The following is a 71,529-nucleotide window of genomic DNA, read 5'->3' on the forward strand; positions in this document are numbered from 1 at the left end:
GAGCCTCCACTCAATTTTATAAAAGAAGCTTGGTTTTCCAAGCCCTCTCTCTCTTCTTTTGGGTGAAGGACAAAGCCATGCCAAAATTTGGCCAAAATCCTAATCTTAATTTTATTTAGATTTTAAATCTCATTTTGAACCTTATGATTGTGTATTTATGGTTTTTAAATTGTGAAGGATGGTCATTAAGTTTTAAAATATGCTTCATTGAGGTAGATAGCTCCTTGGCCTTTCAAATACTCTAAAGATATCAAGGGCCTTGGGTTTTCCTCAATTAGACACTCAATTTATTTTTTTTCAATGTAAAATTCCAAAATATTATATATTTTGTTGTTAGCTTTCCGAAAAAAAAGATTCGCTTGATTTGGAGTAAGAAGGAATTTTTGGTGAATTTTTGAGTTTGAAGGAGTCGACTGCCTTTGCAGTTTGAATCAATCGAGTTTGGAAAGGCATTTCTCAGTGCTTGATAATTGAATTTATATGAAATTTTGAAAGCATCAAGCTTTATAAGCTAAGCTCTGAAAGGCACAAGTTTTGTTGGATTTAAAGACAATCTGAATTTGTAGTGAATTTCTAAGTGAAGAAGGTTGGTCACCATGGCAGTTTGGATTATTCAACTTCAAAGGAGCGATTCTCACGATTGGATCATTAGATTGTGACAAGAATTCTTTAATCAGGAGTGTCTTCAAGTTAGCCTTGCAACAAGCTAAAAATCATTCAAATCGAAGCTGGTTACAAATTTTGGCAAATTTTGGAGTAGAAGGAAGTTGCTGCCTTCAATCCTTACATGTTGTCAAGGTACCTTTGCTTTCACCTCTCTTACTTTATTTTTACTATCATCTTCATAGAGACTTGTACTCTCTATGTTTCACCTTTTGGCTAATAAATTTTAAGTTTAACTTTTAACCTTTAATATTCCCACTTTAAATTTTAACTTTAAGTTTATATTTAACTTTTAAATTTAACTTTTAATTTTCACTCTTAAACTTAATTTTTAATTTTAATTTTTTAATTTAACCTTTGAATTTTAATTTTTAACTTAACTTTTTTAATTTAAATTTCAACTTTAAATTTTAATTTAAAATTTTTAACTTAATTTTTAACTTTAATTTTTTAACTTAATTTTTAACTTAACTTTTAATTCAAACTTAATTTTTTATTCTTATGATCAATTAATAGTAAAAAATAATTAATTATTTTTACTATATTTGTATAATAAATTTTATTTAATATTTTAATTTAATGTCAATAACCATTGCTTGGCAGGCGTTAATTTGAATTGAACTACAAACATCCACATTTAAATTAACTCAAAAATTTCACAATTAGGAGTCCATCCATTCTATCCCCTGAACTTGTTGTGTGGCATCAATTTAATGAGTGGTGAATATAGGGCTCACATTGATATGTGATCTTGAAATCAAATCTTGGTAAAGTCATGCTCCAACGAGCTTAGCAACATTTCAAAACATATACTAACATGAAGTATTCAAGATTCTTGTGATCTATATATAGAGTGTTATGTGGCATGATTTGCAATCTAAGAATTTATAAAGTATGTAGATGTAGAAAGTTTAGTTATAACTTATTGACTAAACTTCAATAAATAATTTATTCTACTTTTAACTTATATACAAAGACTTGGCTTCCAAAACCTCTTCATTTTATATAAAATCCCCAAATTTCAGCAAAATCCTTCAAAATATATTTTTTCAACAAAGAATTTTTTTTTCTTAAATTTTAGAAATTTATATCTTTTGATCCAACCGTTCATTTTTTTAAAAATTTTTATATAATTTAGCTATTATTTTTAAGCTTTATTACAAAAAATTTAATTTATAAAATCGTTATTGATCTTTTTGCATCTTAAAAATCCTAGCAGATACTCTAAATCCTAACTTACAAGTATCTAAGAACTATTTTCTTCAAATTTCAAAAATCCAAAATTTAAATGATATAAAATTTAAATACAAAGTTTATTAATATGACTATAAATATTTTTAGAAATTTTGAGCTAAAATCTCGTCAAATTACTCAAGATATAGCTCAAAATACAACCACTAGTGAAATGGGTCACTTACTACCTTTAGATTTATAAGGGCTGATTTAAACCTCTAATATCTCCTTTATCCCAACTTAGAATCCATCAAAAAGTATTTCAAAAGTATAGTCAAGAAAGTTCTTTCTTTAGCTTTAGTCATCGATCCTTTATTGCTTAGTGTACGCATGCGTTATATCCAAAAGAATGACAGTATATACAAAATCAACATCTTAACTTTGAGTATCCATATCTCTTTAAAATAAACTCCAAATCACACAAAATTTGTACCAAAACCATAGCCAAAAACCTAAACTTATTGATCTTAGCTTCCAAAGCTCAAATGGCCTTAAAAGAGTAATCCTAATCCCTAATAAGGCCTCAAGTAGCCTCCTTAAAGTCCATTGGATATGATTTTTGGCCAATAGGAATAGAGATTTTTATCATCTATCTTCATTCATCCATATCAATGCCATAACTTCTCTTTTTGCTTCCAAGACCCCTCTTCAGTAAATAAAAGACTATGCTTGAAAATATTACACAAGCTTATATTAGACTCTTTTTTGATAATAATATAATATCTAAATATAAATAAAGGAAGATATCTTGGAGAAAAGATGGACTAATGCATGAATCAAGCCCATCATCATAGATGATTGTATCTTTATGATAAAAGGAACTTAGAACCACTCTGATGTTTAACAACATTAGTTTATCATTTCCTTCCCCTTTAAATTTCTTATTCTTTCACAAATTTATGTAAATAATTGCACTAAAAATTGTGGTATTGGTATGTAATAAGACTATCAATCTAATAGTTAGTACAAAGGATTTTTTTTTAGCACATAGAAGAATGGTATTGCCTAATAAAGGACATATCTCTCATGAACTTTGGCAAAAATAAGAAATAGCCAACAAGTAAGAGCTTCATTTGTATTTATGAATTTAGATTTTAATATAAATAATTAAGTATAATTTATTAAAATAGATTATATTATGAAGCTTGCACCAAATTACAATTGTAACAAATATATTAATAAAAATATTAGTAATAAGTTGAAGTATTAATAATTATTATTATTTGAATTGATTGATAATATACATATGAATTTTTCTACTTAATGATCTATAAAAATGGTAAATATTCAAGTATTCAATCTTTTATTAGGATAAATTATAAAAAAATACAAAACAATATTATATGCATTCTATGTCACAAGAAAAGGTTGTTTGTCATATTTTAGCTCTCTAGTTTATATAGCAAGACTATTTTTGAGCGAATATGATATTGACTTAAGAAGTAAAGTCAAATAAATATCTTTTCAATAACTCCAGCAACTTATAGCATTTTTCTTAGAATCTTGTATATGACTACATACCTACAAAAATTGAGTGGTATAGAATGAAGGAGTTGTGGCACAAAAGCCTAAGAACTAGGATTTTGATGAAAACAATTGCATAGTTTGGTTACTATTTGCTTGCTCAAGGTCCAGCAAAAATTTCAAAGTATGCCTATATGGTGGAGTTGCAAATTATAAGTTATAAAATATGCTTGTATGGTGCAATTACAACTTATAAGTTATATAAGTTGAAACTTATATAATTTATTAGGTATAAATAAAAAAAAGTTATTATCTTTATATAGAATTTATAAAATTCCATGTATAAGTTCTAAGTGAATGTTATCATATAGTAGTACAACTATATAATCAAAAATAAAAACATGGATGTTGTTATAGAAGAAATTAATAGAAAGATGCGGTAGAAAAATAAGGATAAATGATAGGAAGGTAATGAGAGGTTTAGTCTTAATATTTCTTTTTAGAAGAAGAGGCTTCTATTTACTTTGTAAGAGCATAAAATACCTCAAATCAAAATAAATGAGATAAATAATTAATATAGATATATTTAAAAGAAAGTTATTAATAATTTTAAGTAAAAATTATCTCAAATTACCAAATATTGATATTTTGAGAGGATTGGTTGTCAACTTGGATCAAAATCAGATTCTGATGAACAAAACAACATACCTATGGCAATTTTAAGGTCTTTATGTAGATTGGAGGATAGATTTGAGAGCAAACTAGTAAAGAGATTTTTGAGCAATTTTTTTATTTCAATTGAATTAATATTCAATTTTGGAGATATTTTCAAAGTTAATAATATTTTTGGTTGGATTAGATTTTTAAAAATAAAATCATATTTATATAATTGAAGATTTCTTAAGTTTTGTGGTATGTGTATAGGTGAATTTTGGTCAATGTGTTGATATTTTAGTTATTAGTATATACAAATTTTCAAGTCAATCAAAAAGTTAGATCAAAGTGTGCAAAGGTTTTTGTGGGTTACGATCTTAGAAATTGGAATTTGAAGGTCAGTGAGTATTTTTAAAATCTTTAGAAATTTATTAATTGGATTGAAGTGAAGTTTTTTTTGTATGAAGACTAAACTTGATTTTTTACAATTTAAGTATATTTTGGAGGTAATTCAATGGTTCAAGTAGGAGATATTGGCACTAGAAGTTCAACATTTAGATTGGAGTAGGCGGCCTGCCAACACCTGAGCATAATTTAGGGTTGATTTTCTATTTGGTAGGTTCAATCTTCTTCAAATTTTGTATGCATGTTGCCATCTTAGTTTTTGAAAAGTGTATAAAATCTTAAACAAGATCGATGGTATAATTGTTAGATAATGACGTTCTAAATTATCTTAGGATTAGATTAAATTGATTAGGATTTGGTTTAGGATTTAGGATTTAGGATTTATTTGGGATTTAGTTAGGATTTGACTTAGGATTTAAGTAAAGATTATTAAGATTTTAAGTAGATTCAAAGTGAAATTTGGTTGGAATTTATTTAAGATATATTTTGAATTTTATTTTAATACTTTCTTTGAATTTTTTAAAGAGTTTTTCATGCTTCTTTCGTAATTTCTTTAAGGTTTCTTTGGATTAATTAAAGCTTGATTAGCATTGTTAAGATTTAATTGAAGTTATTTAGGATTATATTAGAATTAGAATCTTATTGTTACAATACTCTTTCTACCTTCCACAGCTAGGTGCTTGATGCATTTTCAAGTAAGGCTTCATATAATACGACATTACTGATTGTATAAACAACAAAATTGTTGGCGACCATATTATCTACAACGTTGCTTTTGGAGATTTTCTTTGAGTAGAATGTTTGAAATATTGATAAGTTCATGCCATCATTGTTTTTTAAATAGTTGTAGTTCACAATCAAAGTAGGTTGTTTAAATTTAATTTAATAGTTTCAAAAAATTTGAATAATTTTTTTTGAAGCTATTTAGTATAAAAAGTAAAAACAAATGCCAACTCCCTCCAAATACAAAATATTAAAATTAAAATAAAATACCATGCCAATTACATATTATTAAGAGGTTAAAATCATATAATAATGATAATATGATACTTGCAATCCAATAAAGTGATGCAAAGTAAAAATTCACCATAATTTTGGCTCCAACATAAAAATCTACTAAGACAAATTTCATCTTAGTTTGTTTGCTCTTAAAGTCATCACTGCCAATAAAAAAATTCTTTTTTATAGCATATTCAATTATACATGTACCACAATTTTTCACTTGTATTAAAATAAATTATAGACCTTGAATATTTATACAAATAGATACATTGATGACCACAAGGATTAAAATGTATCAAAACTACTATGACAAAGGAGTTTTATTGCAAAAGCTATGTAAATCAGCTTTTGTATCTATGACTATTTGTGCTCGTAAAATAATAGAACAACTATCCATCTATAGTAGTTTATGATTTTTCAAATCCTTCAAGCTCATACACCTTATAAAAGCAACAATATATGAAATCAATGTATGTATATTATCAATGATTCTCACTAAGAACAAAGATAATTTGAGCGCTGCTATTGATGAAAGGAACTTGCTCATAAAAATAAGACTAAACAAATTTGATGGCAAGATTTCTTTTTCTTTCTTTTTTAATGATGCTATCAATTTTTTTTTAATATCATTGAACCCAAGTATTATATTACTATAACTCTTAATGTTAACAATCCATAGTACCACAATCTTGTCTACCTTATTGTAGGATTTGAAATTCTTGTATTAAGAAAAGTCTAACCTTAGAAAACAAATCCACACAAAAGGTCAATTTTTTTTGCTTTAATCACAATTTTCATCTATAGTTTAAAGATATATAAAATTTAAAAAGAGCATTATCTCATGTGATATCCAAGATGGTCTTCTCTATGTACTCTTTCTTAATCTTTTAATTAGATTGTTGGCATGAGCTTCTTAATTAGCAACAATGAGGTCATGATCATAGATACTAGGCAAGAGAAGTATGTCCTATATGAGGAGGCAGAGCTAATTTTGTAAGTCAATATCTTAATCCATGACATTGACTAAGTTCATGTTGAAAATATTCCATCCTCCAATTATACTATTGTTGGGATCAACTTGTAAAGAAAATAAAATAAACAAATACTATATGATGAGGACCAAGAGTACTTGAGAATCTAATAGGTAGAAACAAAATTTAAAGATTGAAGTTCAAAAGAAAAAAAAAACAAAACAAAACAAAACAAAACAAAACAAAACAAAACAAAACAAAAAAAAAAAAAACAAAACAAAAAAAAAACAAAAAACAAAACAAAACAAAACAAAAGAAGCAAATAAATAACTTTAGAGATTGTACCATTGACAAAATATTCTTACATAGTACATTAATTTTTTCACCTTGAAAAATTCGAAATAGATGCTTGAATAAGAGATCCAAAGTATTTGGCATATTACATGCCATTCTTAATCATCCATGATATGCCTTTGTTTCACATCCCAAAAAATCAATTCTCAGCACATAAAAACTAAAAGAAAACCATGAGAGCATGAAAAACCAAGATTGGCACTTTTAGATATGAATGCTATGTGATGAAGATTTGTTGGCCAAAATACCAACCATAAGAGTAGATCCATTGTTACCACCTCATCCAATAAGCATCATTCTATAAGCACTAAACAAAAGCATGATTCAAATTATTGGTCTTCATTGAGATAACTATTTTAATATACATTCACAAGAATAATTCACTTCCTATAAAGAAGAAAACAAAGATTGGATAGATTTTGCCTTTAAAATAATATATTATTTAGAACAATATAAAAGAAAAAATATAAATATAAATATATCCAAATTTGGCTTGAAGCTCACTAACTTGGATATAGTTATACAAGTTCGATATAAGTATAGAACAATCTGCGGACCACAAACCAATACCAAGGTTTTCAAAAATACTATCATAATTGATAAATTACTACACAAAGGCTACCAGAGCTTTGGCACCTTAGGTTGGATACTGAACTCATATTTCACACACTGAGGCTTGGCAATCCACTTATACTTACCATCGATGTTCTAATCATGCAAGAATTTAGTGGTCTGATATTCATGCATTGATTTAATCAAGTCTTCTATGTACTCCACTTTGAGGCTATCTATGCAAAAAATGTTGACTAATATTTTGACAAAAAGGGAGTTCAAAGATGATGAAGCTCTCACATCTTTGAAATTATATAACAAAGATTTTTCTCTCATATCTCTTCCACTTTGACTAACTACTACCTTAAAAACAAGCAATACTGCTCATTTGATCAATTTTAAGTGCTATTCATTTAGATTTTATATGAAAAGCTTGCAAATAAATATCAAATAAAATCTATCAAACTTGTACCACAATCTCACTTCCAATCAATATTTTTACTCAGATTTGATTATAAAAAAGGACTTTAAATTTGGGACTCTATCCAACAACATAAGCACACTTGTAGAAGCACAAATTTTCTATTATTTCTTGTTATTAATAATTTTCTTAACTCAGTTGTGGTATATAATTTCTCTCGATTTTTGAATTGGATCCTAATTGGAATATTTTTTATCCAAAATTCTTATTATTGATTAATTTTCTACGTAGGTAATATGCAAATGAAAAAGTTGAAACTACTTTCAATGATTTCTTCTCGATCTTGATACAAAAAATATAATAATTTGCTAAAAAAATTTAGAATTTAATTTTATTTTAGAAATAATCCAACTTTCTACATGTGAAATATTGTAGTAGAGATGTAATATGGAGGCTCCAAATATGATTTGCTTATACAAAATGGCATATGTTATTGCTTCTGGCCTCATCTTGTTTTGTATTGACAAGCAAATTTGTAATTTTTGAGCAATTTTGATTAAAGCATAAATACAACATGAGAAGCTTCTACGCCAAGAGTGACTTTGTTCAACATTTTTGCCTATTTCTATTCATAAAGACTTAAAAGAAGCTATGCAAAATTGATGAAACTCTAGGAGAATTTGGAAATTACCTATCGCAACTTCAAATCAGATGATTTTTTTTTTTTTTTTTTTTTTTTTTTTACTATCCTTTGTTTCATTGTCTTTACAATTGCATTGAATTGTATTTAATTTTCCAGGTATTTATATGGTAACATGTCTGATGTGAAATAACCACACATGATCTCAGTACTATCATGGCAAGTATTCTCAAAATACACCTCCATTTTGTTTGCAATGGCTAAAGCTTGGTGCTGTTTCTATCTAAAAATTGAAATTATGAGCCATATAGTATTTTATAACTACAATTGTTTATTATGCACTTCTAAGATTGTAACATTAAATTTTAGAATTATATATTTGATAAGTATGCAACATAGAATTGTAATTTGAATCAACACAACATTGAATAATAGATGTTTTGTTTTGATAGAATCTTCCTTTAGTTTTCAAACTTTTTACATTGTAATTGAAATATGAAGATTGAATCAAATAATTGTCAATTGAAATAGAAAAGCTTCTCTAATAATAATTACATATTATAATTGATACACCTATTATAAAAAAAATGTTATTAAAAAGCCGCACTTGAAAAAATGATTTGAAACTAAGAAAAGCATTTGGGCCTTTCATTCAAGGAGTCATCCCATAGATACTAGATTTTTTTCCATCATATTTAATATTTTAAGAAATAATACTTGACTCCATTGAAAATCATATGGGCTAGGCAATTACATGGAAAAATCAGACAACTATTACAAACTTGTACAACCTATAATATTTGATTTATTCATGTTTGACAATATAATCAGCACTTGCATCTTATCGTGCAGACATTTAAAAAAGGCACAATACAAGTTTTATGCATAAATCCATATAAAATTGATAGGAGCCTAGATTATTTCTTTTCCAAGGTAAAGTTGTAGAATGTAAAGAAAGGCATGAAGAGCTCTCCTTGAGGCTACCAATGAGATCCATCAAGAACATGAGAGGCATGGAAGGCTGTAAAAGAGAGACTAATCTTCTTTTCTATTATATCATTCTATTTATTGCTTTGCCATTAGTATTATGTATTTCTTGAAGTATTTTTAATTAAACTATAAATAAAGCTTTGTTGTATTTGAACTAGTCAAAAATTAAATATTTTTATTATATTTTCTTGGCCTTAAAATAAATTGAACTTTCTATTCATTTATTCTAAGAATTTAGTGTTAAACTTTTTGTTTGAGGTATAACATATAGTGATGAAGGTTGCAAAATGTGGAGCAAATTTGAATATTCACTTTGATTCAATTTTGGCTACTTTGGAAGGTCCTTAATAATTAACAAATTTTAAAGATGGGAGAATTAATTTCCAACAATACTAACAATACATATAATGAATTTCATTTTAGAGCTAGGATTCAAATCTAGTTTCTTGATAAAGCTCTAATGTGTTGAATTGGAGCCTTAGGATTATTAGTTGGTCATGTCTTACTTTTACCAAGGTGAGAAAATTAGTAACATATACAAATAAGAATTGGACAAGCTTTCCATCTTTTGTGTAGAACCTTCAAATAAAGAGGGTTCTTGTTGACTCCTATACACAACACTTTAATGAAACGATCAAAGAAATCTACATGAATGCCTTAACAATTTTTGATGAATGAATTGAATATATATTAGAATGAGATAAGAATAATTAGAAGTAATGAGCATACATTTACAAAATATATACACACACATATACACATAAGAGAATAAATAAAAAGAGAAAGATCTTTTAAAAAACTTTATATTGATGTGGTTGTTTCACTTGTATATAAAGAGGAGAGAAGATAAAAAATTTCTCCATATTATATTTTAAATATTATAGCTATAGTATTTACTATAAGTGTAATAAATATTATGGAGAGTGCCAACTACATTTAATACTCTCAAGACTCCTCTTTGCTTGTCATAATATTTATATAACATAAAATTTGTGTAGAATTATGATTTATATTTTTTTGTAATCTTGCAAGATCAACATTGCTTCTTCATTAAAACCTTATCTAAAAAAACCTTACTATATTCAAGAATAAAAACCATATATGAAAAAAAAACAATACAATATCATTTTTATTAATTATTTAAAGAATTCATTAACTTTTTTGCTTAAAAAAAAAAGTCGCCACATACCAATGCTATAAATAACTTACCAATGGTTGAAAAAAGAAAAAGTTTTGGTAAAGAAATTAGTAAGGTTATTTGTAGATTCAATTTTCTTGATCTTAAGTGCTTGATCAATAATCAAAACATAGATATAATTAAAATATTTTAGATCAATATGCTTTGTCATATTATTTTTAATGAAACTAACTTGCATCCTTGCAATATAAGTACTATTGTCTTGATGCAAAATAGTTGGAGAATCATCATATGAAAGTCCATAGGTTTTTTGAATGAATTTATCAATTGATCACAATTAAATACATTTCCTAGATGCTTCATGTAAGACAATAATTTTTACATGGTTGGATAAAGTTGTAATTATAATTTATTTTATTAATTTCTATGATATTATAATTCCATGTCTTAAGAATACATAGCCTGTTTGAAATGTGGCTAAGTATAAAAATACTCCAACTGCTGTAAGTTATGAATATTATTCTCCCAATATTTCTTTTTCTTCCATGCACAAACGATATGAATTATTACTATCATGACCATATTTAATCATTGGTATTGACAATAGATAAGCATTAATCATATTGAATCTCCACAAGATTTGTCTAATATATGTTAGTTGGTAGAAAAAAATACTACCATTTGTGAGATGTTTAATTTGAAGACCAATATAAAAAGTTATTTTTCTTAGCATTTTATCTCAAATTCAAAAATAAATAGATATATAGGAATAACACTTACAAATTTAGTATCAATTAGATTAAAATCATCAATATATACAGTGATGATCACAAAACCGATTTTATCTTGTTTGATAAAAAAACAAAGAATTAATGGATCACTTACAAACTTATTTATAATTAGATAAACTTGGACACGTTGATATTACATGCATCTATATTAATTTAGGCTATACACGGCCTTATGTAATTTAATACCATGATATCATCCTAGAGCAAGAGCATTTGGAGTTTTTATTTCCAAATTAGATAGATCTTTCATATAAATATCTATATCAAGAGAACCATATAGATATCTAATTACCACATTCATGAGATGGATTTCAAGAGTAGCATGGATTACCATTCTAATAATATACTAGAATATAATTGAATCCATGATTAAAAAATATGTAGATTCATAATCAATGCCAAAGAGTTGAATAAATCCTTGAGCAATAAAATAAATTTTATAGTATTTTATTTGATCTTTAGCATCTTGTTTGTGTACCAATACCATCTTATACTCCACAAAACAAGATGTAAGAGTGTCTACAATTAAACAAAAGACTTTCTTCTTATTCAAAGAGATATACTCTTCTCCGATGGTATTTATTGATTTTAACCATGTAGAGTCATGCATTGCTTCTTTGATGGTTTGAGGTTCAAGATCTTCTTCCTTATAAGAAAGAACTTTTATAATTATGCATGTAAATGATTCATCTATTGTAATAGATGGTCTATTCTAAATATTATTTGTAGAACAATATAGAATAAATAATTTTATATTCAAATTAATTTTATTCCTCTTAATATGAATATTTTCTATTGCATGAGGTGAAGATATAATTTGTATAGACATACCATCATTAATTGATGGTCTTGTAGGTTTAGTAGGAATTTTTACAGAAATAATATTAAAATCAATGCATATTATAGCCTTCTTCTTACGTACTTGCCTATTTGGTCCACAAGTCATTTTAGTTTTTGATGTTATAACCTGAGGTATATTAGTAATATACTTTTCATACTTGGATTCCAATACTAGTAATATACTTTTCAATGATATGTTATTGAGGTTCTAGTATTAGAATCTAAGTACAACAATCAAATACTAGTAGGTGAAATATGCTAGGACCATAACTTAATATAAATTCTTGTGGTGTAATAATTTAAGAAAAAGAAAGAAAGAGGTTTATTAATGTTGGAGTATACAAAATTGCATGATTTTATATAGATGCAAGTAAATTTGGCTGAAGAAGGAGTGGTTGGATAATAAATAGTGTAAAATTTATAAATACATGTGTAAGTTTATTTTGAACATGTTCATATAGAATACAATATGTCAACTCAATTCTTGTTGTAATATAATAGTTTTCAAAAGAATTTCATGCAAATTTTTTTGCATTATCTACACCTGATGTTTTGATAAGATAATGAAGAAAATGTATCTAAAAAAAAAAAGTATTGATATAAGATTGGCAAACACCATGTTTTAAGTTGATAATAATGAAACATTTGATAATTTGTCTGATACATCAACAAAGATCAAAAAAATAAAAAAATGATTCAAATATTGAATTAATAGGACCACAAATATTACCATACAAATTTTTAAGCATTGGTGATAACTCTCATAGAAGTTTTCAAATTAAAGGCCAAGCAATCATCTTGTCTTGCATATATGCACAATATAATCCATAGAATCTACATCTATAGATTTTAAATTATGTCCAATTATACATAGAATTATCTTCTAAAATAATGTGGATCTTAGATATTCCAATCATCCATGCTACAAAGAAATACGGCTCTTTGTGATAAACAATGTAAAATTAAATATAATAGAAGGCCATATAATAATCCGGTATAAACCATTTATTATAACAAAGGCTTTCTTAATAAATTTATGATTTTGTGCAAGAATCAAAACCTCTTGCCTATCTAAAATGGTAGTTAAGAGGTGATAACCATTAGAACACACATCTTAGTAGCTGATCAAATTCCAAAGTGTTGAGGGTATAGATATTACTTGTTAATATTTTATAATAGAGCTAGCAGGTAATTTTACTATTAATGTTTTCTTCTCAAAATAAAACATATTTTCTTAAGCCGTGGTCATCAAATTTTTAATTTGCTAAATTAAATATTTTTTAGTAAAAAATTATTTATTCCATAGGATAGTATGTATTATTGTGGAATCAATGAATGCATCATTTAGCTCATTATTAGAGGTTTTCTCATTCATATAAGCCTCTAAATCACCAATACCAATTGAGTCTATAGATGCATCTATGGTATAAAGTTTATAAGCTTCAACTTGAAGTTTCTTATTTTCTTAGAATATTTTAACAATATATTGTGAAGTACAACAAGCATTTATTAAATGTCCAACTATGCCACATTTATAGTAAGAATGCATCTTTAATTTTTGTTTTCTACTGTAATTAGTGGTAGAATATTTATTCTTTCCATAAAGATGGAAATAGTTATGACCATGATTGTCTTAGTACTTATGAATATCTTTATCTTATTTATATAATTGATTTTTAGCCTTTGAAATATTAAGTGCATGAGATTCTAAACTGTGGTTTCAACATGATGAGCTTCTGTATTATGAAAAAGTCATTCATTTTGTTTCTCCACAAGAAGTAGATAGGACATGAAATCAAGATGATTTTGAAATTTTATGTTTTTATATTTTTATACAAGCACAGTAGATGGGAGAAGAAATGTAGAGAGAGTTTTTTCAATCATTTCTTCTTGAGAGATGCTTTGTCTACAAAACCATAATTACAAGATAATACGATATCTTTCATTGTTAAAAATATTTAAATTTTTGAAAATCCAAGACACCTAAATGTGTCCAAATCATGATGTTGTTTAATGTGATTTGCAATTTGAAAATATATGACATATCTACATGTAGAAAGCTTAGTTTTAACTTATTGGCTCAGTTCTAATAAGTAATTTATTCTACCTTTAACTTATATACAAATTATTGGCTCTCAAAACTTCTTTACTTTATATAAAATACTCAAATTATAGCAAAATCTCTCAAAACCTATTTTTTCCGTGAAAGATTTTTTCTTCTTATACTTAAGAAATGTCTTGCACTTTAGAAATTCATATATCTTGATTCAAGTGTATAATTTTTTCGAAATTTTTACATATTTTAGCACTTACTCTTAAATTTTATCACAAAAAAAATTAACTATAAATTCATTACGGATCTTTTAAAATCTTAGAAATCCTAGCACATGATCTAAATCCTAATCTATAAGCATTTGAGTACTATTTTCTTTATATCTTGAAAATCCAAGATTCAAATACCACAAAATTCATGCAAAAAGTTTATCAACATGAGTATATATATTTTTAGAAAATTTGAGCCAAAATCTTGTCAAATTGCTTAAAATATAGTTCAAAATACAACCACTAGCAAATCAGCTTACTTACTATCCTTAGATTTAAAGCACTAACTTCAACTTCCAATATCTCCTTCATTCCAACTTAGAATTCATCAAAAAGAGTAGACAAAAAAATGCTCTCTCCAACTTTGGTTACCAATCCCTCATTGCTTTCCGTTTGCATGCATTATATTCAAAAAAGAGATAGTAGATACAAAAACATCATCTTAACTTTGAGCACCATATCTCTTTTATATAAACTCCAAATCACACAAAATTTATACCAAAATCCTAGTAAAAAATCTAAACTTATTCCATTCATTTATGTGAAGAAAATCTCTATTCTTATTGGCCAAAAATCTCCATTCATCCATATAGATGTCCTAACTCCTCTTTTTGCTACCAAGATCCCTTTTTAACTTTTTTTCTAATAAGATTTACATAATATATATCCTAAAATTCAAATAAAAGAAAAAAAAAATAAGACTTCAAGGATCACCAATATCTAAAAAATTTGATTTTAAATATATAAAATTTACTATCAACCAAAATCAATCTTAAAAGCTATTATCAAAAAAAATAAAGTTATATAAATTCTAATAATAGTTCTTTTAAACAACCTCCTTTCAAAGTAGTATTCTAACTACATTCTACAATCAATTAAAATCTACTAACATAGCTCTTATTATATTATTTAGTAAATTATATATCAAACATATTAACACAATATTTTTACATAGTTGCTAAACCACAACATGACAATATGTACATAAAAGGAAAATGGTCTTTTGATGATCAAACCTAGATTTAAGATTCTTTCAAAGCTTGGTTGAATCTTTTATTTTCAAGTATTGATGTTACAATATAAGTATAAGATGATGACAAAAGAAAAGAATTGTTTTCAAATAAATTGCAAGAAGAATGGAAGTACTCACAATAGGAAATTCTTCAAAAAAAAATTGTATCCAAGACTTATTCTATAAATAAATTTTCTTTAATTATTTTTATCCATAATAGATAATTATTTCTATCAATAGCTAATGGTAAAAATAGAAGAGCTTAAAAATATTGGAATACAATGATAATAGTTGGAAACATAGTAGAGGTAGTTGAGGATGTTGAAGCACTCATTATAAGTAAATCTATGAAGAAAATACAAGATCAAGTAGAAAAGATTAACTAAATTACATCTTAAAATATAAAGTTAAATAAAATGATAAATTTAAACTTGAAATCAAAAATATTAAAGAGTTAATAATGGATTACGGCAGCAATAACAAAGAACAAATGAAAAATGGCAATGGGAGAAGGAAGACAGCAGAGAGTGATAGCAAACAATGACAACTGCAGATAATGATGGCAATTCTAATTGCTTATGGCAGAGCACAATAGTGAGTAGCAGTTTGGTGGCAGGATCATGAAGGTAGACAAGAGCAGTAGTAGTAGGTAGGCACGACAATAGAATATAAGGAAAGAAAAAAAAAACAAAGAGAAGGCAAAAGATAAGGTGTACACAAATTTTTAAGAATAAAAAATAGTATATATAATTGATAATGTTGATTACGTATTGAAGATTTTTTAAAGAGATATAAGAGTAGCTAGAAGTAATGAGTATATATACAAAATATATACATACACTCAAATAAGAGAGTATATAAAAGGACAAAGAGCTTCTAAAAATACTATGTATTGATGTAGTTGTCTCACTTATATACAAAGAGAAGGAGAGAAGATAAACGATTTTTCTCTACTACATTCTAAATATTATAGCTACAATATTTACCGTAACCACAGTGAATGTTATAGAGAGTACTACCTACATTAAATGCTTTCAACAAAATGCATGCACTATTTTTGATTACTACAAAGAAATTCAATTTTGAATATCAATGAATCTAAAGACAAAATTTCGTATTTATAGCTTTATTTTTAGCTTGCACATGTCTAAGGCAAAAGGCTTGAGCAAACTTGTCTTAAGTCATCACACCAATCTTATTGTTTAAATCTATAAATAATAATTGATGAATAATTTGTTGATATTCATTCTTAAAATGGAATACATAATAGTTTATACCTAGTGTGAATGACATCATGTGCTAAAATATTTAAAATGTAAAAAATGAGAGAGGTTTATTTTTCACACAATATATTTTGGTAATAGAATTGATAGGTAGAAATGCATCCAATCCATGGTGAGTTATTATTTTAAATTATTTAATTAGTGGTGTAAAAAAATGAGAATGCCAAAGTATAAGGTATTAGGCTATGTAATGAGCAATTCCATGAATTTGCCACAACTGATCTTGTTGATTTGTTCAACAATTGATTTCTATAATACAATAGAATTGGAAAAATTGATTAAAACTTTACAGTATCTGACAAGCAAAGCCTAGCGGTCATTCAAATGAATAGAAAGAATCCACAATCCATCATCATGTTCACCTTCAAAATAAGAAAAAAATTATCTGCTCTCAAGTAATGTAACCAACAAATGGTTGTCTATCCAATTAATAATAAGAATTCAACTAAGAGAATTATTTTTGCTCAATTTTGTGAATCATTTAAAATTCTAATTTCCTATCTAATTTTTTTAACTAAAGCTATTGAATGAATTGATAATTAGATGACATAGCCAAATTAGCTTATAGAATGTTTTTATAACCATGGAATGTAGTCTATTCCAAATTAGCATGGTTGAAATACATTCTTTTTTATCTTCTTGAAGAGATTGCATTTTGAGCTTACAAAATCAAATAAAAACTTTAATCACAAAGTCTACAAAAAGCTAAGCTTTTACTATTAGCAAAGAAAGACAAATATCTTACTAATAAATTCATTGGCAAAGATATCATTTAATGAAAGTTATGTAAAAATTGCCTATACAATCCAAGATGGCCAGAGAAGAACAAGTATAATTTTTTTGATGAACAAAGATAACAAGATGAAGACACACATATAAAAATTTCTAATAATAACCTCAAAGCTATTTTTTCAAAGTTTAGCTTTTTAGCTCTACTTGATAGCATAAGTTTGGCTTACATGTTCTTAGAAGGCCAATTGGCTTCTAAAATTTGGAGCACAAATGACCAAACATGAGCAAATTGTCTTCCAACATCCTCAACTTTTAGTTTCAATTGAGTGCTCTTTAAGATGCATCCATTCATCCATCATTTGTGTACATATTAAATACAAAGCAACAATGAACCTAAAAAAATTTGACATAATTTTGTAACTTCATTAGCAATGAAGTCAAACAATTATAAAAAAAGATAAAAAGAGAAGTTATAAAATATTATATATGATATATAGAAATGCATTTTTTAAATAGTCTAATAGTTTTAGAATTCAATTTTTTAAAATTTTAGTCAAGATTTCTAAATTTTCTTGATAAAATTATCATACAGGGACATTTTCATGTTTCTATCATCTTACAATTATTTATATACATTATAGCAACAAATATGCAATCACATTCATTTAATGTTATAGTAAGATTAATAAATATAAAATTTGTGATGATTCTAATTGAAAGATTGAAGTATTAAGTATCCAAAAAAATATGATAGTAATTGAAGCACTTCTCATTAATTAAGTTAGAAGATTAAAAAATACGAAATGTATAGAATATGCAATAAATTTTAAAGTAAAATATGTAAAAATATTAGTCAATATTTTAAAATAGAAATTAATATAAAGTATCTTCATCTTTATTTAATAATAGGTGGAACTAATAAGCATAACTTTACAAACATTTTTACACACTCAATTTTAGTATCTATGAAAATTTATACAATAAAAAATTAAAAAAAGAAATATAAAACACCTTTTTTTTATAAATATTGTTATTTGTATAAAATATCAAAAAAATATTATTAATTTTAAAAAATAATAATAATTGTTGTTAGAAAATTATAATAATAATATTCAAATATAAATTTATAAAAATATTTTTAAGTTTTATTTTTAAAACTTTAAAGATGATAAATATTATATTTAAATATTAAAATAAAACCTATAAAATATATTTATATGTTTATATATCTTATATATAATTTCATATACTTAAAATATATAATAAAAATTAAGTGTATATATGTAATTATTAAAAAATAAATTTTTATATTAGTATTTAATTTTTTAAAATATTATTGATTACTATTAATAATTTAATATTGGTTATTAGTATAATTCCAATAAGATAAAAATCCCTATTTTTAATATTAATTATTGATATTTAGGTTTTATATCATATATACTTAAACTAAACCACTCTATTACCTTTTAAATTTATGAAAGTTATTTCAATGAGTTTATGATATTTATTATCCTACTTTAATTCCTTCTAATATTCTTTAATGATTAATAGAAATAAAAAAAATATTATGATAATATTTATAAAATCAAAGTAATTAACTTTTATTTAATTTTAATGTATGTCTTATTTTATTAAAAATTAGATTAAATTAAATTATCAAAAATTAAAATTTTATTCAATGAAGACCAAAAATTCATATTTTAGATTCTATAAAATAATTCTAAAGTCATAAATATTTTTTTTCAATCTATATAAATTCTAAAAATAAGAATTTTATTATTTTATATATTATTTAGATATTTATGTGAAATTTAATTGCTTAGGTTTGATGAAGAATGATATAATCTTTTACTTCTCTAGACTAAATATGAATGAAAAGATTTATGGTCGTTTGATACTTTTAGTCATTGGTACTATTGGTTATATAAATTTTCTTACTAATACTTTCTAAAATGGTATTTTCTTGTATTTTAAGCTTATTTCATAGATATTTTTTATTTAAATTTTTTATAAATTGATAAAATATAGTTATATAAGATATATAAATAAAATTTTATTATAAAATATTATAAAAGCTTATTGAAATAGATTAGTTATTCAAGTTTTTTTCTTTTTTTTTAAAATTTTTAAATGTACAATACAAACTTCTTTTTAAAGTTTGTTTTTAGATATATTAAACTACAATATAATTTTTTTAGAGCTTAGATAATTTTTTTTAAACAATTTGAAGTTCCAAGAATTTTTTATATTGCATTTTTATTTAAATTTATATAAGTAGATTGTTATTATGAATTAAAATAGATATTTTTTATGAATAATTATTAAATAGAAAACTTGGTTATAATTTAAAGTTAAACAAAGATATAATTTTGATGACATCTTATTATTATCTTCTTCTTCTAGAACTTGTTTAATGTCAAATTTTTTATAATGTCTTATTCTTATATAACCTTAGTATCAAAATTCAAATTGCATCTTTAGAAGAAGTAGAGTTTTATTGTTGTGTTGTATAAAATACTAATCAATACCTTTTTTAATATGATGTTTTTGCTAAGCTTTAAATAAAAATATCCTTTATAAATATTTTTAGTAAAGAAACCTTGTACTTTTCAAAGAACTAAACTAAAGAACCTTGCACTTTTAAGGATAATTAAAAGATATATTCAAAAAAATTGATCTAACATAGATTCTCCTCTTATAATACCATTATAAGAAACTATAAGAATGTTATAATAACCATGTAATTAGTCAAAATTTATATTTTTGTTTAACATAAGTAATTTTTATTTAAGCCAAGTACTTTTATAAAAAAATCTAAGAACCTTTTAACTTTAGAATTCTAAATCCTATATTCTAAACCTTTGTAATTTTAATGTAGAAGACTTTCAAAAAATATTTATTTTAATTAAACATACATCAACGTTGTCTTTAGAGATCTGAACAACCACAATACATTTTCAAGTAAATAAAATATTTTCATAGGCATCGTAATATGTCCAAAACATTATATTACATATTTACGTCTTAATTAAAGCTTAAAATTTCTCAAAGTAAATATTCAAAAGTCATTTTAAAATCCATTATATGTATATATATATATATATATATATATATAGATATATATGTTTTTAATCAATTTCTTGTGATGCAATCATACTTCTTCACAACACACAACTTCAATTTTGTGTTAAAACAAGTATTTTAGAGTGTCGAGTAGCTTGTATGTGGACATACAGCTACTTCTCTAATACATATAAAGTGATACAGATGTATACTTCGTGTATTGTCATTCGAAGACGGCCCGTATTAGCCATTGGTTAGACCTACGACCGTGAGGTGCTTTGGGCACAGTCGTCGGTAGCAGGAGTCGTCTCCATCTCTTTCGCGCGATGCGAAGTGCAATGGGACAGGGCAGCATTGGATCGGTGGCGAGGAACATCAACGAATGCGATATAGCACGACAAAAATTTCAAGGGTCTTCTATCTCAGGTTTTGTTGACAAGGTAGGAGCCCGAGTTGGACCATTACGCACTGCCCGGAAGGGGGTACAGAGCAGGAACGTTGAAGGGATAGGGGTGCAGTAGAATTAAAAAGGTGGAGCCATGCTTCGAGTGCGTGCAATGTCCTTCTTCACGGGGTTCGCAGTGGCTTCGGGCATTGCCATGTTCCAGCTGCAGAGGGATGTGTGGGGCAGCCACCACAATCTCTCCGATGAGGTGAGTAATTCCCTCATTTGCCCGTTGTGATTATTCCATCCGATGTGTTGGTTGTTGGGTACTTGCTCTTATAGATCTGTAGCGCATGACAGTCACGAAAATATGTAGTCGCTGAAGCTTATAAAGCTTAGACCCTCTCCCGTTCTGGGCATTGCCAATAAAATTGTTCGCGTAGTCTGAACGGGTACAGTGACTGGGTTCGATCAAGAAATAGGACGAGCGGAGATTCTAGGAAGCTCTGATTTGTTCGTGAGTATGGCATTAGAGTTGTGATGAGAAATATATAATTCAAACTCTTCTCTGGTTTTATTCCCAATTTCAAAATCTTTCTTAGAGGGATATTTCTTACTTTTGCGTTTTGTTGCTGTCGTCGACCGTGGTCTTCCAAATGTTGGACAGCTTACTTATGATGTTATATCTTGATTTTTTGACAATTGCCAAGTTAGGGTTTGTATGCTTTTTTCCTTGGAAGAAGTATCCGTCGCATAGAGGCATGAAGTAAATCTTACTGTCCTTTTGTGCTTTCGACTTTTGTTTGTGAGAAGTTCAATTAGCAAATTGTAGCATTCTCAGAGGTCTACACACCACGATCTCAAAAGAAGCTTGTAATAAAGAAATACGCGGATTCGATCTTCTCAGATTGCACCAGCAGGACTGTGCAGCAGTAATAACTAGCAATTTCGTTTCCCCTTGTTTGTTACATTTTAAATATGGTGTTTTGTCAAGACAAGTCTGTTTTTAAGAACAGCTTAAGGTTTAACAATAGTTTTAAGATGTTTAGAGTTGATTTCCTTTACGAATTGATGGGTTTTTGATTACAGACAATTCTGCGAATGATTGTAGTTCAGAACTCACCTTTACCTTGGCCTTACTACCTATCATCTGAAAACTGCCGAACTGTAACTCACACTTCAAAGTCGTGTATCCTCAATTCTGTTCTGTGCAGGCAGAGGAACATTTTTCACAATTGGAGAAACGGATACAACAACTTGAAAGTGCGGCTGGTAGTGGGGCCGGTTCTTCTCGACCTCACCTGGTTACCTCTTTACCAGTACCTCCGTGTAACGTGATGATTTAGAAGTTAATATGTGTATTCAGGATGTCACCCCTCATGTAGTTATGCAGAGCTTTGTATCCTAATCAGGCACTTACATTAATCGTGTTTAAATGATTGCAGGCTGTGCAACGCGATTGATGACACATTTGATTTAATTTAATATTTTCATAATATTGTGCCCAGGGCTTCTGGCATATCTTGCTTGTTATAAAGTAGTTTTTCGACAACATAATAGAGAATATTGCCGATTAATCTGCAACAGAGTTCTGCATGACGTAAATTTTCTCCTATTGTTATCGACATCGCTCATTCTCTTGTAAAGTTGAAGTTCCTGCGCCTTCAGTTTTCAATTCATGGAAATAGAGATGAATGCTGCACTGGACACGATAATTCAGTCCAATTTCTGTTCAAGAAGCATTCTTGCATACTTGTAGCATAAGGATACTCTGTAATATACTCTATTTTCGCCCCTAGAGAAACTTTGTACCGCTTGTTAAGGAAGAGCTAGATTGAGATGGAAGAATTGTGAATGTAAGGGAGTTCATTGCGGTATAAAATGTTTTTGAGAGTGTTTATTGCTATCGTATACTGATTAATCTGTGTCAGTCTAAGAAAAGATAGTGACCTCAAATTATCAGTTACACATTTCCGTATATGGTATTGGTGACACTGCAACTTAGAAAATCACCGGATATTTTAATTGGTCAGTCCGAGATGTGGCCTAATGTTTACTCCAATTCTTGCAATTTCAATTGTAGTCGGGTTAATTACCCGTAGGCCAGCATGTGGACATGGTGGAGGTTCTAAAAATCGCACCTCTGAGCTCATCCTCATACTAGTTTATATGCAGTTACAAGAATGCACATGGCAAGTAAATTAAATAATTTTTCGTCAGCATTCTGTTCAATTTGAAAATAATACTTTGTACTGAGATATCTTTTGTGACTCACTTGGTCCAAATTCTGTACATTATTAAATGACTGCAGCAGAGGATGCAACTATCAAGTAACTATCAATCTTTACAGAGCAGATTCATCACTCATGTCTTCAGATGTTCTCCAACGACATCCCCTGTAACAAAGTACAACGGCCATCTAAGTAGCGCCGCTGTTACATTCTTCTATTCTATGGTCTGAGACATCTTCTATAGCTAGATTCGGAGTTATAAGAAAGACCACTATTGCAAGGTATCTTAACGCACAGCATGTATCCTAAAGTTGACTACATTGCCGTTAATGTGGACCTTAAAGTAAGTGCTTGCCGATCGGATTCATTAGCAATGAAGCTGTCGTGGTCAGTGAGATCAGGCGTCGACTGATATTGGTCATCCAGTCTCATCAACTCGACGACCAGTTGGACCAGCACCAAGTTCGATGTTCCTTACAGGTATTGCACTTTGCAGTTTCCCAGCAACAGAATGGACCTGCAATATTCAAGAGGTGAAAATGGTTGGTGACCACAAAATCATGACTTACAGTCCTTGGAATGTAACCAAACTTAAAAAATAGGACATTAAAGGGCTGATAGTGAGCACTGTTAAAAGCCCTTTAATGCGACATTACAGTACTAGAATAACAGTTGTAAACCTAGTCACCCCTCAGTCCATTCTGTTGAAAATGAGGTTCAACGCTTCGTGATAGATCAAACGAGAGAATAAAATTAGTCACAAACCTGGTTTCGTGTTTAAGAAGACCATTTTCTCCACCGCTCAATCTCAGCTGCATCTACACTAAAGCGAGCTGGGTCATTCTCTACAACTCCAGTTACCTTATCCAATTCATCAACCTGGAAGAAGAACGGTGTCATTCAAGAATGCCATGTGTTGAAGAAAATCAGTTCACCAAAAAGGACAAACATGAAGACATCAAACATCTGATCCATACAGTTGGTCTTTTCTTCTCCGTTATCAGTTACATGCTTCTGGCGTGAAAGGACTATCTTAGAGATCCCCAATGGAACATGACAATCGTAACCCCAATAATCACGATACGGTGGCAGTGAATTGGAAACATACATGAAAAACATCAAAATGAACCACAGAAAGAATAAAAATGGCACTGCATTACTATAAAACAAACTAGAGCAATCCATGTTTCTATCCCTCACCAAACCATCACACAAAGAGTTGCCTAAAATAATAAGAACCAAACTCAAAATGCAAGATTGTTCTGCACAGCCACTTTCCACACTCAGAAAAGCCCGAATCTCTCTAAAAACTGAATGTCAAAGAGTGACGCAGATAGGCTTAAGAAACGAAATATTTCTAATCGTTCAAAAGCCTGCCCAAAAATGGAAATCAGAAAAACAGATAAATGACGTAGCATTCAAGAACAAGTAAATAACTCACAATCTAGGTTCAATTTCACCAACGAGAACAAAACTTGCAGTGTCAATTTTAGGTCTACTACATAGGATTCATACAGTGTGGGACATTTAACACTCTCACCATACCTGCCATTCGATATTCTCACAAGAGGATAGAAGCTCCTTACTAAGCACGCTCCGCTCTGTGGAAGAAAATGGCAACTGCTCCCATCGAGCAAATGTAGATTGTAGCTTGGTGACCTACATTCCAATAATGTCACATTACAACCATCCCCGCATATTTGTGCGGAGACAGTGTATGCCCGGCCACAGGCTGCACGCGATCCGAAACAATCATGACTGAAATTATCAAGGCCACAAGCAAAATCGAAGTAGACACAACCAAATCGACCTTACTGCAATATTTAGTTACCCATCACAAAGCTTCGAAACCCTCGAACAATGATCCTTTGCAATTAGAGCATTTCCTGCAGCAGAGAGTCCTTTCTGTCAATAACAAAAAGCTGAAGAAAAACGAGAAGAATAGATTGGGCACTCACAGTGTCCTGGATTTCTAATTTGACGAGGTAGAAAGGATCCGACAACGACATAATGGTGCGCACTCCGAAACTAGTTGGGTGTTTCCTTTTTCAAGACACCTGGATTCATTCAAAATAGCAACTCAGGACTACGAATCGCATGGATAACGGCGAGGAACCGTGCGGCGTACGAGTGCACTCTCACATTCATGGGCATCGTCAGATCATCTGCCTGACAATGAGTTCCTTCACGACGACCTGTACCTTGATCCTGCACGCTTCCATACACACCGGAGCGTGTGCAGTGACTGCTCATTTCACACAGCGTGAATATTTGCTGCGATTCGATCCACGTTCGACATAGTCAAGTCTACGTGGATTTCGAGGAGATGAAGGTCCATTTGAACCATCGCTATTGGAAGCGTCTGACAGGTGTGGGGTTCTCAGTCCTCTTCATAAGGCATCGCTACTCTGAAGCAACCACGAGCCCAGCCCGTGACTTCTGCGGTGTTTGCGGGTTGTGTGGGGTTTCTGTGTATGTGTTCCTATAGTGATCTGCGTACAGTACCGCGCACTGTATTTTGAATTAGTTCGTGTGTAGTTGTTTGTGGTCTACCGCTTGAGTTTCTGTGTTGCACTCAGTTCTGCTAGGTGCCCTAACACTTCATTGAAGTTGGTAGAATGGTATCCATAGCTTTTATCTGTGCACAGATTAGCATGGTCTTTGCTTATGTGCTCACACTTTGCAATGGTGTTCACTTCAATGAGGGACCAGATATGGCTTGTCCTTCTTGCCGATATCCGTGTTTAGAGCATCCTTAAAAAGGTAGCATGCGGCTCCATGTGTGATCTACTTATACGCGGTTGCGATAGTTATTTGGTATCCCACCAATGGCACGAGGGTATGTCGACCTTATACGCACCTTTGTTCGACTCTTGGGGGGAAAATTCAAACCTTCCCAGCTGGAATTTTGCAAGTGACCACTGGAAGATCCTGTCGCTCTGCTTCGGAGCTGTGCTTCTCCTACTACTTGTCTAGGTTCTAACCTTGTGGCCGTAGGGTTTTGAGGGGTGATTCTTTATGTGTCTCGAATCCTAATTGGTGCTCCGACTGCGGAGTATCCTCCGCATAATTTGTCTATGCATTTTTTGTTCTCTAGGCCAAATCGCCAAAATCTTACCACGTTGGGTAGACATCGGAATTCTTGTGGGTGCACCGAATAAACATACTGGTCTGCTGATGGCGACAAGTTTTCTCTTTAATAAGTCACAGAACCCGTAGAATGCGGAAAATAGCCATATAATATACTAGCCATCACCCATTGTAGGTTTCGATAATAATTCCCAACAACATCTAGGGTGCCTGACTCTTTAAATTGAGTGGACTAAAGTAATTCGACAATTTAATTAGATATCTCTAAGATCTTAAATTTTGAGATTGTAGCACCATTCGCAATGATAGTTGAAGCACAAACTTCATGACAAAGGGAAGTCGTTACAGAAGTCTGGAAAAGTGGAAGAACCCTACTCTTCCTTAACTCTATCAGCTTAGGGGTCAAAAACTCTCAAGCTTCCACTAACATTCATTACACCGAAAAGTTATCTCGTCGTCGTCTTCAACCGCTCCTAACTGAGATGGACCCCTGTTGTCTTCGTGGTACAATTCTAGTTTCTGAATACCAGATTATGGCAAGAAACTAGACAGCACAGGGAACATGGTTGCGAAGAGGATATGCTTCATACATTGTCACCAAAAGAGACTTTTGAACAGTAAGTTCATCGTATAGTCTTTAGCATCCTTTATGCACTCAATACGGAGATGTCATGGGTGCGATCCGGTGTAATAGCTACATCAATGAGTAAGGTAACTACGAAAACTGCCAAAATATTTTAACCAACGCGACGGCGGCCTAGAGCAAAGCATTTACAGGAAAGCCCCAAATGAGGTTTCAGACGTTACTTCAAAACTGAATCATTCCCGACCGCATCCATCAGTCATTTCCCATGTACAACTCGTCCACACTGCTCTCAACCAGTTGCACCAACCAGCATCCAGGTGCACGAAGGGAGAAGAGAAGCACATCTCCCAATTTAATGCTGTTTTCGTTGCGAAAGTCTTCCCACCCGATTGTGAAACTCAGGTTTCTAGTACTCGAGAAACGTAGTTGCACCACACGACCAGTTAGTCCTTGGAAAGTATTGATTCGCTCGGCGAAAAACTTTTCATACTTGAGGAAGAATTCAGCTGGCACACACTGTCATAAAATACGAGCACAATGCAGATAATCCAAAGAACAGTACAGATTGCAGCTACAACGTCTACTATGTACCCAACAAGATTCCAATAAGCAAGCCAAAGTTATTCAAGTCCTGTGGTTTCATTATCTTGTTGAGCACCAAGATCGCAGCACCGCGTTCTGAGCTTACCAGTTTACTCGCCAGGTTGGATTCCCTTATCGCAGTTACAAAGTGAGGACAGTGAAATTTATCGATAAGCATGTCAACATTACGCTTCGTCCTCTCGGTACCGCGAGCATAAACGACTTCGTTCTTCACATGGGGTAACGAAAGATTCTGAGGACTTGCCCATAAATGTGTTGCTGACAGAGGGCTCGGGGCCTGAGTGACGAAACTCACTGGGAGCTTTGGTGCAGCGGACTTTTCGTGTATTGTTGTCATTTGGAGCTTCAGAGAGGAGACGCACCATGAACGTGGACTTTGTTACCAGGGAGAAAATCAGGTGATCTCCAACCTTCAACCCATTTTCAAGTACGAAAGTTTTCCATCCAGAACCGCCAAAGTGCACTCTGTCTTGAACATCGTATGATCTGATCGTCAGGTGCACAACCGTCAGTCGGCCACTGGGTCCTTGAAGGATGACATTTGCTTTCATGTTGTGTCCATGTTCCTTGACAAACGGAGCTGGAATCTCCTAAAAAGAAATCGCGCAGTTGCTTAAGAAAGAAGAAATGTGGCATTAAGAGCATACAGGTTTTACAAATAAAAAGGGCTAGAACCAAGATCCTGAAAATGTTATAACAATCAGCATGAACTAGAGTTGAAGCTTATCATTCACGTCTTTACCAGAATGTTCATAAGCAGGCATACAATTAAAAGATCTGTAAGGAAACGATGACCAATGCTATGCATCACAATGCATGTTAGCGGCCCATAATTTCTCACCAGTGCAACAAGATTGCGACTGTGTCGAACAGTCTTGATGAATGAAGGGTTTGTGGAAGGAGTAGTGCCGCAGACAAGTCTATCCTTGTCTTCTTTTTCATGGGAAGACATATTCTGTACAGTGGAGGTAACTCTGTACAGGGCAGGTATGGCAGCTTCACTGGATATCCCTAAGCGAGAGGTTGGAAGGTCTCGATCGATCTTAGTTTCCTGCAGCATTTGATCCATTCCCACAGATTAGCTGATCTTTGATCTTAGTCCGTCTTGCTTCACAAGGACGTTGTTCTGCCTGCGACATTCGTCCAAGATGTCACAAATAAAAGGTAAATGCAATACTCCTTGCTAAACCCTCTTAGCAGATTGATTTGGAATTCGCAAGGCCGGGAAAGAACAGCTAAATTACTCAGGAGTCTATCATGGGGGTTGTATGTGTCGAGTGTAACAGAAGGTAACTAGATGTGTAACCCTCTCTAAGCCTTCCAAATAGGAAGATCACAGGTGTTGATAATTGTCCCGTTCTTTGCTGAAGTACTCTGATCTACCACTGTATTGATATGATTTAGGAATGAGAAGTAGGTTCACCACCTCACGAAGTAGATCACGAAACACCAGGCCTTGTGAAGTTGTGTCGCTGAATTGGCCTTCTAAAGTTTATCAACCTTGATCAGCAGACTCTAATCACAACAAATCATCCATGTCAATCAATTGAAGGTGATTTGCAAGGTTGATAGAGTGATGAACATCCATAAACCGTGCAGTCCGCCTTCAGACTACACTGAGAAAACAATGTCAATCATTCAATCAATTCAAGATTTGTACTTTCAAGCTCTTCACAGCAATTTTGTCATCTCTCTATCGACGTTGTCATCATGAGAGAGGCAGGTGGATTAAAATGATAATAAGTACCCTCCAACTCAACTCAATTCGAGGAAGTGACGTGCGCCATTTGCCGTTACAATCGTCTGAACATCCTTGATACCAGAGTATGACTTGAGTATGAACAATAACGACAATAAGCATGCTTGGTGGGCCTGGAACTAACTTGAGCTTGTTGGACATGACCACTCTAGACAACTAGCTAAGAATCTCAACTGAATAGTCTATCTGTTAAAAACAGGTTCTTGCACATATCGACATTCAGATGAGCAGATCAGTGTAATCAGCCTCTTACAAATGAGAACTCCATTTCAGTTAGATCTGAAAGCACAATGAGGTAGCATACAACATAGTTTCGACTCGTCACGGAAGGGCAAAAACAGAAAAAAGAAAAGAAAAGGAAAGCGTGAACACTGGCTGGATGATGACATATAATATGCTCGTAGCTAAGCAGTGCACACAAAAGAACACTATTGGCTGATATGAAAAGAAGCTAAAGAAACCCTGCAATGTCATAAGAGCGATGAAACCGATTGAAAACGCACAATTCATAGAAGATTAAGTGCATTATTCCTGAGCATTTTACAAGCTTAACAGCTGTGATACCTTGTTTCTCCAACAAAAGAGATGGCATTTAGAAATTACACTGCACCATATCGTTCGCTCAGTAGGAGCCCGATCTTGATACATCGTTTACCTTGGTGGAGCTATGCTTGAGGGCTTCACTTTCCTAGCCCAGGTCGCAATTGTTGAAAAAGTTACGAACAGCAAATATAAAAGAACTAACAAGAGATTTCACCATCTAAAGTGCTGCCCAGATAACTACATCACCAGGGCGTAACCAGAAACTCTCCTGTAAGTAACAACCACGAGCTGCCTACTTGAAAGTCGGTAATCTTGACTTCAGGTCCAACCTTAAATGTCATTTTAGAAGAGGCAGATTGGGACGCCTCAATGGAGATGACTTCACCACTCTCCTCCACGTCTACTCTAACTGTGATAGGATACTTCAGTTCACCATATCTACCAGATTGCTTGTCTGAACTCGAAAATCGCAAATTTCCATTATCATATTGCACTTGAATTGCTTGGGAATACCGAGGGAGGATGTCGTTGAGAGAACTTGACAAAATGGAACTTGTGAGACTGCCACACGATCAGTTCAAGTACATATCAAAAATGCATCTGATTCGGAACGTTCTTCAGAAGGGTAGCTCAGGAAATATACGCATGGATAGGAAACTCTAACTTCCGAGAAAAGGCGTGCTTGCATCTACATACCTTGTATTGAAGTCCTGCTCCCGAACCCGGATATTAGCATGTACAATAAACGGTTGCTGGAACAGCCTGTCGTCGCACATATTTTTCTCAATTAAATATTTCTTTAAAAATAGAATTTCATCATCCTATGGAAATGGCAACTTAATCACATTTGATTCTTTTAAGAGCACTCAGTACTCAGCCCCTCATAAACTGGTTATCAAAAAGATGCAACATTTAGTACAAGTATAACGACGAATATTAGCGCTACTGCTGACTTTAAATTCAAAAACTAAAACGTCAAAAACCAATGAACAGCAGTAACGAAGATGAAAATGGCCTAGAAGAATGATTATGTTATGGATTTACCTATTCTTCCCAAGTTTGGCTCGAACATTAGAAGCTGCTAAGCCCACCTCGCTAAGAACAATGCCCTGAGAATGCACGATTGAATGCCATAAATTGAGACACTAAAGCAAAAGGAGAAACTGCTTGAGATAAAGCAGATAAAAACCGTTATTAAATTCAGCTGTTAACAATCGATTACAAGGACGACTTATACATCATTCAGGACATATCGAGTCAGATGACGAGATTCAGTTGGAGCCGAGATATGTTGCCTCGGGTGTGCCGAGAGTGTATTCTGGGTTTCAAGACTTAACACTACCCTGCTCGTCAACGTCCTTCAGTCTCCTTTCGGATAAAACATACTAATCGAGAGAGTTAGTACCTTGTAAACTGCTTTCTTGGCAGAAACTTCGATCCTTTTCACTTTGCCTCTTAAGAGGTCCCAATTGCTCCCGCCCACAGCCACATTCAAGTCCCCGCAATCATCCAACTGCGAATAAGTGGGGCAGCTGTGACAACTACGAAATAGATAAAATATGATACAGATAAATATATAAATAATGTCTTTATAAAAAAATGAAAGGAAAGGAAAGAAAGGAAAAGAAAACTCCACCAACAAATCCTTGACCTATTGGACCTGCAACAGATACCACCCCCACATTGTCTTTGAAGTGAAGTATGTTAAGCGTGGCTAAGGAGCATCCTACCTCTACCCTGTTCAAACACACTTTGCAGCATTTACAGAAGTACATGATACCAGCAGAAAGCATACCTGAGACTTCAGAAGTACTAAGAGAGCCTTCTCAAGGAGTCTTCCTACAAAACACCTGGAAGGTGACAATTGACCAGGCAATTGAATTGTTGAGTATTCTCCATCCTCCAGCTGAGAGAACTTGGAGAATACACGATTGTCCTTCTTGTTCGTTCTGCTTGAGAAGCCATAACTTCGATCGGCACACGCTATATGTAAACGCCCACCTGAAGAGAAAATCAACATGAAAATCGATACGGCAAAGCAATTCCAACTCAGTTGGAAACGATCCTTGACAAGTCAGCAACACTTGTAGGCTATAACCTTGTCCATAATTGTAATGCACGTCACAGGAGCGACAAAGGATAATGATCAGACAAACAGAAACCATTCTATACGAAATGACGCTCGACAAAGTGAGAAGAGTTGTTAACTACAATACTGATATACTCTCGTACCCATATTTAAACGGTGTCGAAAATTCTCAACCTGCATCTCTCAGCCATGTAGGAGCTAATCGGGTGGTAGAGCTGATAGATGTCCGCATAGAATACCCATAGGAACCATTATGCAATGCATTCCGCCGAAACAACCTCAAAAACTTATCGAGTTCAATGCCTCAAGAATCGTCGATCGCGGAAAAACCCTAACTCCAAAACAAAACCCCACAGTGCACAGGCATGGAGATGAATCACTACTTACTCAAGCTGGTGGAGATGACAGAGAAAGCAGGCACGAGCGCAGGCTTATTGCAATGCTCCAGAGGCTGGTGGTGCTCTACCATGGCAGAGTGCCCATGGCAGAGATACCACTGGGAATGCCTCACGCCAACAAGGGGCATCGTCACTAAGGCCATGGCTCCGATTGATTCCGATACTCCAAGCTTCCGGGTAGACGAAAAAAGTGACCAGGTTGGCCTCGCGATTGCTCCTGCAAGTGTAATTCTCTCGTGCAGATCCTTGTGCAACTCATTCTTGAACCCGGCATTGTTGAGAACAAATGTGGGGATCCATTCGAGAATTTCTCCATGGATATGAATCCTGAAGGCGATGAGGTCCCTTGAACACAACAGATATTTCGTGTGGATAAAGCGGTTGATGGCTTCAAGGCATTTAGTCTAGATTGACGGACACTTGTCGTAAAGTTTTGTAGTGAGAGAGTTGGATAGCTTTTACACAGTCTGCGAGTGATAAAGTGTGCGAGCTAAACTAAGAATTTGTGGGTCATGAAGAAGAGCTAGAGAGGATGGTGCAACTGAAGGTTGAAAACGTCATATGGATTACAACCTCTGTTACTTCTTCTTTCGTTTCGCTTTATGAGCTTCACTTCTTCATTTAGTAAAAACAATTAAAGAGGGTAATGAAAAAAGTACAAAGTTCAACTTTTGTTTTATGTATTTTTCATTTTAATTTCTGTCAAAACAGAAACGTGGAATCATTGACCCTGTTATGAGTTGAGACCACAAAAACCAAGAACCCTAGATTCAATTGCAAATGCTCAAGACAGAGAGGAATGGACATTGTAACCTACACCTTGTCTTCTTTTGCCACAAGGTTTTTAAATGGGTGTATATTAAATGGATTCAACACAATGACCCCTGGATACAAATACATTTAAATGTGATCCACAATGTGAGCTAAACATGCCATGTCTGTGTCACTCTTCGACTATGGTTCTGACAGGTTTACATTGAATTCGGAATCCTCACACAAATATCCTCCAAACGTCATTCTCGACTATTTGCAAGTAGCTCAGCTAGATTTCACATGAATCAGTGACAATCGAGGAGCTTGTATTGAATCAATGTGATGTGATGTTAAGAGATTCGTGGAAACCCAGGAAGGGATGCGGTGAAGATTCTGGTGAAAGAGCAATGAATAGCACCGAATATTCCTCGGTAGCCGAACTAGAGTGATATGCGGAAGATGTTTTGAGGTATAATTTAGCGAAACAAGAGTAGGTTTGGGCTATAATTGGAATCTTGGGTCTCCCTAGTCACAGCAAGTCTTTTCTTGTTTGGAGATGATGGAGAACTTGCAGTTAGTTTTCTTGTTGGGTTTCCGATTTTTTTGATGTGGTGGATGCTGGTGTTGTAGAGAACGGGAGTTAGAGTGGAGAGGAGGGCGCATTGCGTAGAAGGATGGGTGGGGCTTGGGACACTTGGTTGGATGGAGCGTTGGGGGCTTTGGAGAACTCCATGCTGCTGCGATCGCTGCGGCCGCTTGTGCTGAGTGAACCGGATGGCAATGAGGATGGGGGAGATTGCAACCAGCATACGTTGCAGACATTTGAAGATCTGGGGCCATGGGACCGCGCTGGAGTAGAAGTGAAAACCTCGCAGGTCACTGTGGATGCTTGGCTGAGTGCTTCGACCAGCACAGGTGAGAATGCTGGCCGTAGTGTGGGTTTTGGTGAATTTCTTTGACTTGTGCGGTGGCCCGCTTGATTTAATCGCTAGGTTGTACGAACAGGGGAGGACATTCACAGCTTGAATGATAGCGTTGGGGGCAAGGGTGCGAAAGAAGAATTTCACAAGTTGCTGCTGTTCTCTGGGAATGATTATCTTGGATTGTCCGTCCACCCAGCTGTTCGGCGAGCCGCCGCCGAGGTGCAGTCTGCATTACTCTGATCAGTGTGCACTTTCACCCAATATTTGCAATTGCTTGACCTTTGTTTGCTGACCTACATTCCCTCGTTGCAACACATAGGAAAAGTGAATTTTGGGGGTGCATTCTTGCCAACTGCAATGGTCTTCGAGGAATGCGTACCTCAATTTTGGCAGCAGATTGTTGTGGGTTTTGCTGAGGTTTTCTGTTTCATTAGGCTGCAGTAGAGTTTGGGATGGGGCCGAGGGCATCTCCGTTAGTTTGTGGGTACACTTCTCATCATCGGCGCCTGGAATCTACTCTAGCAGAGCTGAAGGACACCGAGGTACATCCTATCCTGTTAATAAATTCAGAATGACTCTTAGACAAAATGTTAAATGTTTTTAGATATCCTTCTAGATGAATGTTTCTTATGCATCTGCTTGTTAATTTTTCTTAAGAAGGTAATGAGGTAACCTAGGAACTGTGTTGTTCCATGCATTGTATTCGTTCCATACGTAGTCTATTGAGTTTAGTGGAATTCTAGCTGATTTGCTACTCTGTGAGAACCATTGCTTTGTGTCAGGAATGCTTGCTGTGCCCTACTGGATTCTCTGCAAACATGGCAGTTCTTACAGCAATTACAAGTGTGGTTCCTGGTAGAAATGAAGATAAGGAATCCCCAGTGGCCATATTCTCTGATGCTTTGAATCATGCATCCATTGTGGATGGGGTGCGTGTTTCTCAGCGGCAAAGCAATGCAGAAGTTTATATTTATAGACACAACGATATGATGCATCTGCACCAGTTACTGTGAGAATCCCGTCTCACAGACTGATTCTTTCTGCGTCTTTGGATTAGTGCATGAAAGAATTTGATCGCCCGTTGTTTGGTGACCCTTTTTCTAACGTAGACTTTCGCTGTTGAAATTAACCAGGACCAACTGCAAACGGGAGCGGAAGGTGGTAATCACAGATAGGTAGGTGGATATTTTCAGCTGCTTTTCTACTCTCTCCTTGTGCATCTCCTTGCACATTCCAAAATATTCAAATATTCATTTATTGAATTTTCAAGTATATGAGACGACAACCCGTTGCAGTCTATTCAGCATGGATGGAGATTTTGCATTCATGAAGGAGTTGTCTGCTCTACGTAAACAACATGATTTTCTGTGGATAATTGACGAGGTACGAGAGGCTCCTAAACCGATCCACAACAGCTGTTGACTTTAAATGAAGCCTGTATCTGCTGTATCTTTATGATATTTCAGAGCCAATTTATACGATGACTGCTTGAAACCTCGCTAAATCTTTCTTTTGCAGGCTCATGGAACGTTGGTATGTGGAGAGAGTGGGGGAGGAGTGGCAGAGGCTTTTGGAGTACAAGAATACGTTGACATCCATGTTGGAACTTTAAGCAAGGCAATAGGCTGTCATGGTGGTTTCATTGCATCCAGGTATTTCCGTTTGGTCAATCATGATGTTTTCAGAGGTCTGAAGCGCACATACAGGTTGCAGGGTCAGTGTATTAGTGCATTGGGTGTTGCATAGTTAATTATGAGTTTGAACATGCTTGTAGTTTTGACAAAATTCAGAAAGACAAAGAATGTTTTGCATGATTTCGAACTATTGAACTTTATATCTTCTCGAAACTTGGCTTGTTTTCATTGGCGTTTTCGTGATATGTGATGCTGCAGCCGCAAGTGGAAGCAGTGGATTCAAACTAGAGGTCGCTCGTTCATCTTCTCAACAGCTCTTCCGGTCCCTGTCGTTGCTGCTGCGCACGGTAACTTGACGTCATCACTTGAATGATCCAAGACTGCTTGAAATTTGAACAAATAACTTTATGTAGTCCAAGTGGAACAAAGGCGAAGTTTATGGAATAAGACATTACGACCTTTGGAGCCTAGCGTGTATGTGCAGCTGAAATTATGTGGCTGCAACTGAATACAACGTAAAATGTAAAATATAAGCAGAGAAATAAGATTTGAGTTTATCATTTATTGTGTTTTGCGAGATCTTATGGTTTGTACTGGTTTGGTATTTTTATGCAGCTGCAATAATGGTGGCGAAGAAGGAGAAGTGGCGACAGCACAAGGTGTGGGCCCTCGTTCGACAATTTTCAGAGGCCACGGGCTTGATTTTTACGAGCCCTATTGCTCCTATATTATTTGGAGATGCCGACGCCGCCTTGGAAGCCAGCAGGTACATGTCGGGCAGTATCGCAGTGGGTTTTATGTTGTCTTCTGTCCACATTGTAGTAGGTTGTGTAAATGTATGACTTCGACACCTGGGCGGGATAATTTTGCGCCTCGAAACAAAGCTGAAGATACACACGAAAGGGATGCATTGTTTTGCAGAAAGTTACTCGCGAAGGGATTTCATGTTCCTGCAATTAGGCCTCCTACTGTCCCTGTTGGATCTTCACGGTATGCCTGTTTCCTTCTGTCTGGAGCCTTCAATCAGTAACCCTTCAATCCCTGTCATTCTGCTTCACCATCTCCCATGTGCTCTGCATTGTGATACTTTGATCTCTTGCACTAAGCATTGAAACACGCTCCACCAAGAGGTGTGAAGGAATGCAATTATTTGAAAACTGTGGCACTGTTGGGAGCAGGCTTCGAATAACTTTCTCAGCAGGGCATACTGCAGCTGATGTGGAGGCTCTTGTCAAAGCGTTATCTCATTGGACCAAGACAAAAGGACCGTCCCTCAATTTTCTTCCTTCTCCTGTTTACTGGTTTCCTGCATCACTGACAGATTCTAAAACACTGAAATTGCTTCTTGGCAATAACCGTGAAGTGCAATCCAAAAAAGTTCGTCTGAGACCAAAGCTCTAGCGGAAAGCAGTTGATTTGGAACGAGCATTCTCCACAGTGAAGGTGCGAGAACTAGTACCCAGTCTAGAATATTAGCTTGAATTGTGAGCTGGCAGAAATTTTTGTAGATGTCGAAGTTCGAACAGTCTTTAAAGGTAGAATGACTATTGAATAATTGCACTGTAACCACAAAGTGGCTGAGGATTAACGATTCGGATCTAGATGAGAATGCCGAATGTCTTGGAGCAATTCAGCAGCATCCGTTGGTTAGTCGTTTCATCTTTGTTGCCACTACACCCTTCAAGATTTTTCAATGAAGTACCCATTCAGGATTTCGTGGTTTCTTGGACCAATTGTGAAGCTTGCTTAGTTGGTGGGTTTCTCGAGGGGAATTATTTTCCTTTCTTTTTATTTCTTGTAGAGGTAGTTAATTCTATATTCCACTTTTCTATTACACTTCTTAATGTTATATTTTGGAAGTCGTCAAGTACAATTGTACTATATATAAAAAACACAATTTAAACAAAAAAGGTTGTCAAGACCACAATTGATTTAATACAGAAAATTGTTTTGTTTATTAGAAATTTAGGAAATTTAAGCATATTTAAGAATCATAAGAATTGATTAGTAGCTTGAAATTGATTTAAATGATTAAAGTAATGTAAAATTAAGTGAGCCCAAAAAATAATTTATTAGCAATAACATAGATTTGCAATAGTGGATTGAATATAAATTGTTAGACATGAAAACTTTAAATGAATAATAGATTGCTATATTGCAGTTTTTTTAAAAAAAAAAAAAAAAAAAAACAAAAACAAAGAACTTAGAATTGGTAAAAGACTCTTACACTAGAATTATTCGATGTCTTTTTTATATAATGTGAATTTTTTTTGTTTGAAAGTTGATTATAAACAATTCATGTGATTTCATTTTTAGATTTGATTTGATTTGATTTTATTCACTTTGTTGATTTTATTTTTTATAAATATTATATATAAGGTATTAAAATCATAAAAAATTATTGTATTGTATATGAAAAATTCTAATTCAAACGTAGTTATCCAATTAACATAAGCAATTCAATCAAGAATGTATAATATACATATTTTTTTTAAAAGAATATGGATTAAAAGTAATGTAAAAATTGAAGTATTGAATTTATTAAAAAATAAAAATAAAAATAAATAATTTTTTCTTTTTAAACATATAGTAAACTTAATAAAGGTTTTTTGTGGTTTTTTATTTTTATAAATTTACTTGGATAGAAGTTAATTTCTAACTAAAATTAATATTAGAGAAATTATTAAGCCAAATCAATTTAAGACTATAAGCTATTAATAGATAAATTTATCATTAGAAACTTTTTTTAAGGTCTAAATTTTATTTTGGATTTTAATGTTAAATTTTATATGTCTAATGAATTGATATTAAATTAAATCAAAGCATAAGAAATTTTTTTGCATCTTAAAAGAAATCAAAAGACTACTATAGAATTTAACTAATATAAAGAAATAACACAAATTAATTTAATTATCAAGGATAAGATGAAAAACAAATAACAATAATATCAAGAATTTTATTATTGCTAACTTAATATTCTAACAATAATATCAAAAAGTTTATTATTATGAAAATAATATCAAAAATAACATCAAAAAATAATAATCACATCAAAAATAATATTAAAATTTTATTTAAAAGATATATTAAAAATAAAACTTATATTACAAAATTATTACTCTCAACAATCAAACTACAATATATTAAGTATTAGAAGAGAGATAAAAAGAGACAGATGAAGGAGAAAGTAATATATTTATATTATTGTCAAGGACAAGAACATCATAAAGACAAATAAACAAGTGAAACTTCTTTCAAAGAAAGTTGACAAAATAGAAATAACTTGATATGTATATTAAGAAAGAAACTGGAATGGCTATTACCAAAAGACAAGAAAAGTAGAGACCCTTGAAACTAGACTAGAAGCAAGAAAGGAGTTGACAAGAATGAAGAAGGCTTCACTCTTGTCTCTATATATACTATCTAACTAGGGGCTTTGTGGCGACGTTCTATAGGACCTCCAATATGTGTCGACTTTGAAGGACACATGCCTTGACTTACAAGGCAAGTTTTTCTACGTGTGGGCTACATAATTAGCTTGGTCTTCAAGCTAACAACATGTGTGGCACATGACCAATTTGTTGACCACGTTTCTAATCTCAAAAAGTTAATTAAAGACACCTATAAAGTCAAAGCAATGTCTATGAAGCTTCTAGAAAGCTAGCATATCAAATACAATAGAATTAACTTACTTTTATTTACTTTTACTTACTTCTACTTATTTATATATGTAATTACTCGCTTACATGAATATGTCCATGACATTACCCCCCCTTCTAGGGACGAGTTCCATGAGGAGCGGTCATCATATGTTGAGAAAATCTATGATGCGACAAATTGTATTCGCCACATACTTTGATCTTTGTTCTCTTCGAAGATGATTGATAGGGCCTCTCAACTATCAATAGTGTCCCATACAAAGGCGGAAAGACCACCCAATTATTTGATCATTGTTGAGGCCTTCATAACTTCTTTCGAATAGAACATTTGGAATACCATCAGGAGTTGTTCCTATCTCTAGTAAAATCACCAAACATCGGGAGTCCCTTCTAAGGTTGTGATACCAAACGCGTTGTATTTTGCCATCTATTCAAAGAAGAATATATTGTTCTTAAAGATCTTCATCTCGATTGTGTCGTCTTGAAGGTTATGACAATCGTAATGTCTCATCCAGCAGGTCAGCAAATGAAGGCTCTTGAGTCGAATCCGCTGGTTGTTGGTTCTCTATCTCCTGAGCGTCACTACTACAAAGAAGCTACGAACAAGGATTGAAAGTAGAATGTTATCTTACTTAGATGTTGTTTCTTTTATAAAGAAGGTTTTCATCTTGATTTTGATGGATGTCGTCAATGAAAAGCCTCCACCACCTTTGCTACATTTGCAAGATTCTTTATTGGCTCCCATGTGTGTTCATTAATGTCATATCTGCACCAATGGACAAGATATTCCAATTTATTTTGATGTTGCCTTGAATCTAAGACTTCTTCTACTTCAAACTCTTCATTATTGTCCACTTGTATAAGAGGAGGTGGAGCTTGTCGTCTTCTTGATATGTCCACTGCCTTGTATGGTTCAAGAAGAGACACGTGGAATACTGGATGGATTTTCATTGACTCAGGTAGATATAAACAATATGCAACTGGATTGATTTGTGTAGAAATAAAAAATGATCCAAGTCTTCAACAGTCCAACTTATCACATGGATTAGTGGTCTTGATATTACGATGAAGTAGCCATACCTTATCACCCAAGAAGAATGGTGGTTGTTTCTTTCGATAGACATCCGCATTGACCTTTTGTTGTTCTTGAGTCTCTTTTAACTACGCCTTCATCGTTGCATATAGCTCTGATAAATGAATCGCTAAATCTTTTGCAGTAGGATTATCAACTTTTGAGAAGTCAAAAGTATCAAGTCGTGGATGATCACCATAATTAGCAAAGAAAGGTATTTGTTTTATAGAAGAATGTACCGTGTTATTGTAAGCAAACTCTGCCAATGGCAAAAGAGTTGTCCAATCATCTTGTTGGTAGTTAATGGTACATCTTAAATATTGCTCCAAAACTTGATTAACACACTCCATTTGTCCATCAATTTGATGATAGAATGTCGAAGATAGTTTTATATCCACTTTTAGAATCTTGAAAAGAGTCCGCCAAAATCTTGATACAAATTGGATTCTCCTATCTAATATAATATCCTTGGGTAATCCATGATAGCGATAGATATTGTCAAGAAAGAGCTTAGCTGTTTCTTCACCTATGAGGATCAAAAGACATACTTGTAATGGTTGAAGAAGTCCATAAGATCAATGACGAGGAGTTTTTGATCTTGAGCAAACATCACAAGATTGTACAAAATCTTTAACTGCTTTCTACATTTAGAGCCACCAAAAGTCCATGGATATTAGTTCCAAAGTTTTATTGTACCCAAAATGTCCTACTACTTGAAAGTCATGAGGAGCTTGAAGAACACGTAATCGAGCTTCACCTTTTGGAACATATAGGCGTCCTTCAAAATATAATAGATTCTTCTTGAATTCAAACTTGGAAGTATCATGAGACTTTGAAGGATTTTCCTTAATATCACGAATAAGAGGATCAGAAGACATACTTGACTGAACTTGCTTAATGAAAGTTGAATCAATAGTTAGTGTTGATTTCATTGCTCGACGATGAAGATGCTCTAACTTCAAGAGAATTATCTGTTGTTGATCAAAAGCAGCATCTCTTTCCTTTGGTGTAAGATAAGATCATCTAAAAAGTGCATCTAACAAACTTTGTTATTTTTATAGTCGATAAGTGATCTTGAATTCGAATCTTGACAAAGACATATTCCAACGAGCTTGGCGACGATTCAAAACACGTACTGACATAAAATATTCAAGGTTCTTGTCATCCGTATATACTATGACTAGGCTAGAAGCACCTTCTAGATAATGGCGCCATTCTTGAAATGAATCTACGATTGCAAGAAGTTCTTTATCGTGGATCTTGTAGTTGATCTTGGCTGGTGAAAATTTTCTTAAATGAAAAGCTATTGGATGAAGTTTATCATCTGTTCCTATTTGTAACAATACGGCACCCAAAGCAAAGTCTGATACGTCTATTTCCATAAAAAATGGCTTAGAAAAATTGACGCAATATAAGATTAGTGTAGAAACAAAGGTTGTCTTCAAGGTTCAAATGCTACTTCTGCTTCTTGATTCCATTGAAGTTTGTCTTTGCAAGTCGAACGTGTAACTGGAGCTGCAACTTGAGAGAAGTCTTTGATAAAGATCTGATAGTAGTTGGCAAATCTCAAAAAGCATTGGACATCTCTTACCATTTTTGGGATCTTCCAATCCATAAAAGTTTGAATTTTCTTAGGATCCATCATAAGTCTGTCATTTGAAATGATGTATCCTAAGAAGTCGACTTGAGTAGTGTGAAATATACACTTTTCTATCTTGGCATAGAATCGTGCATTTCTTACTTTTTGGTCCAAATGGCGGTTGTACTCCTTCTTGAAAGACAATTAAGCAGTCATAGGAACGATGTTCTAGAAGAGTATCTGCATTCTTTTTCTCAAATACATCTTGAAAATCTTGATATTGGCTTGGAATGCTACTTGAAGTCTTTCCACCAATAGAAACAAGTGTGGCATAAATGACACAAGGTTATCCTTCTTTTGCAGCATACAAGAAAGTACTTGTACTTACAAATATAGGTTTAATTATACTAGACTTAAGACTTTCTACTTGATTAACTACACTCTTAATTATACTTTCAGAAAAGTCAAGACTACGAGAAGTCCAATCTATTTTAGGATTATATTTTTTTAGCCATGATAAACCTAAAATGATTGGATTAGAAAGAGATCTAAAGATATTAAATATTACAAAGCTACTATGACCATTAGTTGCTATTTCTATAGGAAGGATTTCATGAGTAACATCTCCTGAAGACAACAGACGACCATCTATGACTTCTACATGAATAGGTTTAGTTTTCTTTACTACAAATATGCTATGTCTTTTAGCAAATTTTTCATCTAAGAAACAAGATGAGGTTCTTGAATCTAGCAAGGCAGAGGCTTTGAGATGTTTAGGTCATAAAATAACATTTATCATAAAACATGGAGATGGTTTTGAGGAGAGGATAGGACCTTCACTAGGGGTTGTACAAGGTTCCAACCGCACAGTCCCTATTGTAGGTGGACAAATTCGTTTTCTGACATGCTATCTCCTTTGATCATCGTACTCCTCATTTTATGGTTGCGTCACTTCTTTCAACAATATTGAGTCGTGTGCTTAGGTTCTCCACAATATAAACATAATCCTTCTTGATGATGACAAGTCTTTTCTTGCTTAGTAAGAGGTTTAAAAAGTATTGCATCAATTTGCATATCCTCTACTTTCGAATGTATGTATTGAAGAGATATTGGTATTGCTATTGAATTATAGTTACGTTGAGGTCCACTTGTACGGTTCTCAAATGGAAATTCAAAAAGGTGATTGTCACACTTCATAGCAAAGTCAATTGTTTGACTCAATGTTTGAGGATCAGGTAAGTTGAACATTAACTTTTTTATCTCATATTATAATCCATAGAGAAATTGGCTAATAAGTGCAGCATCATCCTACTTGATATCAGTTGCAAGTTGTCAAAATTGTGAAACATACATCATTACTGATCGATTGTCTTATCATAAAATATGGATCTTATTGGTTGTAACACGAATTGCATCATGTTCTTCTTACATAGATTGAAACTCTACCAAAAAAGTATCTAAATTATCTAATATTAGATCTTATCGTTCAAGAAAAGATGAAAACCACGATAGTGCTGAACTTGAAAGAAGCGTACCAATGAATCCAACTTACGATCCTGGAATTGGATAGCTTTGGAGTTGAAGTTCAATCACAAGTTACACTTGATTGATAAATCTTCGAAACTTGGATATGGTGCCATCAAACTTTTCGGGGAGAGCAATTCTTGGTTCTCTAACATTGGAAGGGCGTTCTACCATAGGAGAAGGGACATGATTTGATATAGATGTTGAAGGAGCTCCAATCATTTCTATATCTTCACTTCCTGCCAATCTTATTGCTCCTTGTAGTAGTAAATTGAGTTGATCCATCGCAAGCATTAACTTCTTCAATTGCTCTTAAATTTGTGCCATTGCACTCTTCATTTCACTAAGTATTGCTATGATAACACTTAAAAAAGAGAAGATGTCTAATATTGCTCAAGACAAATAAAAAAGAGGACTTGAGAACAAAAAAAATACTAAGGATAATATCAGTTTAGAAGAGGGTAATCCGCAACTTCTAATATACTTGTGTCTTATCAAAAAAAAAGAATAATCTACTCTTAAAGAAGATTACACAAAGCCTTGATATTGTAGGTGTATTCTTGTCAATCTGTCAAGGATAAGAATATGATAAAGATAAATAAACAAGTGAAAATTCTTTCAAAGAAAGTTGACAAAATAGAAATAACTTGATATGTATATTAAGAAAAAAAATGGAATGGCTATTACCAAAAGACAAGAAAAGTAGAGACCCTTGAAACTAGACTGGAAGCAAGAAAAGAGTTGACAAGAGTGAAGAAGGCTTCACTCTTGTCTCTATATATACTCTCTAACAAGGGGCTTTGTGGCAACGTTCTATAGGACCTCCAATATGTATTGACTTTGTAGGATACATGCCTTGACTTACAAGGCAAGTTTTTCTACGTGTGGGCTACATAATTAGCTTGGTCTTCAAGCTAATAACATGTGTGGCACATGGCCAACTTGTTGATCACGTTTCTAATCTCAAAAAGTTAATTAAAGACACCTATAAAGTCAAAGCAGTATCTATGAAGCTTCTAAGAAGCTACCATATCAAATACAATAGAATTAACTTACCTTTATTTACTTTTACTTACTTCTACTTATTTATATATGTAATTACTGGCTTACATGAGTATGTCCATGACAATTATAGTCAAATGTCAGATATTTTTTTATTTAAAACTTAAGATTTATACTTTTTAATTTTATGATTTAAATAAAATTATTTATTTATTTATAAATATTATATTATTAAATATATGTAAATTCAACTAAGTTTTATAAATTTTTAGAAAATTTCTTAGAACAATTATTATGGTATTTGAATAGAAAAATAATGGTTTCATGAAAATAGTAAAATAAAAATTAAAAAAATTAAAAAAAAATAATAAGATAAAAGTTGAATATAGTTTAGAATCCAAGTAAGAAGGTGGAATCATCAAACCAAATATATATATATATATATATATATATATATATGCTAAAACTAAGATTTTATTTTAAAAAATAATTATAATTTTAATAATATTTTCTTATTTTTTTTCATAGCTTAAATCTAAAACTATAATTGACTATTAAAGGATATCTTTGTAGATACATAATAAAGATTTAGAGGCAAGGGTATATTTCTAAGATAGAAAGACATTCAAACAAATAGTTTGAGGTACCTTAATTATTTGTTTACATTCTTTAGTACCTTAATTAAAGAAACAAAGTATTACTTTATTGGTTTGGTTCATATTTATGTCAAGGACAAGAACTCCATGAAAACAGACAAGTGAGCCTTCACTTAAAGAAAAATAAAAAAATATAAATAAATAAATATGTATATTGAAAGAGAAACTAAAATGGCTATTACCAAAAGACAAGAAAACTAGAGACCCTTGAAACTAGACTTGAAGTAACAAAAGAGTTGACAAGAGTGAAGAAGGCTTCACTCTTGTCTCTATATATACTATCTAACTAAGGGCTATGTGGTGACATTCTATAGGACCTCCAATATGTGTTGACTTTGAAGGATACATGCCTTGACTTACAAGACAAGTTTTTCTATGTGTGGGCCACATAGTTAGTTTGATCTTCAAACTAACAACATGTGTGGCACATGGCCAACTTGTTGACCACGTTTCTAATCCAAAAAGTCAATTAAAGACACCTATGAAGTCAAAGTAGTATCTATAAAGCTTCTAAGAAGCTTCCATATTAAATACTATAGAATTAACTTACTTTTACTTATTTGTATATGTAATTACTCACTTACATGAATATGTCCATGACATTACCCCTCCTTCTAGGGACGAGTTCCATGAGGAGTGGTCATCATATGTTGAGGAAATCTATGATGCGACAAATTGTATTCGCCACATACTCTGATCTTTGTTCTCTTCAAAGATGATTGATAGGGCCTCTCAACCATCAATAGTGTCCCATACAAAGGCAGGAAGACCACTCAGTTATTTGATCATTGTTGAGGCTTTCATAACTTCCTTCAAATAGAACATTTGGAATACCATCAGGAGTTGTTCCTACCTCTAGTAAAATCACCAAACATCGGGAGTACCTTCTAAGGTCGTGATACAAAACGCGTTGTATTTTGCCATCTATTTGAAGAAGAACATATTGTTCTTAAAGATTTTCATCTCGATTGTGTCATCTTGAAGGTTGTGACAATCGTAATGTTTCATCCGGCAGGTCAATAAATGAAGGCTCTTGAGTCGAATCTGCTGGTTGTTGGTTTTCCATCTCCTAAGCGTCACTACTACAAAGAAGCTACAAACAAGGATTGAAAGTAGAATGTTATCTTGCTTAAATGTTGTTTCTTTTATAAAAAAGGTTTTCATCTTGATTTTGATGAATGTCGTCGATGAAAAGCCTCCACCGCCTTTACTGCATTTGTAAGATTCTTTATTGGCTCCCATGTGTGTTCACTAATATCATATCTGCGCCAATGGACAAGATATTCCAATTTATTTTGATGTCGCCTTGAATCTAAGACTTCTTCTACTTCAAACTCTTCATTATTGTCCACTTGTATAAGAGGAGGTAGAGCTTGTCATCTTCTTGGTATGTCCACTGTCTTGTATGGTTCAAGAAGAGACACATGGAATATTGGATGGATTTTCATTGACACCGATAGATATAAACAATATGCAACTGGATTGATTTGTGTAGAAATAAAAAATGGTCCAAGTCTTCAACAGTCCAACTTGTCACTAGGACGAGTGGTCTTGATATTACGACAAAGTAGCCATACCTTATCACCCAAGAAGAATGGTGGTTGTTTCTTTCGATAGACATCCGCATTGACCTTTTGTTGTTCTTGAGTCTCTTTTAACTACGCCTTCATCATTGCATATAGCTCTGATAAATGAATCGCTAAATCTTTCGCAGCAGGATTATTACCTTTTGAGAAGTCAAAAGTATCAAGTCGTGGATGATAACCATAATTAGCAAAGAAAGGTATTTGTTTTGTAGAAGAATGTACCGTATTATTATAAGCAAACTCTGCCAATGGCAAAAGAGTTGTCCAATCATCTTGTTGGTAGTTAATGGTACATCTTAAATATTGCTCCAAAACTTGATTAACACGCTCCGTTTGTCCATCAATTTGATGATGAAATGTTGAAGATAGTTTTATATCTACTTTTAGAATCTTGAAAAGAGTCCGCCAAAATCTTGATACAAATTGGATTCTCCTATCTAATATAATATCTTTGGATAATCCATGATAGCAATAGGTATTGTCAAGAAAGAGCTTAGTTGTTTCTTCACCTGTAATAGATTTTGTACACAGTACAAAATGTGCCATCTTGGTAAAACAATCTACTATCATGAATATAAAGTCATAAGAACCTGAGATTGGAAGATCCATGATGAAGTCCATAGAAACAAGAGACCATGATTGTTCTAGAACGGGTAATGGCTGAAGAAGTCCAAAAAGTCGATGACGAGGAGTTTTTGATCTTGAGCAAATATCACATGATTGTACAAAATCTATGACTGCCTTCCACATTTGAGGCCATCAAAAATCCCTAGATATCAGCTCCAAATTCTTATTATATCCAAAATGTGCTGCTGTTGGGAAGTCGTGACAAGCTTGAAGAATATGTAAACGTGCTTCTCCTTCTGGAACATATAAGCGTCCTTCGAAATAGAGTAGGTTGTTCTTGAATTCAAATTTAGAAGAATCATGAGATTTAAAAGAATTATTCTTGATATCATGAACAAGAGGATCTGAAGACATACTTAACTGGACTTGCTTAAGAAAAGTTAAATTAACAATCAATGTTGATTTTATTGTTTGAAGATCAAATTGCTCTAGCTTCAAGAGAACCATTCTTTGTTGCTCAAAAACTCCATCTCTTTCTTTTGGTCCAAGATAAGAATGTCTAGACAAGGCATTGAATAAACCTTGTTATTTTCCTGGCCGATAAGTGATGATGAACTCGAATCTTGATAAAGACATGCTCCAACGAGCTTGACGACGATTTAATATGCATGCTGACATGAAATATTCAAGGTTCTTATGATCCATATACACGATGACTAGACTAAAAGCGCCTTCTAGATAATGATGCCATTCTTGAAAAGAATCCACAATTGCAAGAAGTTCTTTGTCATGGATTTCATAATTGATTTCAACTGCTGAGAATTTTCTTGAATGAAAGGCTACTAGATGAAGTTTGTTATCTGTTCCCATTTAAGATAAAATCACACCCAGAGCAAAGTCTGATGCATGTGTTTCCATAAAGAATGCTTTGGAAAAATCAACACGATACAAGATTGGTGCAGAAACAAATGCTGTCTTCAAAGATTCAAAAGCAACTTCCGCTTCTTGATTCCATTGGAGTTTGTCTTTACAAGTCAAATGTATAAGTGGAGCTGCAACTTGAGAGAAGTTTTTGATGAAGATCCGATAATAGTTGGCAAATTCTAAAAAGCATTGGACATTTCTTACCATTTTTGGAATCTTCCAATCTATAATAGTTTGAACTTTCTTAGGATCCATCATAAGTCCATCATTTGAAATGATGTAACCTAAAAAATCAACTTGAGTAGTGTAGAATACACACTTTTCTATCTTGGCATAGAGTCCTACATATCTTAATTTTTGTAACACATGATGAACATGAAATTCATGTTCTTCTAGATTCTTAGAATAGTTCAAGATGTCGTCTAGATAACAGACCACAAAATCATCCTAAAACTCTCAAAAAACATTATTCATTAGATGTTGAAAAGCTGTTGGTGCATTTGTAAGTCCAAAAGGCATGATGTTGTATTCAAAATATCCCTACCTAGTTGATTATGTAAGTAATGATTAGATTTTTAGGAAGGCTTATAAGTTTTAAGAATTTTATTAAGTCAAGAATCATAAAAATAATACCTTAATAAGTCTTAAAAGAAATTATCTTGATTGAGTTAATATTTATTTTTATTTATTCATATTGAAACCAATATTTAAAATAATATTTTATTATTTATGTTATTCATTAAATATTCATAAATGATAATAAATAAGAAAAAAAATATTAAAAAAAATTATGAATTTTTAATAATTATTAGTTCCAAAATTTATTGCCTTAGGAATATGTAAAAACATGTGACCAAAGATTATTAATTTCTAAATATATTATCTTTGAAACATATAGAATATTTTTACTAAAACAATTATTAGATGACTTTTAAACAATTATTTTTATTAAGCATAGTAAAGACAAGGGTGAAGCCTTTCGTGCTCTTGTCAATTCCTTTCTTACTTCTAGTCTAATTGCAATAGTCTAAAACCTTCTTGCCTTTAGAAATAGTCATTCTAATTTCTTCTAGAATATAAATACTTCTTTATTTATTTTTTATTATATTTCTTTGAAATACACTAAAATTTTTATTTTTATTCTTTTTATATTCTTGTTCTTAAGAAGAAGTTATGACAAGACTTAATTTTAAATATATGCTCAATGGATCAAATTTCAATCAATAATATATCTTTAAAAAATATTTTTTCTTACTAAAATAAAACTAAATTAATTCAAATCCAAGAATAAATCATTATTCTAAGTTAGAGGACAATAAAGATTATTATTTCTTGGAAAGAACTTTATTAAGTCCAATTATACTTTTTTAAGCAATATTTAGCTTTTAATGTAAGTAATACTTAATATTAAGATTAATCAAAAACCAATAAGAAGAATTTTGTAGTACCTAAGGTGGCTTATATACCATTTAACTTCTTCTCCTAAAGTGGTTGTCTATTTCTAATTTTTAAGATCTCATTGATTTTTGACTTAAAAATTCTAAATCTAAACTTATTTTTAGGTCTAATCTTGTCCTTGCTAGATTAAATTTGATCTTGTACTTGCTCTTTTATTGGACAATGTTGTTCTCAAGTATGTTGCATTAATCAATAAATTTGTTTGATTCTTACTATAAATTAATTATATCTATACTTCTTGTCTAATTCAAACATGACCAATCTAAAACCTATTTAGCTAAGTAGTTAACATGCTTATTTAATATTACAAGTTAACAATGATTTATGAAAAATAATATTTTAAGATGATTTAAACTAATTTTGTTGAAAAATAAATTATCAAGGTATAGAAAATTAGATTTAATTTAATAAAAATATTTTCAAATATCCAAAAAAAATTAAAAATTTATTGATAATTTTTTAGTATTTTTAAGGAATTTTAAGAAGTTTTAGAGCATATTTAATGGATTTTTCTAAAAATGATTTAACCACTTTGGGAGGCTACTACAAAGAATCAAATTAAGATTCATAGGTCCAAAAACATTTTCTAGACTAATTTGGTATTTTTGAACATTATGATGAAGTAAATTTGCAAAAAAATAATTTTACTCATAGAAACTAGAATAAATAACAACTAAAATAGTAGTGGGAGGAGGTAAGGTGCATATGATTCATATGATTTGTAGCCTATAGGAGGTAGTGAAGAGGATACAACTAAGACCTCTTGGATCTTCTAAGGTACTACATAGACTACCTATGAGTCTTATTAAGGCTCAAACCTTTGACCACTTAATCAAGAAACCTTTGAGATAAATTCTAATTATCTTATTTTTTATCTTTTATCTTTTAATTATTATTTTTTAAAAAATAAAATAAAAAATATTTATTTTAAAATAATTAAAAAGATAAAAAAAATTTATAAATTTATTATTTAATTTAATTTAATTTTTTATAATTTACCAAATAAAGTTTAATAAACATGTTGAGAATAATTTTAAAGTGTGTGTTTCTTTAGTTTTTCTTCTTTTATTTGTTCTTCCTTGATTTTTCTTTCTTCTTAGTATATGTGGTTCTCACCTCACACTTCCAGTTACAAACAAATTTTAAATAAGGCCACCTTATATTTGGATTAAAGAGTGAATTTTATTTTTATAAGTGTAAATTAGACAAAGGTTGGTAAAGGGATAAAAGTACATCAACCATCAGAAGTGTGAGATTTTCTTTTAATCTGTTGTATGAATTTTTTATATTTTGGAAATATGTAAGCCAAATATGGCCAGACTTATTACATCTGTAGCATTGTTTATTTAGAGTATTTGCAGAAGTAATCATTTAAAGCAAATGAAATAATCCTCTATTGGCTTATTTTATAGTAGCAAAGACCTACAAATAAGGTGTTGTGCAACAATCTAGTAATTTGATGCAAAATTGATAGTAATAAGTTTGTAGAGAAGAAATAATAAATTTGAAACAGAGAGAACATTTTGGTGGATAATAAAAAACTAAAAACTAATTGTATTTTCATTATTGTTATTTTTAAAATAGTATATAAATTAGAAAAGAAAAACTATTTTTAAGCTCAACAAAATACTATTTTTAATTCTTTAGACAAAAAACAATGAATTGTCAAGTAACAAATTAATAAAATAAAGATAAAATGAGACTTAAATGATTATTTAGCTATTTGTACCAATATCAAAACCTATAAATCTATAAACAGCTTGTGGTTGCCACCTTTTGCTTCCAAATTGTGATGGATTGTAGTTCAAGTTCCTTGCTACCCAATTGAACAATCAACTTTTCACCTTGGGCTTCAAAACCTTGAAGTATTTGTCATTGATTTGATGACATGGGGCTCTAAAAATACCGCATCAGGGTGCTAATCAATCATCCAGATTCAAGTCCAGGTTTAGAGCTGTCATATCAAGGACACAATTAGTATCAATTCCACAAATTAAAAAAGCCATTGACATATCTGCCTATACACCACATCTATCACGGAACTTGGAAGTGGGGGGGCTTTAATAGATAAAACTAATAAATAAATAAAAAAATAAAGTTGTCTAAAAAGCAAGTGCCAATGCGCACTTGCCACGTTAGATAAGTCAATAGTGGTGGTCCACGCGATGACTCAGTGTCGATCCACGAAGTACATGCGAATGCACCACGCGGCCGACGGAGGGATGCTCAGAATGGACACGAGTACCGCAACGTCGAAGCTGGAGTGGAAAACAGCGTAGTGTTCAGACCCATCGAGGCGGGAGTAGCGATGGTGTATGGCAACGCCGAGGATGGATGAGATGAGGGGAGTCCACACACTGCGATGCGATGATCTCCCTCTCACTCCCAGCCCAACCATGGCAGTGGCGCGACCTCAGACCCTCACGAAACTTCGGCGTGTTTCGTGGCGAGCATGCAGTCAGTTTCCTCCCTGCAGCTCTGACGGCGCGTCGTATCGATTGCCAAGTGGCGCCTCTCCGCAGATGACACCCTCGTGCACCTGATTATATAATCCACCTGCGTCCCTAGACTACGCACTAACCTGGTCTTGGTCTTATCATCCAGCTTCTATTAATCTCGGACAATTTTGTGCATTTTAACCTGTAAGTTCTCCTTGCAGCTGTACGTTTCCGCTAATTATCTCTCCGGTGACAGTCTTCGATTCCAGTTTTTTGTCAAGATGTCGACCTATGAACAGACCAAGGAGCAGGCTGGACAGAAGGCCCAGGAGACCAAGGGATTTGGAGAGGAGAAGGCAGGACAGGCTCAGGGTGCCGCTAAGGTAGGTGTCTGGTTCGAGTGAATTCGATAGGGGTTGTGAGATGCTATGTGTACGTGGTCACGACTCGAATTTGTAATGTGACGACTGTCCCAACAAGTCTGTGGATGTCGTGGGATAGTGGGTAGGGAGAGTGCCAGGTGACTAGCACGATACTTGTGGAGCCGGTGGATGTGTGTGATAGATTTTTGAATAATTTTTGTTGATGATTTTAGAGCGCTGCTGGAACCGCTCAAGATAAGGCCAGTCAAGCTGTAGACTACGCAGGCTCCAAGGCCCAGGATGCGAAATCTGCCGCGAAGGACACTTCCCAGCAAGTAGGTGACAAAACCGCTGACGCCGCTGGGAGTGCTAAGGACAAGGCTGATGAGGCTAAGGACGCTGCAGGCGCTAAGGCAAGCGAGACCGGTAGCTACTTAGGTGACAAGGTCAACCAGGCCAAGAGCGCAGCTGCCGACACCTCTGGCGCAACCCAGGACAAGGCTTCTGGTGCAGCTGGCACTGTCCAACAGAAAACAAGTGAAGCTACAAACTATGCGAAAGACACTGCTGTGAGTGCCAAAGACACTGCCGTGGATGCTGCCACAAAAGCCAAGGACACTGCTGGAAACGTTTTGCAGCAGACTGGCAACTATGTGTCCGACGCCTTCAACCGTGCTAAGGAGACCGTTACACCCAAACAGTAGGGTTGAGTGGGATTGTTAGAATATTATTCTTGTGAATATGATAGTGGCTAGAATCACATTTGATTACTACATCACTATGTAAGACTTTGATTGATTTCTCGAATCTATCGATTTTGTAAAACTGTACTGTGTTCACATGTTGATTGTTTGATCGAAAAGGATTTGTTGGAAATTTTATGGTTTAGAAATGGCTCGTGTACGATGTCTACCGGCGGTAATGGAGCACTTGTTTGTTTCATCTCCACTTCGATTGACTATGATTTGGATTTTTTTTTGCATAGATTTTTGGTTAGTTAAAACTTTGTAGGAAATAATAATTTAGATGTGAGCTCTAATTTTCAACATTGCTGCTACGCCCAACCTACGAATCTCTCCAGATGTGAGGTCATACTTGGATGATTGTGATAACTTGGCATCCTTTTCATTATTCGCTATATTTCATCTGGACAATACTTTGACATCGAAAAGAATACACCTTAAATATGATTTTCTTACAATGTAAAAATATTGCTCCAAATCCAGCAAACTGATTTGAAAGTTTTTACGATGTCGTAGTAGCACAACGAAAGAATATCTCTGGTTTTTTCGCAGTCAATCTGCTGCAGCTATTAAATAATACGATTAAAAGTACTAATTTCTTGAGCTGGATGTGACTTAGCAGATTCTCTTACAATTTCTCGCCACCGTATGCAGAATGAGTACCGGAAGAATCGTGTAATAATTTTAGGAAATGTTACTCATTTCTAGGATTCTTGTTCTGGACAAGTCTCCTTAGTGAACTACTATGATACCTATCAAGGAATCCATGCAATTAGTGAAATTTTGGGAGAATTTGATTCGCTGCATGGGCAATGTACTTGCTGCAACGGAGAATTTCTTCAAAATAAAAAACTTGTCGTAAATTAGTTTAAAATAATCAATGCCGCTTTCTCAGGGTGAGGTTCTAGCGGCATCGCCTCATGCAAATATAGACGATCACCCTGACCAGCCAAGTGGCGTGGCGATCATGCATTTCCCGATCTCAAGGCCAGCTGGTCCATCCCCCTGACATGGCGGGATTGGCAGACACGTTGAGGCTGTACCAGCAATTTCATTGAACACCATTGCTCTTAAAATGTCGACGATCCTCCGCGATTTTTGAATTGCTTTTAGACAATCACATTCGATTTTCAGTCTGCCTTCCCACTAAATACCGTTTCATTGACATCTTGTGTATATTGTGCGCATAGATCGGAGAATTTCTTTCTTTTTGGATTACTATTCTATTTCATATTCAATCTCAAGCTTAATCACCATGTCGACTTACGATCAGACCAAGGAGATGGCCGGAAAGAAGGCCGAGGAGACGAAGGCATTCGGTGAGGACAAGGCTGAGCAAGCTCACGGTGCCACGAAGGTACACACCCAGGATACTGATTGGGGATCACTGTCTTTTGTTACTCTGAATTCAAACCGGTTCTATTAAATTGAGACATGAATTCAATCGAGCTGGAATACTTCAGAGGATTGTTATTTAAGTGTAGCTTTAGTGAGTACGTATTGAATCAGTTTATGAGATTTGCTGCATAAGTAAATTTTGAAGTGGAAATTAGACGAGAGATGAGACTTATTGTCACATCTAGACCTCAAATGATGTTGAATTCGTTGATTTCACAGAGTGCTACCGGAACTGCTCAAGACAAGGCTAGCCAGGCGGGAGATTACGCAGGATCCAAAGCTCACGACGTCAAGTCTGCTGCCTCTGATGCCGCTGGAACAGCTCAGGACAAGGGAAGCGACACGACTGGAGCTGCTAAGGATACGGCTCAACATGTAGGTGACAAGACTGCTGATACCGCTGGTGCCACGAAGTCCAAGGCTGGCGAAGCGAAAGACGCTGCAGGAAGCAAGGCTAGTGAGGCTGGCAGCTACGTGAGCGACAAGACCTCTCAAGGCAAAGATGCTGCAGCAGACACTGCAGGCGCAACCAAGGACAAGGCGTCAGGCGTTGCGGGTACTGCCCAGGAAAAGGCTGGTGGCGCTGCGGGATATGCCAAGGATACTGCCGTGAGCGCCAAGGACACCACTGTGGGTGCTGCCACCCAAGCTAAGGATGCTGCTGGCAATGTTCTTCACCAGACCGGGGACGCCGTGGCCAACGCTTTCCAGGGCCTGAAGGACCCCGTAACTCCCAATCATTAGAACTGATCAGACGTTGCGATCTACCATGTTATGCAGTCCTCGCGTTTTGTATAGTAAATAAGACACCGCAAGCATTGGCTCTGGATTCAGCACGAGGTTGCGCGGCGCCATATTACTGTAAAGATGATGAAGTGAATATTTAACAGAGTGCTGGCGCCGGTTTCTAAGTTGATGCAATTCTGTTGTTTTAATCTAATTTACTTGTGAATGTTTCGTGCTGGGGGTTTACTGAAAAGCTCCAAGGACAGATCAGAGAATATTGCAGCACGTCTCCCTCTATCTACCCACAAAGCTTATGAGCAAGGAATCAGATCAGTTTGGTAACATGGTCACTGAGATGAAATATGATCAACATGTAGTAACATATGATTTGTACATGTAACATTTATTACCATCGTACACTAATGTCAATGTAATAGCAATGCTCATGTAACTTATGCATAACAAGAAGAAGCACCTCCTATTACTCATAATAATATTTCTTGATAATCTAATAGAAAGGTAGATTAAAATCTACAGGTATTTTGATATTTCTTTTCCAAATTATTATAATATGAATAGAAATGTCAATGTTTGGATATTTAAACTATTTATTCTTTTTTCCTCCATTTTTAAAATAAATCATGTTTGAGTGAAAATTTGACTTGAGGTTAATTTCAATGAAAATGGTTGGATTTGAATTAATATTCTTAATAATTTTTAAAAATACATCCTTTCATAAATGTAATCCCTGAGAATAAATATTAATAAATATTATTTTAGAAAGAAATAGTTATATACAATTTCTCAATAATAGAAGATAGGATCAAATATTGTTTTAAAACATAAATATAGAAGTGTTATTATATTTATCAAACACATGTTAGTGAATTAGAAATATAATTAAGTATAAAAATTTTAAAATAGTATACAATATAGATAAGTCTTTAATTTTTGAATAATTCTATTGAAAATATTAGTTGTATCTATTTTGACTTCAAATAAAGTAATTTTTTAAATATAATATTTTAATTTTTTTATTGACTTATTAATAAACATAGATTATATATATATATATATATATATATATATATATATATATATATATTAATTGGACAAATATAATGAGAGCCAAACATATTTATAAGACTTTTGTTTGAAAAATATTTATTCTAATCTTATTTTTATTTTATTTGATTATAATTCTAATAATTTAATATTTTATTACTTCATATACACTTAAATTAAGAATAAAATAAAAAAATATTATTTGATATGTCAATAAAATGGATTAAATAATTTAATTTTAGTGACTTAAAATTACCTACCAACTAGTAGGATTTATTTTAATTCATAATTGTAGTACTTTGGATGTAAGTAAGAAGATACGACTAAAACCTCAAGGCCTTTGTAAGACACCCATATATACTACATGTGAGCCTTGATGAGGCTCAAATCCATGATCTATAAGCAAATTAATTTTGAAGTAAAATATATTTTACTTAATTTTTAATTATTTATTTGTTCTATAGGATCTCTAATATGTATTGACTTTGTAAGATACATGCCTTAGCTTACAAGGCAAGTTTTCTACGTGTAGGCCACATAGTTAGCTTGTTCTTCAAACTACCATCATGTGTGGTACATGGCCAACTTATTGACCATATTTCTAACCTAAAAAGTCAATTAAAGACACCTATAAAGTCAAAGCAACATCCATGAAGCTTTTAGAAAGCTTTTATAAAAGATATTATGGAATTAATCTATTTTTACCTACTATTATCTAAATCATATAATTAATTATTAGTTTACATGTATATGTCCATGACATTACCCCTCCTTTTAGGAACGAGTTCCATAAAGAGCAGTCTTCATATGTTGAGAAAATCCAAGATACAACGAATTGTATTTGCCACATACTTTAATCTTTATTCTCTTTGAAGATAGTTTATAGGCCATTTCAACTATCAATAGTGTCCCATACCAAGGCAAGAAGATCACCCTATTATGTGGTCATTGTTGAAGCCTTCGTAACTTCCTTCAAATAAAATATTTAAAACATTGTCACGAGTTATTCCTACTTATAATAAAATCACTAAATATCAAGAGTCTCTTTGAAGGTTGTGATACCAAACATGTTGTATCTTGTTGTTTATTCGAGGAAGGACATGTCGTTCTTGAAGATCTTCATCTTAAATTTGTTGTCTTGAAGGTTGTAACAATTGTAATGTCTCATCTAGTAAGTCCACAAATGAAAGCTCTTGAGTTGAATCTGCTAGTTGTTGATTCTCCAAAATCTTAATACAAATTGAGTCCTCTTATCAAATATAATATCTTTTGGTAATTTATGATATTGATAGATATTGTCAACAAAAAGCTTGATAGTTTCTTTTCCTGTAATAGATTTTGTGCATGATACAAAATGTATCATTTTGATGAAGTAATCTACTATCAAAAATATAAAATTACACGATCTTGAGATTGGAAGATCCATGATAAAATCCATACAAATAGAAGACCATGATTTTTGTAGAATAGGTAATGGTTGAAGAAGTCCATAAGATCGATGCCGAGGAGTTTTTGACCTTGAATAAATGTCATATGATTGAACAAAGTCATTTATAGCCTTTCACATTTATGGGCACTAAACATCTCTAGATATTAGCTCCAGAGTCTTATTATATCCAAAATGTCATATTGTTGGAAAGTCGTGACGTGCTTGAAGAACACGTAAATGTGCTTCTCTTTTTGGAACATATAAGCATCCTTCAAAATAAAGTAGGTTGTTCTTGAACTCAAACTTAGAAGTATCACGAGACTTAAAAGAAGTTTTCTTAACATCATGAACAAGAGGATGAGAGGACATACTTGATTGAATTTGTTTGAGAAAATTTGAATCAACAGTCAATGTTGATTTCACTACTCATAGATGAAATTATTTTGGCTTCAATAAGATTGTCTTTTGTTACTCAAAAGGTGCATCTTCTTCTTTAGATGCAAGATAAGAACATCTGAAAAGGTCATCAAACAAACCTTGTTGTTTTTCTGGCCAATAACTGATATTGAACTCAAATCTTGACAACGAGTCTGGCAATAATTCAAAATATGAGATGACATAAAATACTCGAGATTCTTGTGATCTGTATACATAGTGACTGAATTGGAAGTGCCTTCTAGATAATGACACCATTCTTAAAAAGAATCCATAATTGCAAGAAGCTCTTTATCGTAGATCTCATAATTAATCTCAGTTGCTGAAATTTTTTTGGAAAGAAAAGCTATTAGATGAAATTTATTATCTATTTCTATTTGTGATAATATGGCATGCAAAGCAAACTCTGATGGATTTGTTTTCATATGAATGACTTAGAAAAGTTAACATAGTACAAGATTGGAACAGAAACAAAGGTTAGCTTTAAAGCTTCAAATGTTACTTTTGCTTCTTGATTCCATCAAAGTTTGTATTTACAAATCAAATGTGTAAGTAGAGTTATAATTTAAAAGAAGTCTTTGATGAAGATCCGATAGTAATTGCCAAATCCCAAAAAACATTAGACATCTCAGACCATTTTTGGGATCTTTCAATCCATAATTGTTAGAACTTTCTTAAGATCCATTATAAGTCTATCATTTGAATTGATGTAATCTAAGAAGTCAACTTGAGTAGTGTGGAATATACACTTTTTTATCTTGGCATAGAGTCCCGCATCTCTTAATTTTTGTAACACACGACAAACGTGAAGTTTATATTTTTTTTGTATTCTTAAAATAGATCAAGATGTTGTTTAGATAACAAACAATAAAATAATCCAAAAAATCTCTAAAAACATCATTCATAAGATGTTGAAAAGCTATTGGTACATTTGTAAGTTCAAAAGACAAGACATTATATTCAAAATATCAATATTTGATTCAAAATACAATCTTTCATTCATCTCTTTCTTTGATGCATATTAGATTGTAAGCTCCTTATAGATCTATTTTTGTATAGATCTTAGCTTGATTCAACTAATGAAAAAGTCGAGATATTAAAGGTAGTAGGTACTTGTTCCTATTAGTGATCTTCTTAAGTCTTCAATAATGTCAAGGACAAGAACTCGATGAAAAAGCAATTCAGATAAGTAAGCCTTCAATCAAAGAAAGATAACAAAATATAAATAAGCAAGTATATATATTGAAAGAGAAAGTAGATTGGCTATTACCAAAAGACAAGAAAAGTAGAGACCCTTGAAACTAGACTAGAAGTAAGAAAGGAGTTAATAAGAGTGAAGAAGGCTTCACTCTTGTCTCTATATATACTATCTAACTAGGGGCTTTGTGGCGACGTTCTATAGGACCTCCAATATGTGTTGACTTTGTAAGATACATGCCTTGACTTACAAGACAAGTTTTTCTACGTGTGGGCCACATAATTAGCTTGGTCTTCAAGCTAACAACATGTGTGGCACATGGCTAACTTGTTGACCACGTTTCTAGTCCAAAAATTCAATTAAAGACACCTATGAAGTCAAAACAGCGTCTATAAAGCTTCTAAGAAGCTTCTATTTTAAATAATATAGAATTAATTTACTTTTACCTACTTTTATTTATTTCTACCTATTTGTATATGTAATTACTGGCTTACATGAGTATATCCGTGACATTACCCTCCCTTCTAGGGACGAGTTCCACGAGGAGCGGTCATCATATGTTGAAAAAATCTATGATGTGACAAATTGTATTCGCCACATACTTTGATCTTTGTTCTCTTCGAAGATGATTGATAGGGCCTCTCAACTATCAATAGTGTCCCATACAAAGGCGGGAAGACCACCCAATTATTTGATCATTGTTGAGGCCTTTATAACTTCCTTCGAATAGAACATTTAGAATACCATCAAGAGTTGTTCCTATCTCTAGTAAAATCACCAAACATCGGGAGTCCCTTCTAAGGTTGTGATATCAAACGCGTTGTATTTTGCCATCTATTCAAAGAAGAACATATTGTTCTTAAAGAACTTCATCTCGATTGCGTCATCTTGAAGGTTATGACAATCGTAATGTCTCATCCAACAGGTCAGCAAATGAAGGCTCTTGAGTCGAATCCGCTGGTTGTTGGTTCTCTATCTCCTGAGCGTCACTACTACAAAGAAGCTATGAACAATGATTGAAAGTAGAATGTTATCTTAATTAGATGTTGTTTCTTTTATAAAGAAGGTTTTCATCTTGATTTTGATGGATGTCGTCAATGAAAAGCCTCCACCACCTTTGCTGCATTTGCAAGATTCTTTATTGGCTCCCATGTGTGTTCATTAATGTCATATCTGCACCAATGGATAAGATATTCCAATTTATTTTGATGTCGCCTTGAATCTAAGACTTCTTCTACTTCAAACTCTTCATTATTGTCCACTTGTATAAGAGGAGGTGGAGCTTGTCATCTTCTTGATATGTCCACTGTCTTGTATGGTTGAAGAAGAGACACATGGAATATTGGATGGAATTTTATTGACTCCGGTAGATGTAAACGATATGCAACTGGATTGATTTGTGTAGAAATAAAAAATGGTCCAAGTCTTCAACAGTCCAACTTGTCACAAGGACGAGTGGTCTTGATATTACGACAAAGTAGCCATACCTTATCACCCAAGAAGAATGGTGGTTGTTCCTTTCAATAGACATCCGCATTGACCTTTTGTTGTTCTTGAGCCTCTTTTAACTACGCCTTTATCGTTGCATATAGCAATGATAAATGAATCGCTAAATCTTTCGCAACAGGATTATCAACTTTTGAGAAGTCAAAAGTATCAAGTCATGGATGATAACCATAATTAGCAAAGAAAGGTGTTTGTTTTGTAGAAGAATGTATCATGTTATTGTAAGTAAACTCTGCCAATGACAAAAGAATTGTCCAATCATCTTGTTGGTAGTTAATGGTACATCTTAAATATTGCTCCAAAACTTGATTAACACGCTCCGTTTGTCCATCAATTTGAGGATGGAATGTTGAAGATAGTTTTATATCCACTTTTAGAATCTTAAAAAGAGTCCGCCAAAATCTTGATACAAATTGATTCTCTTATCTAATATAATATCCTTGGATAATCCATGATAGCGATAGATATTGTCAAGAAAGAGCTTAGCTGTTTCTTCACCTGTGATAGATTTTTTACATAGTACAAAATGTGCCATCTTGGTAAAACGATCTACTATCACGAATACAGAGTCATAAGAACCTGAGATTGGAAGATCCGTGATGAAGTCTATAGAAACAAAAGACTATGGTTGTTCTGGAATGGGTAATGGCTGAAGAAGTCTAAAAGGTCGATGACGAGGAGTTTTTGATCTTGAGCAAACATCACATGATTGTACAAAATCTTTGATTGCCTTTCACATTTGAGGCCACCAAAAATCCCTAGATATCAGTTCCAAAGTCTTATTGTATCCTGCTGCAGGGAAGTCATGACGAGCTTGAAGAATATGTAAATGTGCTTCTCCTTTTGGAACATATAGGTGTCCTTTGAAATAGAGTAGGTTGTTCTTGAATTCAAATTTAGATGGATCATGAGATTTAGAAGAATTATTCTTGATATCATGAATAAGAAGGTCTGAAGACATACTTAACTGGACTTGCTTAAGAAAAGTTAAATTAACAATCAATGTTGATTTTATTGCTCGAAGATCAAATTGCTCTAGCTTCAAGAGAACCATTCTTTGTTGCTCAAAAGCTCCATCTCGTTCTTTTGGTCCAAGATAAGAATGTCTAGACAAGGCATTGAATAAACCTTGTTATTTTCCTGGCCGATAAGTGATGATGAACTCGAATCTTGATAAAGACATGCTCCAACGAGCTTGACGACGATTTAATATGCATGCTGACATGAAATATTCAAGGTTCTTATGATCCATATACACGATGACTAGACTAAAAGCGCCTTCTAGATAATGATGCCATTCTTGAAAAGAATCCACAATTGCAAGAAGTTCTTTGTCATGGATTTCATAATTGATTTCAACTGCTGAGAATTTTCTTGAATGAAAGGCTACTAGATGAAGTTTGTTATCTGTTCCCATTTAAGATAAAATCACACCCAGAGCAAAGTCTGATGCATGTGTTTCCATAAAGAATGCTTTGGAAAAATCAACACGATACAAGATTGGTGCAGAAACAAATGCTGTCTTCAAAGATTCAAAAGCAACTTCCGCTTCTTGATTCCATTGGAGTTTGTCTTTACAAGTCAAATGTATAAGTGGAGCTGCAACTTGAGAGAAGTTTTTGATGAAGATCCGATAATAGTTGGCAAATTCTAAAAAGCATTGGACATTTCTTACCATTTTTAGAATCTTCCAATCTATAATAGTTTGAACTTTCTTAGGATCCATCATAAGTCCATCATTTGAAATGATGTAACCTAAGAAATCGACTTCAGTAGTGTGGAATACATACTTTTCTATTTTGGCATAGAGTCCTACATATCTTAATTTTTGTAACACAAGACGAACATGAAGTTCATGTTCTTGTGGATTCTTAGAATAGATCAAGATGTCGTCTAGATAATAGACTACAAAATCGTCCAAAAACTCTCAAAAAATATCATTCATTAGATGTTGAAAAGCTATTGGTGCATTTGTAAGTCCAAAAGGCATGATATTGTATTCAAAATACTCATACCTAGTTCGAAACGTAGTCTTTTATTCATCTCCTTTTTTGATGCGTACTAGATTTTATGCTCCCCAAAGATCTATTTTTGTATAGATTTTAGCTTGATTCAGTTGATCAAGAAGTCCAGATATTAAAGGTAGTCGATATCTATTTTTGATGGTAATCTTGTTGACTCTTCAATAATCAATACACATCGACAATGATCCATCTTTTTTCTTCACAAATAGAATCGGAGCTCCTCCCAAAAATTTAGAATGGCGTAAGAAATTCTTGACTAGATTTTCTTCAATATACTCCTTGAGTTCAATCAACTCATTTTGTGATAAACTATAGATTGGTCCGAATGGCGGTTGTACTCCTTCTCAAAGGTCAATTGAGCAATCATAGGGACGATGTTCTAAAAGTGTATCTGCATTCTTTTTTTTGAATACATCTTGAAATTCTTGATATTGGCTTAGAATGCCACTTGAAGTCTTTTCACCAGTAGAAATAGGTGTGACATAAATAATATATGCTAATTCTTTCCTAGCAGCATGTAAGAAAGCTTTTCTACATATAAATATGGGTTTAATTGAACTAGACTTATGACTCTCTACTTGATTAATTACACTGTTAGTTATACTTTTAAAAAAAATAAGAGTTCAAGAAATTCAATCTATTTGAGGGTTGTATTTTTTTAACCACTATAAACCTAAAATGACTGGATTAGAGGGAGATCTAATGATATTAAATACTACAAAGCTATTATGATCATTGATTATTACTTCTATATGAAGGATTTCATGAGTAATATCTCCAGAAGACAATGGACGACCATCTATGACTTCTTCATGAATAGGTTTAGTTTTCTTTACTAAAGATATGTTATGTCTTTTAGTAAATTCTTCATCTAAGAAACATGCTGAGGCTCCTGAATCTAACAAGGCAGAGACTTTGTAATGTTTAGGTCCTAAAATAACATTTAATGTAAAACAAGGAGAGGGCTCTGAGGAGAGAATAGGACCTTTACTACATATTGTGTAAGGTTCTAGCCGCACGGTCCCTATTGTAGCTGGATAAATTCGTTTTCTGACATATTGTCTTCTTTGACAGCCATACTCCTCATTTTGTGATTGCGTCGTTTCTTTAGATAATGTTGAGCAATATCATTTGATTCTCCACAATATAAACATAATCCTTCTTGATGACGACAAGTCTTTTCTTGCTCAATAAGAAGTTTTAAACATACTACATCAATTTACATATCCTCTACTTCCGAATGTATAAGTTGAAGAGGTGTTGGTGTTTCCATTGAATTATAGTAACGTTGAGGTCCACTTGTACGGTTCTCAAATCAAAATTCAGAAAGGCGATTGTCACACTTCACAGCAAAGTCAATTACTTGACTCAATGTTTGAGGATCAGGTAAGTTGAGCATTAATTTTTTTACCTCATATTGTAATCTGTAAAAAAGTTGGCTAATAAGTGCAGCATCATCCCACTTGATATTAGTTGTAAGTTGTCAAAATTATGAAGCGTACAACGTTACTGATCGATTGTCTTGTCATAAAATATGGATCTTATTGGTTGCAACATGAATTGCATCATGTTCTCTATGCATGGATCAAAACTCCATCAGAACAGCCTCTAGATTATTTAATATTGGATCTCGTCATTCAAGAAAAGATGAAAACCGCGATAGTGTTGAACTTGAAAAAAGCGTATCAATGAACTTAACTTGCGATCCTGGAATTGGATAGCTTTGGAGTTGAAATTCAATCACAAGTTGTACTTGATTAATAAATCCTCAAAACTTGGATATGGTGCCATCAAACTTCTCAGGGAGGACAATTCTTGGTTTTGTAATACTGGAAGGGCATTTCACCATAGGAGAAGGGACATGGTTTGGTGCAGATGTTGAAGCAACTCCAACCATTTCTATATCTTCACTTCCTGTCAATCTTGTTGCTCCTTGTCGTGGTAAATTAAGTTGATGCATCGCAAGCATTAATTCCCTTAATTGCTCTTACATTTGTGCCATTGCACTCTTCATTTCAATAAGTTCTACCATGATAACACTTAAAAAAGAGAAGATGTCTAATATCGCTCAAGATAAATAGAAGAGAGGACTTGAGAATAAAGAAAATACTAAAGATAATATCAATTTAAAAGAGGGTAATCCGCAACTTCTAATATACTTATATTTTATTAAGAAAAAAAGGTAATCCACTCTTAATCAAGATTAGACAAAGCTCTGATATTGTAGGTGTATTCTTGTCAATCTGTCGAGAACAAGAACTCGATGAAAAAATAATTCAGACAAGTGAGCCTTGACTCAAAGAAAAATATAAAAATATAAATAAACAAGTATATATATTGAAAGAGAAACTAGAATGGCTATTGCCAAAAGACAAGAAAATTAGAGACCCTTGAAACTAGACTGGAAGCAAGAAAGGAGTTGACAAGAGTGAAGAAGGCTTCAGTCTTGTTTCTATATATATTATCTAACTAGGAGCTACGTGGTGACATTCTATAGGACCTCTAATATGTGTTGACTTTGTAGGATACATGCCTTGACTTACAAGGCAAGTTTTTCTACGTGTAGGCCACATAATTAACTTGATCTTCAAGCTAACAACATGTGTGGCACATGGCCAACTTATTGACCACGTTTCTAATCCAAAAAGTCAATCAAAGACACCTATGAAGTTAAAGTAGCATCTATGAAGCTTCTAGGAAGCTTTCATTTTAAATACTATAGAATTAACTTAATTTTATTTACTTTTACTTATTTTTACCTATTTGTATATGTAATTATTAGCTTACATGAATATGGTTGTGACAAATAATCAACACACATCTACAATGATCCATCTTTTTTCTTCACAAATAGAATTGGAGTTCCTACTAGAGATTTGGAATGGCATATGAAGTTCTTGGCAAGATTCTCTTTAATATATTCTTTGAATTTGGCAAATTTATTTTGTGATAAATTATAGATTGTTCCAAATGGCGGTTGTGCTTCTTCTTGAAGGTTAATTGAATAATCATAGGGATGATTTTTTGGAAGAATATTTTCATTTTTTTTCTCAAATACATCTTAAAAATCTTAATATTGGCTTCAAATATCACTTGAAGTCTTTGCACCATTAAAAATAGGTGTGGCATAAATGATGTAAGGTGATCTTTTTTTTGTAGCATGCAAGAAAGCTCTTGTACCTACAAATATAGGTTTAATTGTACTAGATTTGTGATTTTCTATTTGATTAACTACACTCTTAATTATACTTTTAAAAAAGTCAAGAGTATGAAAAATCCAATCTACTCAAGGATTGTGTTTTTGTAACCATGATAAATCTAAAATGATTGAATTAAAAGAAGATCTAATGATATTAAATACCACAAAGCTATTATGATTATTAGTTATTATTTCTATGGAAAAGATTTCATGAGTAACATCTCCAAAAGACAACAGGTGACCATCTATGACTTCTACATGAATAGATTTAGTTTTCATTACTAAAAATAAGTTAAGTCTTTTAACTAATTCTTCATGTAAGAAACATACTAAGGCTCTTGAAACTAACAAGACAAAGGCTTTGTAATGTATAGGTCCTAAAATAATATTTAATATAAAACAAGGAGAGGATTTTGAGGAGAGATTAGAACCTTCATTAGGTATTGTAGGTGGACAAACTCATTTTCTAATATATTATTTTCTTTGATATTTTTATTCTTCATTTTATAATTGTATCACTTCTTTGCACAATATTGAGCAGTGTGCTTTGATTCTCCTTAATATAAGCACAATCCTTTTTGATAGCGACGAGTCTTTTTTTACTTAGTAAGAGGTTTGAAACATACTGCATCAATTTATATATCCTCTACTTCTGAATGTATGTCTTGAAGAGGCGTTGGTATTGCCATTGAATTATAATAATGTTGAAGTCCACTTATCTGACTCTCAGATCAAAATTTGAAAAGTCAATTGTTATACTTCACATCAAAGTTAATTATTTGATTCAATGTTTGAAGATTAGATAAGTTGAGCGTCATTTTTTTTACTTCATATTGTAATCTATAGAAAAATTTTCTTATCTATGCGACATCATCCTACTTGATATCAGTTGCAAGTTATCAAAATTGTGAAGCATATAATATTATGGATCAATTGCCTTGTCATAAAATACGGATCTTGTTGATTACAACATGAGTTGCATCATATTCTCCATACATGGATGAAAACTTTACTTAAAAAGCCTCCAAATTATCCAATATTAGATCTCGTCGTTCAAAAAAAGATGAAAACCATGATAATGTTGAATCTGAAAGAAGTGTACCAATGAATCTAAATTATGATCTTGGAATTGGATAGCTTTACGATTGAAGTTCAATCACAAGTTGTACTTGATTGATAAATCTTCAAAACTTGGATCTTGTACCATCAAACTTTTCAAAGAAGGCAACTCTTGGTTCTCTAATACCAGATGGATGTTCCACCATAAAAGAAGGAACATGATTGGATGCAAATGTTGAAGCAACTCTAATCATATCTATGTCTTCACTTCCTACCATTCTTGTTGCTCCTTGTAGTGATAAATTGAATTGATGCATCACAAGCATTAACTCCCTCAATTACTCTTGCATTTGTGCCATTGCACTCTTCATTTCAAGAAGCTCTACCATGATAATACTTAAAAAATAAATGTCTAATATTACTCAAGACGAATAGAAGAGGGGACTTCAGAACAAAAAAGATATTAAGAATAATATTAGTTTAGAAGAGGATAATCTACAACTTCTAATACACTTATGTTTTATCAAGAATAAGGGGTAATCCACTCTTAATTAAGAAAAAAAAAAAAAAAAAAAAAACTAGAATATTATAAATACACTCTTATTAATCTATTAACAATATAAACTAAAAAAAGATGTATAAACTTTAAAAATATGTTTTAAAAGAAAAGTGCCAAAATAGAAATAAAGTAATATGTATATTAAAAGGAAACTGAATTGGCTATTGCCAAATGACAAAGAAACTAGAGACTCTTAAATCTAAACTAAAAGCAAGAAAGAAGTTGATAAGAGTAAAGAGGGCTTCACTTTTACTTCTAAATATATTATCTAACTAGGAACTATGTGGCAATGTTCTATAGGACCTCTAATATGTTTTGACTTTGCAGGACACATATCTTAGCTTATAAGGTAAGTTTTTTACATATGAGCCACATAATTAACTAATTCTTCAAGCTACCAATATGTGTGATATATGGCCAACTTGTTGACCATGTTTTTAACCTAAAAAGTCAATTATAGATATCTATAAAGTCAAAGCAATGTCTACATATCTTCTAAGAAGTTTCTATAGAAGATATTATGGAATTAATCTATTTTTACCTACTATTATCTATATCATATAGGTAATTATTGGTTTACATGTGTATGTCCATGACAGAGAGTTAATTTGATCTTGGATTTTCATTGATCAATTTTTTATATATTAATTGGTTAAATTTGAAACTTTTTTAGAATATGTATCTTGTTGTTAGCTTTCTAAAAAGCTATCACATATTCAAATTGAAATTGAAGTGAATTTGTAGTGAATGTTTGATTAGATAGGGATTTATTGCCTTAGCAATTTTGTGTACTTCATATTTGAAAAGATATTTCCTAATGTGTGGTTGCTATTTGAAAGTGATTGTTTTGGATTCGAAGCAATTAAAAGATGTGCTTTAGCGTGGTATAAGTTTCATTACAATTGCATTAATATTTAATTTTTGGCAATTTTTTGAGTGGAGAGAGGTTGCTTTCTTAAGCAAAATATAATTGAGGATAGTGATTTCTATTTCATCAATCATTTAGCTTATTGATTTTATGTACTATTTTTTAAATTTTATGTTTAATTTTTTTCTTTAATATTCAAAAAAAAGATAAGGTAAAATAATGGAATAATATATAAATATAATACAAGATAAAACTAAATTAAAAATCAAATCAAAAATAAAAAATAAAAACATAATATCAAAAAAAATTAAAAATAAAATTAATTAAAATTAAAATTTAATTTAAGATTTATTTTTATTTTTATGTTATTTAATCTTATTCTATTTTACTTTCTTATTTTAATTTCTTATTATATTTTTATTTTTATTATTTTTTTTTTCTTATCTTATTATCTTTATTTTTTTGTTTTATTTTTACTATTATTTTTATTTACTAATATTTTTTTCTTTTTTACAAGCATGTTCAGTTTTAAGTATAAATGTAAGTCTCATGGCCTTAATCTTAGTCTCCTACCTACATCTAAGGTGCTACAATATATAAAACTTGTGCACCTCTTATTCTATAAGGACTAGATTAATTGCTGATTCTTCTATTTTCTACTAGTATGTGAGTTCCACCAATTCATCTTAATTGATAGATTCATTAAAAATATAATTTTAGATCATTTAAGAATAAAAATACTAAGATTAGAGAATCTTTTGATTATTTTATTATTTATTAGAATCTAAAAATATTTATAAGTTACAAAAGTCTAATTAGAAGAAAAGTTATAAGAATAGAGTCTTATTAAATATTAGAAGCAATTATCTTAATTAATTTTTTTTATTAATAAATATTAATAAATATTTATTAAATTAATATTTATATTGGTTTTTTTATCTATTCTCAAGGACATGAATCTCAAAAAATTAAAATGTCAATATACTCTTGTTACACTTGAAAAGACTAAAAAACCACTCAAAGATGATATAGTATTAAAGTAGAATGGCTATTACCAAAAATAAGAAGATTAAAAAAAATTTAAACAAGACTAAGGACTAAAAAGGTATTGACAAGAATAAAGAAGGCTTCACTCTTGCTTCTATATATATTCTTTAACTAGGAGCTACATGACAATATCTTGGTACGTGACAATACCTTGATGATAATTTCTATAATTTTCCTACCTTGAATTTAACTAGGAGCTACATGACAATCATCAAGGTAGGAAAATAAGTTGATATTAGCATCACAAAAAAATTATAGAAATTTTTGGAATTTTTTTAAAAAATATTTTAAAATTTTTAGAGAAAATTTTAAAACTTTGATAAATTTGAGTTTTATCACCTTAGAAATTGTTATGAAGAAGTGGTGCAAAATTTGAAAGCAATAAAAGATTCTTAAGTTAATTGGATATTTTTTGTATTTTTAATTTTACTATTTTTTGCATTTTTATATTTTTGAATACAATAATAAAGCCAAAAATACAAAAAAAAAAAAAAAAAAAAAAAAAATGGTGTAGATATTATAAGAAACATCACATAGTTGGTCAAAAGGAGACATAAAGGAGACGTTAAAGAGTAAAGGAGACTTAAAGGAGACGATAAAGAGACGTTGCAACTCAATTCATAGTCCTTGACACCACATGTTTTAATTTTAAGTCGACACCTTACATTTTAATTCATTCTGAGCCATGAATTTGAGGTGGAACCAAATGTGAACCATGTGACTGAGGTAAAACTAATTTCGAGCCATATATTTGAGGTATGAACCTCCATGAACGTTTTCATTGCTTACATACTCGAGCAACTTTTGACGAGAAGGATATCTAGCAAATCAGATGTTGAAGTGTGCCAATGCACAGCATGTGTAGAACAATAAGAAATTCAGTTGGAATCTTGCAATCCAGAATGCAGCCACAGAAAAATACAAAAACACGTTTCCTCGTGGGTTCGTACGCTTTGCCAATAGTGTCATTGTACGCATTACGGACGAGAGACTTACACCATAAATATCGTCTGATGGTAGGTTGTTACAATCGAACTGCTGTGTTGGAGTTTTCCGAACTTCATTTCATCCACTTGATCGATTGATCGATCACTCAGTAGTCACGATCCGTCATTGAGGTGTTACATAGTAACGATTGAGATCATCTATTTGTTAACCAATCCCTGCCATAATGGAAAGTGCTGCTCAGGCAACTCTGACCGTTGCGTCGACATCAGTTTCGATGTTTGGACTGGATCGAAGTGAATTATCTTCATCGACAATGCGTCTCATACATTTTGGGTCGGCTCGTCACCTTGCTCCACCTCGCCGGCGGCAAACTAGTCAGCAGCGGCAGCTAACTCCGATCGTTGCTGTAGTCTCGCCCCGTCTGCCGAATTTAGTCGTAAAGGATCCGAAAAATAATGTCCCATGGTTCATGTCAGCGACTGCAGAGACGGTTACTAAGGTTCTGAAGTCGATGGCCATGTCAAGGTTTAGTGCCGATCTTGCGGGTAGGTTGATGAATGATGCCTCTAAAGTTCTAGTCTACCTGGCCACTTCGTTCTGCGATTATCTTGAGGAGAGAGTCCTGCAGTTGTTGGGAAATGAAGATTCTTGCGATGGAGATACATGCTATTTTCTACTTGATCATTATGCTCCTGTTCCGGAGATGGCTCCAACGACAAACCTTCCCGTTTTCGGCAGCATTCCAGTATGTACCACAGCTGTTCACTACATTCTTTCCCAGGTTATCAATAATGAAAGAGTTCTGAACTTTACGAATGAAGGGACTCGGTTGTAAAAATATATTGTGGAAGTGACATATTGTCGAAATTTGTGCTTTTCATTCTGCTCACTGTTTCCATATTCTGTTTGTGGAAGGCATGCTTGGATGGAGAGTTTCTGCGCATAGGTCCCAATCCCAGATTCCAGCCACT

At 32.6% G+C, this 71,529-nt stretch overlaps 6 protein-coding genes, 1 long non-coding RNA gene and 1 pseudogene across 22 annotated transcripts in view; 5 read left to right on the forward strand and 3 right to left on the reverse strand.

Annotated features, from left to right (window-relative positions):
* Window positions 1-20,964: 20,964 nt before the first annotated feature.
* Window positions 20,965-22,716, forward strand: LOC112289537 (uncharacterized). The gene is made up of 3 exons (XR_002971912.3): window positions 20,965-21,186; window positions 22,133-22,222; window positions 22,364-22,716. It is a non-coding gene; the product is annotated as an uncharacterized LOC112289537 (long non-coding RNA).
* Window positions 22,717-23,119: 403 nt separating this feature from the next.
* LOC141046002 (syntaxin-61-like) lies at window positions 23,120-25,536 on the reverse strand. 11 transcript variants are annotated; one of them, XR_012218652.2, is made up of 5 exons: window positions 25,351-25,533; window positions 24,981-25,035; window positions 24,695-24,808; window positions 23,915-24,028; window positions 23,120-23,666 (listed from the first exon to the last, which is right to left on the reverse strand). XR_012218652.2 is itself a non-coding variant. In XM_073537621.2 (5 exons), the coding sequence occupies exons 1-4, from the start codon at window positions 25,400-25,402 to the stop codon at window positions 23,927-23,929; spliced, it is 282 nt and encodes a 93-aa protein (XP_073393722.1). In that variant the 5' UTR covers window positions 25,403-25,531; the 3' UTR covers window positions 23,120-23,666; window positions 23,915-23,926. The 11 variants fall into 11 exon arrangements, 4 of the variants coding, with proteins under 4 accessions (XP_073393722.1, XP_090111113.1, XP_073393724.1 ...); XR_016505860.1 differs by lacking the exon at window positions 24,981-25,035 and adding an exon at window positions 25,108-25,206 and having other exon boundaries at window positions 24,736-24,881; window positions 25,351-25,487; XR_012218654.2 differs by having other exon boundaries at window positions 24,960-25,035; window positions 25,292-25,405.
* Window positions 25,537-27,046: 1,510 nt separating this feature from the next.
* LOC149988054 (uncharacterized) lies at window positions 27,047-27,765 on the reverse strand. Its single transcript, XM_090254988.1, has 2 exons — window positions 27,514-27,765; window positions 27,047-27,231 (listed from the first exon to the last, which is right to left on the reverse strand). The coding sequence occupies exons 1-2, from the start codon at window positions 27,763-27,765 to the stop codon at window positions 27,178-27,180; spliced, it is 306 nt and encodes a 101-aa protein (XP_090111114.1). The 3' UTR covers window positions 27,047-27,177.
* A 1,927-nt stretch (window positions 27,766-29,692) lies between these two features.
* LOC112289536 (uncharacterized) lies at window positions 29,693-32,751 on the reverse strand. 2 transcript variants are annotated; one of them, XM_024534797.2, is made up of 6 exons: window positions 32,207-32,751; window positions 31,526-31,731; window positions 31,136-31,243; window positions 30,775-30,839; window positions 30,427-30,492; window positions 29,693-30,291 (listed from the first exon to the last, which is right to left on the reverse strand). In XM_024534797.2, the coding sequence occupies exons 1-6, from the start codon at window positions 32,358-32,360 to the stop codon at window positions 29,973-29,975; spliced, it is 918 nt and encodes a 305-aa protein (XP_024390565.1). In that variant the 5' UTR covers window positions 32,361-32,751; the 3' UTR covers window positions 29,693-29,972. The 2 variants fall into 2 exon arrangements, with proteins under 2 accessions (XP_024390565.1, XP_024390566.1); XM_024534798.3 differs by lacking the exon at window positions 32,207-32,751 and adding an exon at window positions 31,963-32,161.
* Window positions 32,752-33,209: 458 nt separating this feature from the next.
* LOC112289535 (8-amino-7-oxononanoate synthase) lies at window positions 33,210-37,239 on the forward strand. 4 transcript variants are annotated; one of them, XM_024534794.3, is made up of 12 exons: window positions 33,210-33,439; window positions 33,601-33,885; window positions 33,976-34,112; window positions 34,328-34,435; window positions 34,676-34,902; window positions 35,027-35,068; window positions 35,189-35,276; window positions 35,412-35,545; window positions 35,786-35,874; window positions 36,143-36,293; window positions 36,431-36,517; window positions 36,706-37,239. In XM_024534794.3, exons 2-12 carry the CDS (start codon window positions 33,645-33,647, stop codon window positions 36,926-36,928), a joined length of 1,527 nt encoding a protein of 508 aa, XP_024390562.1. In that variant the 5' UTR covers window positions 33,210-33,439; window positions 33,601-33,644; the 3' UTR covers window positions 36,929-37,239. The 4 variants fall into 4 exon arrangements, with proteins under 4 accessions (XP_024390562.1, XP_090111111.1, XP_024390563.1 ...); XM_090254985.1 differs by having other exon boundaries at window positions 36,449-36,517; XM_024534795.3 differs by lacking the exon at window positions 33,210-33,439 and having other exon boundaries at window positions 33,455-33,885; window positions 36,449-36,517.
* A 14,901-nt stretch (window positions 37,240-52,140) lies between these two features.
* On the forward strand, window positions 52,141-53,179 carry LOC112289950 (uncharacterized). The gene is made up of 2 exons (XM_024535716.3): window positions 52,141-52,375; window positions 52,588-53,179. Exons 1-2 carry the CDS (start codon window positions 52,274-52,276, stop codon window positions 53,056-53,058), a joined length of 573 nt encoding a protein of 190 aa, XP_024391484.1. The 5' UTR covers window positions 52,141-52,273; the 3' UTR covers window positions 53,059-53,179.
* A 1,030-nt stretch (window positions 53,180-54,209) lies between these two features.
* Window positions 54,210-55,416, forward strand: LOC112289949 (uncharacterized). The gene is made up of 2 exons (XM_024535715.3): window positions 54,210-54,454; window positions 54,715-55,416. Exons 1-2 carry the CDS (start codon window positions 54,353-54,355, stop codon window positions 55,237-55,239), a joined length of 627 nt encoding a protein of 208 aa, XP_024391483.1. The 5' UTR covers window positions 54,210-54,352; the 3' UTR covers window positions 55,240-55,416.
* A 15,224-nt stretch (window positions 55,417-70,640) lies between these two features.
* Window positions 70,641-71,529, forward strand: part of LOC112289359 (carotenoid 9,10(9',10')-cleavage dioxygenase-like) — a 4,696-nt pseudogene continuing 3,807 nt past the window's right edge. The window contains exons 1-2 of the transcript XR_016505861.1: window positions 70,641-71,303; window positions 71,474-71,529. The exon at window positions 71,474-71,529 is cut by the window's right edge and continues 15 nt beyond it. The product of XR_016505861.1 is annotated as a carotenoid 9,10(9',10')-cleavage dioxygenase-like (transcript). The remainder of the gene's footprint in view (window positions 71,304-71,473) is intronic.

Source organism: Physcomitrium patens, chromosome 12 (assembly GCF_059467195.1).
Source record: "Physcomitrium patens ecotype Gransden chromosome 12, ASM5946719v1, whole genome shotgun sequence".
NCBI lineage: Eukaryota > Viridiplantae > Streptophyta > Bryopsida > Funariales > Funariaceae > Physcomitrium > Physcomitrium patens.

Bases quoted from the DNA above. Each gene is read 5' to 3' on its own strand.
- LOC141046002 (XM_073537620.2), bottom strand. From the start codon at position 25,402: ATGAGCAGTCACTGCACACGCTCCGGTGTGTATGGAAGCGTGCAGGAT. The intron at 25,036-25,350 runs GTACAGGTCGTC...TCTCTGCTGCAG, and splicing joins TGGAAGCGTGCAGGATCAAG to GAAATGCTCTAATTGCAAAG. The intron at 24,809-24,980 runs GTAACTAAATAT...ATTGGAATGTAG, and splicing joins GTTTCGAAGCTTTGTGATGG to GTCACCAAGCTACAATCTAC.
- LOC149988054 (XM_090254988.1), bottom strand. From the start codon at position 27,765: ATGACAACAATACACGAAAAGTCCGCTGCACCAAAGCTCCCAGTGAGT. The intron at 27,232-27,513 runs GTAAGCTCAGAA...CTCGAGTACTAG, and splicing joins CCAACCTGGCGAGTAAACTG to AAACCTGAGTTTCACAATCG.
- LOC112289536 (XM_024534797.2), bottom strand. From the start codon at position 32,360: ATGGCCTTAGTGACGATGCCCCTTGTTGGCGTGAGGCATTCCCAGTGG. The intron at 31,732-32,206 runs GTAAGTAGTGAT...TTTTCTCTTCAG, and splicing joins TGTCATCTCCACCAGCTTGA to GTGGGCGTTTACATATAGCG. The intron at 31,244-31,525 runs GTATGCTTTCTG...ACTTATTCGCAG, and splicing joins TAGTACTTCTGAAGTCTCAG to TTGGATGATTGCGGGGACTT.
- LOC112289535 (XM_024534794.3), top strand. From the start codon at position 33,645: ATGGGTGGGGCTTGGGACACTTGGTTGGATGGAGCGTTGGGGGCTTTG. The intron at 34,903-35,026 runs GTGAGAATCCCG...GAAATTAACCAG, and splicing joins ATGCATCTGCACCAGTTACT to GACCAACTGCAAACGGGAGC. The intron at 35,546-35,785 runs GTATTTCCGTTT...GTGATGCTGCAG, and splicing joins GGTGGTTTCATTGCATCCAG to CCGCAAGTGGAAGCAGTGGA.
- LOC112289950 (XM_024535716.3), top strand. From the start codon at position 52,274: ATGTCGACCTATGAACAGACCAAGGAGCAGGCTGGACAGAAGGCCCAG. The intron at 52,376-52,587 runs GTAGGTGTCTGG...TGATGATTTTAG, and splicing joins AGGCTCAGGGTGCCGCTAAG to AGCGCTGCTGGAACCGCTCA.
- LOC112289949 (XM_024535715.3), top strand. From the start codon at position 54,353: ATGTCGACTTACGATCAGACCAAGGAGATGGCCGGAAAGAAGGCCGAG. The intron at 54,455-54,714 runs GTACACACCCAG...TTGATTTCACAG, and splicing joins AAGCTCACGGTGCCACGAAG to AGTGCTACCGGAACTGCTCA.